General features: G+C 50.4%; 2 protein-coding genes across 3 annotated transcripts; one reads left to right on the top strand and one right to left on the bottom strand.

Moving 5' to 3' along the window:
- Window positions 1-14,654: 14,654 nt before the first annotated feature.
- Window positions 14,655-42,366, bottom strand: LOC149352943 (uncharacterized). The gene is made up of 3 exons (XM_089575737.1): window positions 42,303-42,366; window positions 16,506-17,632; window positions 14,655-14,708 (listed from the first exon to the last, which is right to left on the bottom strand). Exons 1-3 carry the CDS (start codon window positions 42,364-42,366, stop codon window positions 14,655-14,657), a joined length of 1,245 nt encoding a protein of 414 aa, XP_089431863.1.
- On the top strand, window positions 42,084-59,181 carry noc (zinc finger protein no ocelli). Of its 2 annotated transcripts, none has more exons than XM_089582148.1 (2): window positions 42,084-42,437; window positions 54,632-59,181. In XM_089582148.1, exons 1-2 carry the CDS (start codon window positions 42,378-42,380, stop codon window positions 56,018-56,020), a joined length of 1,449 nt encoding a protein of 482 aa, XP_089438274.1. In that variant the 5' UTR covers window positions 42,084-42,377; the 3' UTR covers window positions 56,021-59,181. The 2 variants fall into 2 exon arrangements, with proteins under 2 accessions (XP_089438274.1, XP_089438275.1); XM_089582149.1 differs by lacking the exon at window positions 42,084-42,437 and adding an exon at window positions 52,630-54,159.
- The last annotated feature ends 12,168 nt before the right edge of the window (window positions 59,182-71,349 follow it).

Below are 71,349 nucleotides of genomic sequence, written 5' to 3'. Positions count from 1 at the left end.
GCTCGCTCGCCGCAGCGGCCACCATCCCCGCCCTGCAGCTGCACCGCCAGCAAAGAGTGGCTTACCTGGGCTCTTCGACCACGGCGGAGCTACTGGGTCTTCGCCTGGGCTTGGACCTGGTGCTCACCCTTACTCCGCCGCCACCCAGGAGTGCTCTGCTGTGTGATTCCCGTGCCGCCCTCAGCCGCCTGCAGACTCCCGCCCGTGGCACCCCGTTGCAATGCGCGTTACGCGAGCGCATTGAGCGCCTCGCGGAGCGCAGATGCAGTATTCGCGTGCAGTGGGTGCCCGGTCACTGCGGCATTCGCGGCAACGAGCAAGCCGACGAGCTCGCCACCGCCGCACATCAGCTTCCTCCCAGCGACGAACCGCTCGCCCTGGAAGACGTGCGTGCGGTGATCTACGACCACCTCCGTCAGCAACACCCGGACCCTCGCATCGCGCGAGGAGAGCGCATTTCTCTCGTCGGCGCGCGCTCACTGTCACGCCTCCAGCGGGCGATGATCATCCGAGTGCGCGTCGGCTGCGTTTGGCCCGGGGTAAGACGGGTGCGCCACGGACTTTCGTCGAGCGACGCGTGCGCTGACTGCGGCGCAGTGGAGATATTGGAGCACATGCTCCTTCGCTGTACCGCTTCTGCAGTGCCGCGTCGCGAGATGCTCGCGGCCTACAGGGCGCTGGGAATCATCCCGGACAGTCTCGAAGCGCTCCTGTGGCCGCGCGGCAGTGCGCGCACCCGTGACAGAACAATGGTGAGCCTCTGTGCGTTCATCGAGCAGGCGGACTTGACTCCCCGCTTGCTCTACGCCAGGTAGTGCACGCGTGACACGAACGCTCCGTGGGTGCTACCTCGGACGGTATACGCGGCCGGGCGCCCCACCCCGGCCGCTAGTGCAGTGTGCCGCGCGCGCGATTAGTCCGAGACAGGACGCTACGTGCGCGCGGCTATGTACGTAGTACATACAGTTTACTTCTTGTGTAAGTGATTGTGCGCAGTGGCCGCTCGCGCGCGCTTATTTTCGGACAATGCTTGGACATTAGCGCGCGAGCGGCGCGAACTTGATTACTGTTGTATTTTCTAAATAGTGTACAAAGCTCTCCCCTGTCCTTTCTTGCTGTCGCTCCCCTCTATACTTCTTCTCACTATCCTCTCCCTTTCCCTTTCGTTTCCGCCGGCTGCAGCTCGGGTGCTTAAGATATTAGATAGCAATTTCCGCGGCCGGCAACACTCTCTTGCTTCACTTTTTTTTTTTTAATAAACCACTACCACCACTACCACCACACGGCAATCCCTGAAGGGCCACTTTTCCTGGCCTATTTTAGAAACTTGGCGCTTAAGAGACTTAATGCACGTTTAATGAAATTCAGGTGAAATTAGCTTCCAACACGCGCGTTTTTTATATCTGTGCCCCTGATTATATACGCGGCAAAGTTCGCACTTTTTGTGAACGTACTTGCATAGTGACAGTTTTCCTCCTGTTTCACCAAACTTATACCATCACTCAAACGTGAAAGTAAATTGTTACTAATAAGAAGCTTCGCACACATGTTCTGGCTACATACATTCATACTGCTCGCTGTCATAACGCTTCTAGATGAAAACACATTGCCACGTTACTGACAGCTCGCAATGCATAGTGCAGGCTATGTGCTATCGGGGACAAAAGTGGTATACTCCACGCGGCAGGAGCCGGAGTAACGGAAATCTAGAGTTACTGTATATCATATACAGTAACTCTACGGAAATCTGCGTTGCAACGCCATCTACAGGCGCCATCTCGGACCCAGATAGCCAATCTGTGACCTGTATTATCATTAGGCATGTCGCTTGGCTCGTTTCAATGATTCAAAAATGCGCTGCTTTCACAAGTTAGCCACGCGCGCGCGGGCATTTGATCGCATCATGACGGTGCGTGCGCCGGCTCTCAAGCCGTATCTCGAACGCGCGTTGAAAAAAAGAAGACACAGAATGAAAAGAGGGCCACCAGATTGCTACTGCTGCGGCGCCGCTCGGCATTTTGGCGACCAAAAGCACGAAACGTTGTAACAAGTCAAGCGACATGCCTGCTGATAATAACGGTCACAGATTGGCGGTCTGGGTCCGAGATGCCGCCTTCAGATGGCGTTGAAACGCAGTTTTCCGTTGCTCCGGCTCCGGTCGCGTGGAGTATACCACTTTTGTCCCCGATAGTAAAATCGGTAAAGAAGTTCTTGCAGCTGGGCTTGTTGGTGCATATTCGTGAAAGACATGAGAGCGCAAAATGGCAACACGGACGAGTAAGGGAACAGGATGAGCGCGGCACTTTCAACAGGATTTATTCAAGGAAGAACGTTTATATAGCCTCTGCCCTTATCCATGCTCTTAATCGCAGTTGCCAAACATTCACAGATATGCATCAAGAAACAGCATTTCACTATGGCGAAGAACAACTGACGTGTCTCTTGTTTTATATGGAAGGCTTCCACGACCTCACGTTCTCTCATATATCTCGGCTTTTCAATAGCACTTCAGTAGCCTGTTCCCTTACTCGTCCGTGTGGCCATTTTGCGCTCCCATGTCTTTCACGAGTGTAGTCGGCAGCAGTTTACGGGACGAGCGTTCCTGGAAAAACATGTAGCCCTGCCTCATGACCCAGTCGCGTGGCACTGTTTCCAGCGGTTATACAGGGTGTCCACGCTAACTTTAGCCAAGGGTTAAAAAATAAAATATTCGAGGTAGGCAAGGGAAACCACTTACATACATCTACCAATCGGCTTGCGCATCTTAGGCAATTTTTTGTTTTGCAATTAATTAATTAGCAATTAAGGTAATTTTTCAAAATGCGTAAATATTGACTTTAGACAGAAAATGTGAATAGCAAAGTTGGAGAGGACCTTCAGAAACCCCCCTTCCATTTATTTGCGCTAAAGAAGACCTCACGTGTATCTTTTTTCCGAGCTCCAAAGAAAGCCCGCGAAATACAAAAAAAAAATTCAGGGGGCACTTTGTCTAAAGTGCGTAGAGGCGAAAGCGTTTTCCGCACCACTTTCAGTGCTTCTGTGGCACTGGTGGCGTCACATGTAATTGAGTACTAATTACTAAGTGATGACAAATCACTAATTAATGGTTAATTACTGATTAATGCCTGAATACTAATTAACTGCTAATTAAGCTGAAGCTTAAGCTTCGCCTTTAGGAGTGGACCGCGACAGCGTGTTGTAGCGCTGCCAGGGAGTCCACGGAACGCCACCACCCGTTCGGCGCGATGCCTTGCCGTTTCAACGCAACGGTTTTTGAGGAAAGGAAATGGCGCAGTAAATCTCTGTCATCTCGGTGGACACCTGAACCGCACCGTAGAGGAACGGAGGAAGTGGGAGTGAAAGAAGAAAGACGAAGATGGCCCGTAATGAAGAAAATGAAAATTGTATTTGAGGAAAGAAAATTACGCAGTAACTGTCTCACATATCTCGGTGGACACCCGTCAAAATTCAGGGGGGGGTGGTGCACTTTTTTGACCTAAAGTGTGGTCACTGATGTGTGGTTAAGATGTTAAGCTTCGCCTCTAAGAGTGGAACGCGACAGCGTCTTGCAACGCTGCCAGGGAGTCCATAGAACGCCATCGCCCATTCGGTTCTACGCCTCGCTCGTCGGTAAATTGGTTTTTGAGGAAAGGAAATGTATTTCTCTCTCATATCTTGGTGGACACCTAAACCTCGCCGGAAGGGAAGGGAGGAGGATGGCAGTGAGCGAAGACACCGTATTCACTAGACGTGCCTTTGTTCTTTCCAAACCATCGAGCTGGCATAGCGGAGTGGATAGCATGCTCGTCTCGCACTCCGAAGACCGGGGTTCGATTCCCGAGCTCGACCAATTTCTTACTAGGTTTTATTTATATATATGGCCTAACTAGAGAAGTTAATTAGGCTAATTGGGTAATTAAGCAATTAACTAAGCTCAGTCCCACTTACTTGGAGCATCACTATATGGTCCCTTCAATTGGTTGCATGGTTACTAGCCAAAGTACACTTGGCCCCGTTTGAAATTGGCGCACTGTGACGTCACGACCGTTTCGACCAACTGAAAAGCGTGACATTCTCTGTCGACAACTGCTGCTTACAACGATGAGACATTAAAGGCTTTCGCCTTAAAATCACGTGACTAGCGCATTCGCGCGCCACGATTGTGCTGCCCTCAACCGTGGCTTGAATGAACGAAATCAGCTGCTGGCAAGACGCGACTGCCGCGCTGCTCCGGCAGGCCGATATGTCAACGGTGGTTGAGGCGCCCGCGCGAGCCAGTCTGCTAGCGTGACAGTGCAAGTTGCAGCGAACGCGCCGGGCATTGTGAGCTATGATATGGCTAAAAGTGACAAACCCAAATGCGACGAGTTTCATTCGCCGCTGAGAGGCAGAGAAGATAGGCAAGTATTTTACTTATCTGTGTTGTCTGTGTTGTTGTGTTGTTTCCCGCGCTATGCTTACGCTGTTGCAATGAATTACCAACCTACCCAAGCCTATTCTGTTCTGTAGGCATGCACGCTTTCTGTGGCTCTTCCTGTAACGGTCTTCCTGTAACGGTTGCTTTATCGCAGCCGGCCGGCCTGTATGGCCGATTTCCAGTTGCACGTTGCAATAAATTCATTATTAAATTTCCTTTTCATCGGCCGAGTTGCTGTCGACATTATCCTTCGACGAAACATGCATTTTTATATCTCAGGCTTGCTATCGTCGCATCGGATGCGTCAACCCACTTAACAACTTCAAAAATCCCAAGCGCTTCAAGTAAGACTACTTTCATTGAAAGCATTAAAACACTACTAGGAATTTCAGCCGGGCCCTACAGCAAGTTTTCTCCCTGATAATTACTAATGAGTCTATGCGACTGGCAAACAAAATAATTTTTTTGTAAACTCCAAGGCCGTTAACCATGAACATTATTTTGATCGTAGTCCTTCATCATTAATCTCTCTCGCTTGTACAGGAGCACATATAGTTGGTCCCCACATCGCATCTCACCTTGATTACCGCCACCACAAGTCTTGAGTTTGCCTCCTGATGCGGTACCGTTTTGAATTTACCACAAACGGTCATTGAAACATAGCGCTTCGCAGAGAACTGTGGGAACGCGGCGTTGAACATCTTGGTGTTGCCACGGGACGTGTATAATCCCACACGCTCAGGACTACCGCGCAGCCATGCACAACCAAACGAAACGTATATTGCTGTGCCTCGCCTTTCGCCCGTCCGTCATCTCTTCTTCTTACCGATCTGTCAAGACTCGTATAGATGAATACGGACACCGACATTCGTGTATGAAATCGCGCGTAGTGTAACGCGCCCCTTCTTTCGTCTTTGCGGCCTCTTAAACCTTGCGCCAGGAACAAAACGCGAATGACAAGAATAAAAAAGACGCAGCGCTAGCTTTAATCTCATCTGCATGGGTGTTACCACCGGCGGGACCACCCGCGGTGAAGCTTCTTAGTTCAATCTCTGGTGCGTGCCGCTGCCTGCGGTCTCCGAACCATTTGCGTTGCTGGTGAAACTTTTTAGCATTCAGCGCACTGTCGCAGATGGGTGCACGAAGGCTATGCGCTCTTAAAATACGCGTGAACGCTTGGCGACCTGCACCGGTAGGAATTAAGCAATAAAATGATGCTGGCATATATATGCATACCGGCTTTTATCTTGAGACAAATTTCGAAATGGGAGAAAAACGATTCTAGTGCATCATTTGCGACCCTGTTTGCGGTGCTTCCAATAAGAAAGCAGTTGTATGGGACTTCATTCGGGCGCCGCTCTTAAGCGCGATCTGAATGCGGAATGAAGGAGCCCGTTCAGAGAAGACGCGTTGGCACGAATCAACTAGGAACTCAACTTGCTCGGCTTGAAAAGTATCTATATCTGCATACGTTGACAGGATCATTGATTAGTGTGGCGTAACGGGGTCAATATAGCATGCAAACGTGTAACAAAAAGATGCGAGTATGTTGGGTGATTCCGGTGAAAGCACGTTGAAACACTAAGGTATGGTTGAAGCGACTGTCTACCGCCAATGCCACTGAAAGAGAGAGAGCTTTTCCGCATGGCATACGTGCACGCCGGGTGTTTCCCGGAACGCTTTAAAAAGTTCCCGAAAATGGAAAGTTTGAAATAGAAAATATTTCAAAGAATGAAATGTCAGCTGCCAGGGACGTCACTAGCCATAAAAATAATCGTAATTAAGCAGTCAATCTACTAATATTCAATAATTAAACTTTCATTTAACAGTCTCATGGTTAAGGCCATTGAGGAGTTTGAAGTCATAAACAAGACCATGGCGTGTCAATTTTTGAAACGAAGAGGAGGTACTTCTTCAAAGCTCTCAAGTGCATAGCGTGGTACAATAGCGCAGGTAGTTCGAACTGGGCGCCGTAGTCATTGCTAAACGTCATCAACTGACGTTGCGTTGACACCCAGCTGCCTGCGCTCCTCGTGCGCTCAGTTTCGGTTTAGCGGGGGCAAAAACGCCGGACTTTGCGCTGAAGAGCATCAGAAAACGGCTTTTTCTCTGTTTCAAAAACGAAATCGCATCCTCTTGTCCATTTCATCAACCAACTCGTTTGCACTAACCACCAGACTGTGCTAAACAAGTTAATTAGTAAAATTCTGTTAATTCGACAGCTAATTAGGACAATTTTTGTAGTTACCGACTTCCGCTGCGCGTAACACCTTGTTCCTAGAAAGATTTTCTTGCTATTTTGAGCTGCCTATTTTGAGCTGAATGTGTTTGCTGAAACACCCAGCATATAGACGTGTTCCCTTGTAGCGGGACAGCAGCCGCATTCAAGGACAATGCACCTAAATATCGACGCGTTCGCGACATGGGCATTTTAATAAGGGCCGAGTAAAGAGAGAGAGAGAGAGAAGAAGCAGATAAAGTTCTGCCTACTACAAAACAGTCACTTTACATCATGCATAATGAATGAGTTGAGAATCTAGCCGCGAATGAAGTTTGGTGCCTTGATTTCATGTTTCTTGTCGTAATAAGGAGCGTCGTATAGTTAGGTTAAAGTTTATATGCATTAGGCTAGGCTGAAGACAAAAATAATACAGGGGCATACGTCCAATTTATCACAAGCGGACTTTAACTCTGTTCTTTAACATTCTCTTGGCCTTGAGGTATTGAAGCATTTGTACCGATTAGGCGAAACGTTCTTTTCATTGTCGTCTGCATTTGATACAGCGCAGTAAAGAGGTGTCCTCATAGATACGTTGTGCGCCCATCTTTTCAGACAGTCTTTTTAAAGGCGCTGTATTTACTGCACCAGGAATACTGTACGATATTTTTTAATGATTATGAATATGTATCAGAGGTACAATACTTTGACAGCTGTAGAAGTATTAAAAACTATTTTGTTTTTATCACTGTCCCAAGTTTCTGTTGATCTGTGCTTTATTAAGTTTGCGCGATAATATCTCGTTATCAGCAAACAATGCATTCAATTTTATACTGCTTTCAAGATAAACTTTTCTATAACGTAAGGTAAAATATTGGTGGTTGTTGTTCGTTTCCTCTTCAAGAAAAAAGCCTCTAAACCCAACAAAATCACTTGCTGTAGGCGAAGTTTCAATAAGTCTAGAACAATTAATAGATTCTACAAATCGATACGAATAACCAGGCGCACTTTAAGGAATTCATACATTTTTTTCTAAATATTTCCGTATACCTCCCGCAATGTTTATTTTATTTATTCGCCATTGATGTTGCCATGACATCCAAAGCACGTGAGCATGGGAATCCGCTTCTTCGTCATCATATATGCTTTGCACTTCGAGATTTTTTTTTCTAGCAAAACTAATGGTGGATTCGTTGTTCCCAGCCAGCAGGCAATTGGATATAAAAATATTACGCAGATTGAAAGCGTCTGCCAGCCACCATTTGCGTGATTTTATCTGGTCACATCATTAAATACAGGATTTGTTCATTTTCAACTGGGGTACACATCAACAATTTGGGACCTCCGATTATCAAATCTAAGTGTGAACCATATCTCGAGGGAAATAAGTGAGCCCCGCTTCATCGCGCAATGCAAGCATGACTTCCATGAAAAGCATCCTTCCTCACAAATTCTGTCGTAGTTATCAAAACTTTTGTTTGCTTGCCTACAATGTGGGCACATATTGCTCTAGTTTGTCACGACTACCGTTAGCGAGCAGGATCCGCCTCAACTTCTCCCAAAGGTGCCGAGGTGTTGGCAGGACCAGACATGGTAACAATAGGTCAGTCTATAGTCACGTACGAGCGAATAATCGCAGGACAGAACCTCTGACCTTTGCGCTGACACTGTAGTCCGAGCCTGGAAATTTACTGATGTATGAATAAATGAGAGCAGCAGTGTTCTTTGAGTGGTGTCATGACACGTGTGTCGAGAATAGCGTTGCCGTTAGCTCGAATTCGATCAAGCCATCGGTGCAGTAACAATAACTTACAGTAACAATAACTACATTTAATAATATACAATGGCGCTTACAGGGTACATCTTCGTTCACAAGGTCCATTGGAAGTTGACCCTTTTGTCATTGTCTTCCTGCGCCTTCGGTCACCACCCCTCTCCCCTTCCCCCCCGTCCTTGGGCAGCGACCTACGGTGGCAGTCGCTAGTCAGGGATGGGAAGATAGAGAGAGCCATTTGTAGTGAGCGAAGCGACCGCAAGTCAACAATCAGCATTCAGGGTTCAATGCCCGCGAACGTCGCTAACACTGCTTCTGTGTGCGACAGCGCCATGCCAGCTCTACTTCACTCCACGTCCAGCAGAAATCATCAAAGTCATTGCGTTTTCTAAAAAAAAAAAAAAGGAATTTCATTTTCGTAGACATGTGCCACGCCCTTAAGGGCCCTTATGGCATGTGTGGCTTAACGTCCTGCACCTGAGCGCCGGCTGTGGGATATTCGCTAATAATTTCAACCACGTGGGATATTCAACATGCAGGGACGTCGCACAGCAGACCAGCGTGCTTGCATTTCGCCTCCATCGAAATATTGCTGCCGGGACAGGGAGTTGGAAGCCGCGATCTTGGGTGCAATATGTTGAAATATTGCTGCAAGCCGCGCTGACATGATCCTTTGAGCAGTTACTAACGTGCCGTTCATTACTGCGCCAGAACTTAGCAATGTGTAAATGTGGCTTCGGTGTCTAATTATAGATCCACGGCACACGTCTTGCTGACAGTCCCCCAGGTGGCTGTCCCATTCGCAGCCGTTTCCAAGATGTAAGACTGATTAGTTTTAATCCTTGCATTTTTACCTCGAGCTTCACTACATTTGGCCACGGTGTACTTCGGGTATTGACAGTGCGTGTGGACACTCAGATGGCAAACGAATTATTTTGGTGCCACGTGGGCAAACAAGACGCGAAAAGGAACCGCTGGGAAAGAGGCAGTTTTCCTTACCTGCAAAGAAAAAAAGAAACAAAGCAACTGGCGAAACGACGTAGGCACAAATGACGCCGAGGAAGACCGGCTACCCCACCGGTCAAGTGCTAACTATGTGCGCACCAGTTTCTTGCGGCTCCCTTGCATTGCACTGATACGCTAAGCCACGCACCTTCATGTACAGTACACGGTGAAACCTGCTTGTTGCACGCATAATCGCCTATCACGTGGCCATGATGCGGCAGCTTCGAACCCTGGCGAGCACCGTTGTGAGAGCAGCACTCGCACGCTCGGTAGCCGCAGTGAAAAAGATGAGAACGTTTACTGCATTCGAATCAGTGCGCGCTTCTCGGACATACAATCGGAGACGATTTTGCTAGGCTCTGAACCTTCGGATTAGTGATTTCGCACTACAAACAGCTACCAACAGTTTCCCCTGCCGTAAAACTAGCGGAGGGGCGCTCGCACGGGTGCGGGGGCCTATGTCGCGACTTCACAGCACGGTGAATATTCGGTAGGAGCTAACGTGTTTATCGTGTGCACTGCAGCATGCACTGAGTGTGCTACCAATTCCTACGACGTCTTTTGTGTAGTATGTGTCATGCTTAGAGACAACCCGATAAATGATTAAACCTGCTGTTAACGCGCAGGACCCTGTTTAACATGGCAATGGTTGGCCTATCGCAAAAAATTCAGGGGGCACTTTGACTGTCTAAAGTGCGTAGAGGCGAAAGCATTTTCCGCACCACTTCGACTGCTTCTGTGACACTGGTGGCGTCACATGTAATTGAGTACTAATTACTAAGTGATGACAAATCACTAATTAGTGGTTACTCACTGATTAATGCCTGAATACTAATTGACTGCTAATTAATCACGCTTAAGCTTCGCCTTTAGGGGTGGAACGCGACAGCGCGTTGTAGCGCTGCCAGGGAGTCCACGGAACTATCATGACATGAATTGTGAATGGAGGATTTTAAGGAACGCCACAACCCGTTCGGCGCGATGCCTTGCCGTTTGAACGCAACGCTTTTTTGAGGAAAGAAAATGGCGCAGTAATTCTCTGTAATCTCGGTGGACACCTGAACCGCACCGTAGAGGAAGGGAGGAACTGGGAGGAAAGAAGAAAGACAAAGATGGCCCGTAATCAAAAAAATGAAAATTGTATTTGAGGAAAGGAAATTACGCAGTAACTGTCTCATATATCTCGGTGGACACCCGTCAGAATTCAGGGGGGGGGGGGGGGGGGGGCACTTTTTTGATGTGTGGTTAAGATGTTAAGCTTCGCCTCTAAGAGTGGAACGCGACAGCGTCTTGCAACGCTGCCAGGGAGTCCATAGAATGCCATCGCCCATTCGGTTCTACGCCTCGCTCGTCGGTAAATTGTTTTTTGAGGAAAGGAAATGTATCTGTCTCTCATATCTCGGTGGACACCTAAACCTCGCCGGAAGGGAAGGGAGGAGGATGGCAGTGAGCGAAGACACCGTATTCACTAGACGCGCCTTTGTTCATTCCAAACCATCGAGCTGGCATGGCTGAGTGGATAGCATGCTCGTCTCTCAAGCCGAAGACCGGGGTTCGATTCCTGAGCTCGACCAATTTCTTAATAAGTTTTATTTGTTTATATGGCCTGACTAGTAAAGCTAATTAGGCTAATTGGGTAATTAAGCAATTAACTAAGCTCAGTCCCACTTACTTGGAGCATCACTATATGATCCCTTCAATTGGTTGCATGGTTACTAGCCAAAGTACAATTGGCCCCGTTTGAAATTGGCGCACTGAGACGTCACGGCCGTTTCGACCAACTGAAAAGCGTGACATTTCTGTCGACAACTGCTGCTTACAACGATGAGACATTAAAGGCTTTCGCCTTAAAACTGATGGAAGTGCCGCGCATCAGGCACACATTGCACGCGGACGACCTCACGGTTTGGTGTGCCTCTTGTTCTTCGGCGGCCGTTGAAGAGTCACTCCAGAATGCCAGTGACAAGTGAGGTCATGCCACGCGCTGGCTTACCCGGTGCTCCAGAGAAGTCAGGACTACTGCTAATAGCGTGAAGCCTATATCGGAGGTAGTTGGACAGATCAATACGAGTAATATTAAAGTATTAAAGAGACCCCGAAACAAATTTTCAGTGCATTGTTTTGCCTGTTGGTAGCATAGAATGAATTATAGTGATGCTATTAGCATCGGTAGTACCGCGTATATTCCGGTTATTATTATTTTAATTAGTTCGCAAAAACAAATCTATGGCGCTGATGGTGTCACCATAGAGTGGCGGTTTTTAGCCGTGGATATGACATCATCGGGTGGGAGCTTGATGATTGGACAAACAGTAAACATATTGCTAACTGTGTTAATAAATGAAGACACGTTTTGTCACATTTTCGGGTTTTATAGTAGATCAACAAAACCAACACATTTGCCTTACGTAAAAGCACTGCGAAGGAAGCAAAACAAAAAAGCACCACCAGAGGCTCGGCTACTGTTTTGTATCGAAGGACTTAGCACCTCTCTGTTTCACATGCATCTATGGCCTAGCACACAGCACTGAAAGCTACTCTCTATGCATCTGACAACGGCTTGGCGGAATCGGCTTGATCGAGCCACTGCATTCTACAAGCGTTCGTTTCGGTCCCTAGGAAGGACACAAAGAAAAAAGCCATGCGTCTCGCATTTACCAGTGCGCACCGTCAACTTGTGGAGGATCACCTGGCGGCGGCTCCAGATGGCGCCACGTTCCCGTCAACAGCACACAATTTGACAAGTCACGGTACGTGGTATGCGATGGCGGTAGCGGTATACGCGCTATGCTAAAAGGTATTTCTAGCAGGGCGTCACTCCGTCGCAGTATATCGCGCTTGAGTTCGGATGTCAGGGAATGCCATTGATCAATGTCCTCTTCGCCGCCGTCGACGTGACGGTGAAGCATCGCTGGGACAGCTGGGCGTTCACGTGGTGGTTGTAACCATGGAAACGACGCTGCTAGCCTTGCAACATCTCTCCTTTTCCTCCATGCTTGGCGAGAACGAGTTAGAGAGAAACCAGAGTGTGGAAACTTCCGCAACGTGCTCAGATAGCCTCTTTTGATTGGTACCCCCCCCCCGAAGTTCTCATTGAGAAAGTGAAAAGGGAATGAGAAGCACTGCGAAAATCGAATTGTGGGCAGCATTTTGTTTGCTTGTATTCTGAAATTTGTTCATTGAATAACTCCCGTGCCTATGCGCCGATTCCTATAATTATTTTTGAGTCAGCATCTATGTGACATAGAGATCCACCTGAAGTAAAGGCGACATCCCTTCAAGCAGTGTTTCAGAGCTCCTTTAAGGCGTAAGCCTTACTTGCCCCATTGATCGAAAACCCGTGTGTGTTTTTGTTTTGTTTTATTGGGGTTTTAACGTCGCAAAGCGACTCAGGCTATGAGGGACGCCGTAGTGAAGGGCCCCGGAAATTTCGACCACCTGAGGTTCTTTAACGTGCACTGACATCGCACAGTACACGGGCCTCTAGAATTTCGCCTCCATCGAAATTCAGCCGCCGCGGCCGGGATCGAACCCGCGTCTTTCGGGCCAGCAGCCGAGCGCCGTAACCACTGATCCACCGCGGCGGTCCGTGTGTGCGTGCGTGCGTGCGTGCGCGCGCGCGCGCGTGTGTGTGTGTGTGTGTGTGTGTGTGTGTGTGTGTGTGTGTGTGTGTGTGTGTGTGTGTGTGTGTGTGTGTGTGTGCGTGTGTGTGTGTGTGTGTGTGTGTGTGTGTGTGTGTGTGTGTGTGTGTGTGTGTGTGTGTGTGTGTGTGTAATTCGCGGATGCAACAGCTAACACTTTGTTTTGCGTGATACATCGAGCACACGCACAAAAAAAAGAACAAAGGGTGTACATGCAGTTCTTTTCTTTTCTCCCTTCAGTCTAGGAGCAAGTAGGTAACCAGTCACCTGAGAGTGTATAGAAGCTAGCCCTCGTTTCCGGGCGTCCAAGACTCGAAGTTAGACGCCAGCACTAGGAAACATTGATTAAAGGACCCATTTCGAGAGAAATATCGCTGCAGGTAACAGCGTAGAGGTCTGACTGGTAATGTACCGCAGATCCGAATCATATCGCTAAGCCTTGTAGTGAGCATTGCTTAGACTGCCTGTGCACTACCTACGGTTTACACAGTTTACAAGGTTTACATTTGTGCTTTCATGGAGCCCCTACTCCAGTATGTCTTAATGACAGGTGTCGGTGTGTGTGTTCAAGACATGAGCTTCACGTTCGTCTACTCACCGCGATGCGAGTGCCAGCCAGTGTGTGTGTGTGGGCATCACCAATGAAACTTGTTGTATCATGCCATCATCAACCTTCATTCGCACTTTCCTTTTCCTCCCCTTCCCTTTCCCCAGTGTGGAGTAGCAGGCCAGGGCTATGCTACCACCGGCCGACTTCTCCTCCTTTTCCTCTCATTAAAATTCTTCTCTGTCTATAGCTTAGGATAAGTTCCCATTTCATTAAAGACATTGAGTTTTAATTCTGGGGTTAAAAAGCACAGTTAAATGCAAAAATTATTATATAAAGTTCGCAAATAATGCCGCGGCGGCAGAACAACAAAAAAGCAGTACAAGAATAGCCCCACAAGCGTCTGTGCTCGCTGTTTCGAGCTGTAAAATGACCAGGATAAGAAATGACGTGTTACTTCAATCTCTTCATGTGTCTTCGCGTTCATTTCGTAGTTAAAAGTAACACGCGCTGAGATATTCAGCAAACTATTCCCAGTATCAGCATTATTAACTAACTATAAGCTCACATGTATGTTACTGAATTGCTTTTCACGCAAGATTTGCATACAATGCATCCAGCCCACAGACGGGTCACCCCTTGCCTTACTAGATACAAGCTCAAAAACGTCGTTGAATATGAACGGAAACAGCTTTTAAACCGCGTTATGCGTTCCGATCGAGACCAACCTTAGAAATTCACTAAAGTTATCAGCAGCTTTGTACTTTATATCTACGGCGTGTTCTTGTCAAGCATGCGTAGAAAAAGTTACTGCCAATCGTACCGCTGTTGCAAACGTAAATTCACAAGCATTCATGCGAAGGAAAGGAGAGTGTAAATGTGGAACCTTTAGATAATTGAAGGAGTTAGACCCAAACGGTAGTACGTTAAATTTATTAGCGCTGGCATTCGTATTATTTTTCAGTGTTCGTTACTCTCATTTTCCCAGTCAGACAACAATAAGGAATAACACAAGGCCATATGTTTCCACCGGTAAAATTAAGTAGACGATCTCATTTATACATGCACTGGCTGAGGACTCCGTCAGGGACGAACCGGACCGTAAGCTGTAGTGCAGATAAAAGTCAGATAAAAGCTGTAGTACAGATAAAACCCACATAAAATTGCTATGGGAAGTCTCGCTCAAACGGCACACTTTGAATGTTGTGCAATACTTGCTCGCCAACAGACATATGACGAACATAAAGAACGAAGATAGATGGGGTTGCGTCAATCACTGAACATTAATTTAAAAAATAAAAAAAAGGCAGTATGAGAGTCGTCCCTGTGTCTTTGCGGTTATCTGGCTCACTTCTGTTGTGTGTTACTGAAATGGCACCGCAGCATTATTTCATAATTTTAATGTTTCGGTTTGGTTTATGGGGGTTCAACGTCCCAAAGCGACTCAGGCTATGAGGGACGCCGTAGTGAAGGGCTCCAGAAATTTCGTCCACCTGGGGTTCTTTAACGTGGTCGTGAAAGACATGAGAGCGCAAAACGGGGACACGGACGAGGAAGGGAACAGGACGAGCGCTGCACTTTCAACAGGATTTATTCAGGGAAGAACGTTTAAATAGCCTTTGCTCTTATCCATGCTCTTGATCGCAGACAATCGCCTCTCACAGATACGCATCAAGAAACAGCATTTCACTGTGGCGAAGAACAACTGACGTGTCACTAATACAACTATCACCTCGCTTCTTGATATAGAAGGCTTCCACAAGCTCACGTTCAGTCCTATCTCGGCTTTTCAATAGCACTTTGCAATCATATAGTCGAGGCTTGCAGGCTACACGCTTCTCTTTCGAGCAGGCTTGGCAGTGGTCTGGAAGATGTCCTCTCTTGTTTAAAGAATTCTTGTGTTCAAGCAGGCGCTCATTAAGACAACGGCCGGTTTGTCCAACGTACACCTTGCCGCATGTAAGCGGGAACTCATAGACTACTGCTTTCTTGCAGCCGACATGTGGCATTCGGTGTCTGATGGTGCACTCTTGTACTTTTGTTCTTCCAATCCGTGAACACATTCCGGCGAGTTTTCGCGGCGCTGAAAATACCACATCGACGCCATACTTATTGGCCACCCTCTTCAGGTTATGAGAAGTGTGGTGTACGTAAGGTACAACTTCCGGCCTTGCCTGCTTTTTTTCTTGAGGTCGGTTGTTTTCCTTGCTGCCCTTCAGCTTTTTCAGCAAGGTCTGCGCCACGGAGAGAACCAGGGAAGCCGGGAAGCCTGCTTTCTGCAGCCTGGACACCTGGGAAGCATAGCTTGCGTGCATGACATGGTGGCAAGACTTCTTTAGTGCGGAAGATAAGCACTGGGAAGCGATAGCCCTCTTAACGGTCTTAGAATGGTTCGAATGGAAAGGCAACAAATCTTTCTTTGCGCGTGGACAGTACTGCCAGCAAACGTGTGAAGGGTGGAAGGTTAGGGTGAGATCTAAAAACTGTAATTTGTTATTACTGCTAGGCAGTTCGTGTGTGAAGGTGAGACCCATGCTATTCCGACCAAACGTACCTAAAACATCAGCTACTGCTTCGTCAAAAGTAAAATCGTTATCTGCCAAAAGGATCAGGTAATCGTCTACATATCTAAAAACGTGGACTATACAATCCGTGTCAAGTTCTTCACTCAAGGAGCGGTCAATCTCAGATAAAAACATATTACAGAGTACCGGGGCGACACACGAGCCAATACAAATGCCCCTTTTTTGTAGATACGTTTGGTCATTAAAGTCAATAAAAGTGGCCTTGAGATAAAACTCAAGTAATGACAAAAAATTGTCCACATTCAAACCGGTAGCGTTTTGAAAAGCAGTGGCTCCATTTCTGTCAATGCAATTACGCACTGCAGAATAGAGATGTACATGCGGAATAGAGTAGAAAAGATCTTCTACATCAATAGAAAAACCAGAGCTTATGTTCCTATGAGTCTGAAGGAAGGCTATCACGTCATCCGAGTTCTTAGTTGCAAAGGGGTCTTCTACTTCCAAAGTCTTCAGGTGCTTGAGCAAAAATTGGCTGATTTGTCGTTGCCAAGTTTCCTTTTCGCTTACTATAGTCCGGAAAGGCATTTCCCGCTTGTGTGTTTTGGCGGCGAAAAAAACCGAAAGGCTGCTCTTTTCAGACTTGTTGATGGCCCTGGCTAGTGTCTGCAGTTGCAGCTCATCACACAACGACACTGCATCTTTTTTCATTTGCGTCGTCTTCACTTTCACGGACCTGAAATTCTTCTTCACTGCTTCTATTGCCTTTTCGTTGAATAAACCGGACGGCATTGCCACAAAACCGCCTTCTTTGTCTGCCTGCACGAGCTGCAGATCTTTCGCTCTAAAAAACGAAACGACCTTCGCCGTGGGATCAGCTCGATGGCTGGGAGGGTTTGGATCCCTGACTGACCTGGTGAGGGTGTCGACGCCGTCCAAGAGGCACCTTTCCTGGTTTTCCTTCGTTGTTTTGTTGGCCAGTCGTCGGTTGAGGGCCAGCCATTCGTGTGGCTTAAGCTTGGCTTGTACGCTGAATTTTGGTCCTTCCTTTAGGACTGCTGCTATTCCTTCCGGGAGTTCGGCTCCTCCCAAGACTATCACATCGTAGCGTCCGGGATTCTTGGTCTCCCCCTTCTTGAGTTGTTCCAAGTGTCTCGTTACTTGGTTCATAGAACACTTCCACCAAAGTTCGGTTGTCTGGGCCGCGAGCTTCTTGCTTTCTCGATGTCTGATGGCCGCCAGCCACTCTTGGTCTTGGGCGTAGCATGCTGCGCGTAAAAGATCTTGAAGCAGCCTCACTTGGTACCACAGTTCGGACCGGAGTATCTTGCAGATTCGTTTGGCGTGGCCTATGGTAGGCTTAAAAGGACCGAAGAGGCCGGCGACTTCACTAGGAACGAGTCCTTTTCGCAGGAAGATGCCAAGTAGCCTGGCCCGGCACGTTGAGGTGACGATGTTTGCGATGAGCAGGGGAACATGGGAAGGCGAGGGTTGAACTTGGCATCTTCCTGCGAAAAGGACTCGTTCCTAGTGAAGTCGCCGGCCTCTTCGGTCCTTTTAAGCCTACCATAGGCCACGCCAAACGAATCTGCAAGATACTCCGGTCCGAACTGTGGTACCAAGTGAGGCTGCTTCAAGATCTTTTACGCGCAGCATGCTACGCCCAAGACCAAGAGTGGCTGGCGGCCATCAGACATCGAGAAAGCAAGAAGCTCGCGGCCCAGACAACCGAACTTTGGTGGAAGTGTTCTATGAACCAAGTAACGAGACACTTGGAACAACTCAAGAAGGGGGAGACCAAGAATCCCGGACGCTACGATGTGATAGTCTTGGGAGGAGCCGAACTCCCGGAAGGAATAGCAGCAGTCCTAAAGGAAGGACCAAAATTCAGCGTACAAGCCAAGCTTAAGCCACACGAATGGCTGGCCCTCAACCGACGACTGGCCAACAAAACAACGAAGGAAAACCAGGAAAGGTGCCTCTTGGACGGCGTCGACACCCTCACCAGGTCAGTCAGGGATCCAAACCCTCCCAGCCATCGAGCTGATCCCACGGCGAAGGTCGTTTCGTTTTTTAGAGCGAAAGATCTGCAGCTCGTGCAGGCAGACAAAGAAGGCGGTTTTGTGGCAATGCCGTCCGGTTTATTCAACGAAAAGGCAATAGAAGCAGTGAAGAAGAATTTCAGGTCCGTGAAAGTGAAGACGACGCAAATGAAAAAAGATGCAGTGTCGTTGTGTGATGAGCTGCAACTGCAGACACTAGCCAGGGCCATCAACAAGTCTGAAAAGAGCAGCCTTTCGGTTTTTTTCGCCGCCAAAACACACAAGCGGGAAATGCCTTTCCGGACTATAGTAAGCGAAAAGGAAACTTGGCAACGACAAATCAGCCAATTTTTGCTCAAGCACCTGAAGACTTTGGAAGTAGAAGACCCCTTTGCAACTAAGAACTCGGATGACGTGATAGCCTTCCTTCAGACTCATAGGAACATAAGCTCTGGTTTTTCTATTGATGTAGAAGATCTTTTCTACTCTATTCCGCATGTACATCTCTATTCTGCAGTGCGTAATTGCATTGACAGAAATGGAGCCACTGCTTTTCAAAACGCTACCGGTTTGAATGTGGACAATTTTTTGTCATTACTTGAGTTTTATCTCAAGGCCACTTTTATTGACTTTAATGACCAAACGTATCTACAAAAAAGGGGCATTTGTATTGGCTCGTGTGTCGCCCCGGTACTCTGTAATATGTTTTTATCTGAGATTGACCGCTCCTTGAGTGAAGAACTTGACACGGATTGTATAGTCCACGTTTTTAGATATGTAGACGATTACCTGATCCTTTTGGCAGATAACGATTTTACTTTTGACGAAGCAGTAGCTGATGTTAGGTACGTTTGGTCGGAATAGCATGGGTCTCACCTTCACACACGAACTGCCTAGCAGTAATAACAAATTACAGTTTTTAGATCTCACCCTAACCTTCCACCCTTCACACGTTTGCTGGCAGTACTGTCCACGCGCAAAGAAAGATTTGGTGCCTTTCCATTCGAACCATTCTAAGACCGTTAAGAGGGCTATCGCTTCCCAGTGCTTATCTTCCGCACTAAAGAAGTCTTGCCACCATGTCATGCACGCAAGCTATGCTTCCCAGGTGTCCAGGCTGCAGAAAGCAGGCTTCCCGGCTTCCCTGGTTCTCTCCGTGGCGCAGACCTTGCTGAAAAAGCTGAAGGGCAGCAAGGAAAACAACCGACCTCAAGAAAAAAAGCAGGCAAGGCCGGAAGTTGTACCTTACGTACACCACACTTCTCATAACCTGAAGAAGGTGGCCAATAAGTATGGCGTCGATGTGGTATTTTCAGCGCCGCGAAAACTCGCCGGAATGTGTTCACGGATTGGAAGAACAAAAGTACAAGAGTGCACCATCAGACACCGAATGCCACATGTCGGCTGCAAGAAAGCAGTAGTCTATGAGTTCCCGCTTACATGCGGCAAGGTGTACGTTGGACAAACCGGCCGTTGTCTTAATGAGCGCCTGCTTGAACACAAGAATTCTTTAAACAAGAGAGGACATCTTCCAGACCACTGCCAAGCCTACTCGAAAGAGAAGCGTGTAGCCTGCAAGCCTCGACTATATGATTGCAAAGTGCTATTGAAAAGCCGAGATAGGACTGAACGTGAGCTTGTGGAAGCCTTCTATATCAAGAAGCGAGGTGATAGTTGTATTAGTGACACGTCTGTTGTTCTTCGCCACAGTGAAATGCTGTTTCTTGATGCGTATCTGTGAGAGGCGATTGTCTGCGATCAAGAGCATGGATAAGAGCAAAGGCTATTTAAACGTTCTTCCCTGAATAAATCCTGTTGAAAGTGCAGCGCTCGTCCTGTTCCCTTCCTCGTCCGTGTCCCCGTTTTGCGCTCTCATGTCTTTCACGATTATGCACCAACAAGCCCAGTTTCAAGTACTTCTTTAACGTGCACTGGCATCGCACAGTACACGGGCCTCTGGAATTCCGCCTCCATCGAAATTCTAGCCGCCGCGGCCGGGATCGAACCCGCGTCTTTCGGGTCAGCAGCCGAGCACCATAACCACTGAGCCACCGCGGCGGCTCATAATTGTAATAGATGCATGGTATCGTCTACACGCTGGTAACTAATTCTACTGTGGAGAACAGTATTAAATCACTTTACATGAACACTGACGGTCGTTGAGGATAAAACTGGTCTCTCCGGCGCAACAACACCTTCTATTCGCCTTGGGAAGTTTTTGTATACTATACATATTCTTGTCCGCGTGTTTGGATTAAGGATTAAAATGTTCTAATATTGGCTAGCAAATGAACCAAGTGTGCTCAGCAAACCTAACAAGAACTGCGCGAGAACGGTCTGAATTTTCCGCGGGACTATGCAAAAAAGCCGAAACCGCTGCGCCGCTTCTCTCACGATTTCAAAACAGCGACGCGAGGGAACATGTATCTCTGACGAGCGAAAGGTTAAACGGATCTCGCGCCAATGAGCGCGCTTTTTGCTACCATTTCTACGCGCCAACTCACTTCATGCGTACTAATCTCGCAGTACAGATGCGGAATTATGCTACAGGCGCGCTTTAAACTCGCGTTTCACTTCCATGCCGTGTTATCTGCGAGCACACGTCGGGGCGAACATGAAGTGGGAGCTGGCAGTTTACACGAGGAGTAAAAGAATGCGTGAAAAAAAAAACAAATACCGTATGTTTCCTGCTATCTTTGCGAAGTGGAACGCGCGACATCTTTCGACAGCCTTCCAGATATCCGCTATACGCCGTCAGCAAGTCGAGGAGAAAAACTGGGTTGATTAATTCCCCCGCGCAACGGACTTCCTGTCGCGAGCGAGTCGAACTCGGACGGAGGCTATCGAGACGCCGTTGTTCGTCGTGCCGCTCGTCGACAGACATGCGCGCGGAAAGTGAAGGCAGGGGGGTGTGTGTGCGGTCATTTGCGGCTTCCCACGGCGTGCGCGGACAGTGTTTCCGCCGGCCTCCGCGCAGCTGGCGTATCTCTAGCCCCACCGCGTGGCAGATAATTAGGCGACTCGCGCTTGTCGCGACACGACTTCCTGACGGGGGGATCGCGCAGCGAGAGAGAACTGAAAAGTGCGCGACGGGCGGCGGGCCGCAGTTCGATTGTTTTGTCGCGTCCCGATCGACGTTTTCGAAAAAGCAATCAAGCGCTCATTACGCCTTTTCGGCTAATCACCGCCGGAAACGGGCCGGGGGCATAAAGAAGCGAAAAAATATCGCGGTTTCCGTCGCCGCCCGCCGCGCCCGACTCTTGAAACCCTCTTTCCGGCTACCCTATCTTAATTCAGCCACGCGTCCCTCCTTCGCCCCTGAACGGTTTCCTTTGAAAATTGGCCGCTTTGTCCGCCCCTAGCGGGTGCGATGACGCAGAGAGAGAGGAGGGTGCTGCGCGCAATAATCGTTACCGCACGTCCCGATAACCGAACTGGGCGTCCTGGCATTGGCACGTTTAAGGGAGAGCGGCGCAACGGGCGGGGCCCGAGCGCGGAACTCGGAGTCCGCACGCGAGGAGCACAAAGCCATCGCCACTTGACGAGAATTAAGGCATCGAGTCACTGTGATTTTCTTTCCGCCTCTTACGTCGCTCCGTTGCCTTGTCTTTCAACTCCGCACAGCTAAAGGTTAGATAGCCTTGAGTAGCGCACCATCACTCGCCAGGTGGAGATCTGGAAAGGTCAAACATAACGAGTATATAGTTGTACTATCGGTCTCAAGTGTTTACGGCATACGTGTTCTTGGGGGAAAAAAATAAACAAAAAATTGTATCGCCGCCTCGCGACCGAACCGCCTGGTACTGTTACCAGCTGATGCTGATGCCAGCTTAATGCTTTCGCTTTAAAAGATTGAAAGGACATAGTAGTGGGGCTAAAAAACAGGGACGACAAAGTAGAAGAAGACAACACATGCTTGTTGTCTTCTACTACTCTGTCGTCCCTGTTTTTTAGCGCTACTACTATGTCCTCTCAATCCAAACACCAACTAGCCCAGCTTTCTGCCTTATATGCATTAAAAGAGGCTTGTTGGTCGGAATTATTTGGAGCCCTTCACTACGGCGTCCCTCATAGCCTGAGTCGTTTTTGGACGTTAAACCCTCACAAACCAAACTAAACTAAGGCCCCCACTCACCGACTTCGCCGCTCTCTGTCCGAAGCCCGCTTCACATTGAAAAGCGAGTCTCGAACCGGACTGAAACCGAATTGAGAACCGAAGAGCACATGTGTAGCTTCGAGGCGTTGCACGCCACAATTCGATTCAATTCAATGCATTGCAATTCCTTCTTTTTATATTAGCAGGTTACATTGATATTTTTTCGCATGCCGCTGTGTGCGTCGACATAAGTCTCCACTCGCTTATTTAGGGTGTTAGCCATCGCTATATTTTTCTGCCTCTCCGAATAGGCCGCACATACCTTACACAGAACTTCCTGCTAATAAAACAAGATAAACCTGTTTGTGAAGAATATGGAGATGAACATACAGTTAATCACATTTTATTCTTTTCCGCGAAACTGGAAAAACTGAGAAAACGTACTTTATTTTATTATGAATGCATTCCTTTTCACCCAACACTGCAGTTAGGTGATAATGCAACTGTTAACATATCTTCTGTTTTTAGCTTTTTAAAAGAAGCAGGCATTCTTGAAAAACTAAATTTTGACCAACTGGTTCTGTTGTTTATACGATATACCTCAGCCACCTTCTCATTCCTGAAAAGAAGGATGAGGTGTTTTTTTTTTTTGATTGATTGATTGATTGATTGATTGGTAGCCTCGAGATCCTTGCTAGGCCAAGGATAGGCGCTGAGGCTACCTGACCTTCTTTAAATGTTTTACTATTAGCCATTTCTAAATTTAATTTACTTTGTTATTACTAGGTAGTGCAAACTTTTTAGGCGCTCTACACCACCGATTACTTTCCACAATTTGTAAAATTCCCCAGAAAACTTTTCCTCTACCTTGTGCTTGACGCATGATGGCCTTAGCTGCCTATGTGTAAATAAACCTGATACAGTACAATGCAATATAATTTTCTGAACAGAAATGACGGCGAGAAAAGCGCCACCGACAAATATTTTCGTGTTTCTTTGAGGATGACTGCTACTAAGCAGTTGAACTCCTAAAAGCGGTAAAACCCGAAGGCTGCAAAGTCCAAGATGAACAGTGGAGTTGCCATGTGGGCTGCTCAGCTACTTGGCCACAATAATTTTGAAAAAAAAAATCTAGCTCATGTAGGTTGTGATCAAATTTCTTTACTTTCCGGGCTTTGGCGTGCAGACAATGTAAATGAGTACGTGCTCTTGCTTTTCGAAGCTATATGAAAGTCTCGAATGCCTCCACGGTGGTCCGCCTATACTGGAATGACATTTCAGCCGGATCCCTTTAAGAAACCTCGCGTATCAGCACAAGACTTACAACTGAAAGGAATGGCATTTCCGTCGAAGATGTCTTAAAAGCCGATGTAGCTTGAATATCTCTCCTGTTTCGATAAAAATTTTCGCTGCGCCTTTGTCGCAGCGAAGCTCAGAAACTGGTTGCAAAGTTAATACACATAATCAATAGTTCGACGAAAATACGTCTGGTCAGCTGGCTAGCTGTCCCGCTCAGTGATCAAGGAACCCGTACGAGGTTCCGAAACGTCTAAAAAAAAAAAAAAACTTTCTTGACTTGGTAAGTGACCGTATTCTTTTTCCTTTAAAGTTAATGCACACACCATGCATGGCCACACGCATAAGTGGCAGCTCACGGCAGACGGTATCTTGAATATCACGAGTACATTTAGATCTGGCGGATTCGGTCTATACGAGCTACAGGTAGTAAGCAAAATCAGTTCTGTATGTGTGATGCATTTCGGTGTGTATGTAGGGTTCCCTATCATATATTTTTGGGCGAAGAAATTCTTTTTTATGTTGCCCCTATATCTGAGCAAGACCTTCCACCAGTACATGCTGACTTTCCTTTCGGTGCCTTTTTCATCCTTGCACTTAACAGGCTAAAGCTCTTATTACTTAACAACAGGAGTCACCTGCTTCTACTAAGGATATCTACATCCCGTTTTCATGCACACCTAAAAAAAAAAAGAAGACGGGAAATGCCGTCGCCTCGAAAACGGCACTTCCACTGCCCCGCGCACTGCTCGTGAATCTTGATGCAGCATGCGCCGAGAATATTCAGCGAACGCTGCTGTCAGAGCGTCCATCAGGTGTGCATGCTCTGAGCATCGAGTAGGCGGCCTGTATAGGCGTGCGAGCATACATGGCCACGCAGCTGCGCCGCAAACGTATATGAAAGATTACGTTCTGCGGCCGCCGTGCATAATTATATGCAAATTTTCCAGAAACGGCAATATGGTTAGTCACAACCACCGCGTTCCTCTCGCTCTAAATATGCGCGCCGTAGGGGACACATCCCGTAGAGTCTGCTTTCTGCATTACCACATTTGACGCCGGCGCACAGTGTGCTCGCTTGTTTCTTGCGGCAGGCTAAAGCACCTTACCACCGGTTTTCCAAGTCAGATAGATGCACAGAGGCTAAATAATTGGACTTTGAGTTATAACTTATAAGCAACTTGCAAATACACGGCAAATACTTCCCTGCAATGTCGCCTTCCCAACAGCTCATTCTCATTTGATACGTTCCTCGCTTGTATGTTGATCTTCAGAGGGATCGTTTCAGCAGCTTGCGTGCCGCATTGCTCGTTCCATTCGTGCTCTCTGCACACGTATACATGCCTCTACATCTGTACCCATCTACGCATCTGTGTTTGTCTGTCTATAAGCCGTTACGCACGATGTATTGATGTACTGATACGCTGCCTTTGTTCTTATGCCGTCACATGCATGTGCCAAACCAACGTTTCTCGTTGCGATTACAAGTATTGTGTTTTAGCAGCGAAAACGTTCAATTCATCATGGTTGAAGCACCTCTGCTCATGAGAAGCGCAGTGTGGAAACGCAATTAAAACCCAGCTTGTCACTCAGCAAGTTCAGGGAATAGGTGTAATATATATATATATATATATATATATATATATATATATATATATATATATATATATATATATATATATATATATATATATATATATATATATATATATATATATATATAAATATATATATATATATATATAAATATATATATATATATATATATATATATATATATATATATATATATATATATATATATATATATATATATATATATTACACATGTAAGCGCCGACCACTCTCCCTCTATACACTAACCTGTAGTGCAGGCACACCGTAACTGATCCATGTCAGTCTGTGGTGTTGAGGACGGCGTTCCTTTCTCTACAGATGCAGGTTTTTCTTGCACACGAATATCGGTCGCCTATCAGCATCCTCTTGCACCCGTTCCCGTAGGCTTACGTGGTACGCTATAAGCGAGAAAACAAGGAATACAGTGAAGACGTTCCAATGTACAGGCTGAAATAGAAGGCCCGAGTGCTAAGCCCAACCACTGCTGTGATGCATTCAGAGTTGTAGTGTCATCAATGGCGTGTACTTCGCTCATCGACTTGACTGTCTCGGCACAGAGGCATGACAAGGCTGCGCCATAGGTTTTCCTGTTTAGGTTATATGCCTGGTCATAAAGTGACCGAATTATTGCGCAATTTTAAATATAAGTAATGTACTTAATTAATTTGCAAACCTTTTTTTTACATCTTTGCTCTTTAGTGATAGTGTTAGCAGACACTGTAACGTTTTTTTTTATTTTAATGTTTCAAAATGAAGAGCTGACACCGATGAAATAATAACAAACACCAGAGCGAAACACCATGACGCGAGGGTAGCATCTGGTTAGTAAACGACCAGAACTTTGATTATTATCGCTAACGCCATAAGCGCAGCGGAGTCACTATCTCGAAACAGCGTGCAGTGGGTTTGCCCTATTTGAGGATTTTTTTACTTGTTCATTGAAACTTAAAAAAGAATTGTGGATGGTTACATAACACTGCAAATGTATAATGAAATGTATTGAATAATACGATCAAACTTTTGATCACTCTGTTCATTTCGACATAATGTGGTGCGAAAACGCTGGTTATTACTGACGTCGACAGTTTCAGTATGAAGGCGTATCTATTCGAGTGATGCATAAGGCAAGGAGAACTGAAACAGTGTTGAAAGTTTGAATTCCAACTTTGTTGAGATAGTTAACGTGGTTTGACATGGCAATGAGGATTTTGTACTGGACGACATTAAGGTAATGTAACGGAATTTAAAGGTTAACTTTCGTTGTTGTTACGCTCGTGGTAAGGTTAAAATTGGACAGCTTAAAAGCAGCAGCATTATTCTGGACCAGTGCCAGCGAAGTAATTAGTATTTCGTGGAAGGGATCCCATACAGTGGCAGTGTATTTCATTTTAGGACACGTTAGTAATTTTCGAAGCAATGACTTCAAGGAAGACTGGGTTTCAGAAAAGCTAAGGCGTCCTTAGCTAATCATGTGGTCTTAGCGGTGTTAGTGATGTACTCGATATAGCTACCCTAAGTGAGAACACCAGATGTGAAAACCAAAATACTTATCTGTAGTGGCAGCTTCTAGAAAACGTTAGTTGGGTGGTGCACAAAATTAGTGTTAGCACATTGGGATAAGGGCATGATTTACTTTTATTAACATTTAATTCCATGAGGCATTCATTGCATCAAAAAGATATATTAAAAAGGTCACGTTGAAGAATGTTACTACAGTCAAGTAATTTACTGCATTTCAAGGAAAAACAGAGCAGTCGTCCGCAAATACATGAATGCTAGATGATACAAAGCAAGGAATATCACTGACGTAAAGAAGGAACAAAGGAGGTGCAAAAACGAGTCCTGTGGAACACCCGACTAAACTTTACTGAATGATGAATTATTGCTGTTAGCAGAAAGAAACTGTGATAGGTTAAAACAAATATTCTAGCCATTTCGAAATGTCGCAATCAATATTCATTTGGTTTAGCTCGTGAAGCAATAAACGCGGTGTCATCTCTAGTCGAATGCCGCAGAGAAGGCAAGGAAAATCAATCAGCTTCTGATACGCGATCTAGAATAATGCGATGTTAGTGAAGCAGACAATTTGGATATCGCAGGAGAATGACTGTCGGAAACCATGTTTGAGATGAATTGAACTTGAGAAAGTTGACTAGGTTTGTGATAATGACATGTTCCAATTATTTACAGCAAGTGCTAGTAAGCGAGATGAGGAGATGAGGCTGTAATTCGTGGGCAACGTTCTGTTGCCAGATACGAATAATAGAACCATCTCACCGATTTTCCATTCTGGGGTCTGAGTGTTTGCTGCAAAATCAAACTCAGTATCATAGAAATGTGGCTAATGGTGTTTTTTTTTAGTTTTGTCATTAATGGAACCGTAACTGGGCAACCAATAAAACTGTAAGGCCTCAGTAAATTTGGCAACGACAAAAGGACCGATAAATATTGGATGTACAGTTAGAAAATTATACTGGTGGGCGGCAGGCAGGCTAATGATTGATGTGTGATGAAAAAAAATTTCACAAATATTTCATCAAGAGCCGAGATTGCAATAAACAAGGTGCCAGGATGTGTCTGTCCAGCTTGGCGCCCTCAGTTGGTGGGTTGATGGTGCCCCACATTTCGATGATAGTACGGATGGTGACGCTTAGGGAAGGAAATTTACTCTTGCTTGCTCGAGTGCCGTCACATAAGCATTGGCTGCGGACTTGTATGCATCGCAGTGGGTGTTACTTGCGTCTTGTACTACGGGCTTCAGGATGGCGCGACTGGTTTAGTTAGTTCGTTACCCTTGGCCGTAAACATATTCCAGTTAGTTTGAACAGAAGCATCTTCTAAATTCCCGAAGGTTTTCAATAAATGCTGATGATTCCTTATTAATTTCTTCAAAGCAGTGGCAGATTAAGGGCAGGGGCAGTGCTTCCCCACCCAACTGATAAATTTTACCCAGGAAAACCATGTTGAACACCATTTTTTGACGAAACAGGTCGGTGAAATACATCTTCCACCGCAAACTGCTCCTCCAAGAGTGACCCATGAATTCACCTCTTATTCAAAGACTGCTCTATATGTAACGAAGTGTGGTCATTTCTTTTTCGCAGGTTAAGTATAGGCAGCAGTCACCTATGCTGAAATAATGCAGAACGCCTTTCAGGTTCGGCTTGCTCGATCACATTACTCAAAGTCATCTTCGGGAGGGTTACCTTTTTATTGCGACTTGAAAAAAAAAATCAAACAGAACGCAAGAACAACAATAAGAAAACTACTTACAGATGACTACCGCGCAGAAAGACCTGAAGAAATAAGCCCCCAGTTCCTCAAAAGATCCTATTTTAATCGCTACGTCTCCGCCCTAAGTGGGGACAACAACCAATTGGGTAATTTCCCAAACGCTTGTTCAATCAAAGCTTAAGGAAAGGACGACACAGCAAATCAAAGTTGTGGCAAAGACAAGTCTTTCCCATCTAATGGTACGCAAGTAAATTCACTCTCCCCTAGTCTTGCAAACACGCTGGCTTCCCCACGCTTTGAGCATTTACAGACTCATAAAAGACAAATATAGTAAAACACAAGTTCGTCGAAAACCCGTCCCCTAGGCAGACCTATTATATTCAGCACTCAAAACCTCATGGACCCTCGCATTCACAGTCGGCGGGTGAACACAGCCTGTCCGAACAAAGCGCGTCTTCTGTCTTTGGCTCCGCCGCCTGTGCGCTTCACTTCAGAATGACGAGCGCCAACGAGCGGTCATTATGACCTGTGAAGCTAACATAGGAACCGACTCATTGACGACACGCCATCCCGGTACGCAGCAAAAGACAACATCCGCAACCGGCAGCGGCGCCGTCAGCAGGGACAAAGGGGCGCAAGACGGACGACGCGTTGCTTCCCGAGTGGGAAAAAAGATCCTCCCTTCCGACTTCGTGGGTGCCTCAATACACCGCCAAAGGCCCGTTTCACGTGCATACGACTTTCGCCTGCGACGCTGCGAATTCTGTCGGTCTGCGACTGGGGAGGGACGTCGGTCTAGCCGCAGACGGCCTGCGACCAAGTTCCGTCCGGTTGGAATTCAGTCGCAGCGTCGGTGTGTTCGCTCTGCGACTGACCGATGGGGAGCGCCGAGACCAGGGTTGTCACTGGTGGCTACTTTTCGCGAAATTGGCGAATTTGAGAGGCCCGTGGCGACCTAAAATTACATTTGGCGACATGGCGAATTTGTAGCTACTTTTGTCTAAGGTCGCTAGGTGTGGATTTTAAGCCCAATGTCTTCGGAACAAAATGGGCTACAACATTCATACTTTTAGGACAGGAATTAGAAGGCGCTCATGACCTCATGACTCGATCAGACGTCACTGTCGGTAGGTCATGAGATAATACAAGCTCCACGCTCTAGATGGCGACATCTGTGCGCTCGCCAGTCGTCGGCGCTTCATGCAGGTTCAGCGAGGCGACACTGACATAGTTCAGTCATGTTCAGTCCATGTTACAGCGTTCTGTAGTCCAGGGTCCAGGTTCAGTCAGGTTCAGTCTCGGGCTCTTTACCTTATTTACTTGTTCATTTATTTATGCCTCAGACGCATTTGGTAGACGCGCAGAGACAAAGTACGTGACAGTAAAATGTAAAGGGGCGCTTTGTATTATCACACTGATGTATAATCGCTGAGGGGCGCATTGCTCGGTTCCTATCAAGACTGCCGTCGTGTTACCTTCAATAACAATTACGCCATAGTGCAGAAACGCAAAAAATTCAAATGCAGGAAACGTGAATAACTGGCAATTGATGATATTTTGTAAACAAATCAGTTTAGGTTAATTTGTGAGGTAAAACATCCCAAACCTACTATGGCTATATATGAGAGGCACCGTAATGGAGGGCTTCAGATACTTTAGACCACCTGCCGTTCTTAAACGTTCATTGACCACGCACAGTACACAGGAGCTTTGCGTTTCGCTTCAATCCAAACGTGCCTGCATGTAAACAAATCGGACTGCAGACTATGCTTTCGGCAGTGGCGTTAGTGAGAGGCACCGCCTGGGCGGGTGCAGCACATGGTAGCTCGATAAATATAATTGCAGTAATTGAAGGGCGCTTTATTCTGCGGACACGTAAAAAATTAGTGTGGCGACTTTTTTGGCGAAATTTCAAATGATATGGCTACTTTTGGCGACTTTTGGGCCGTCATCTGGCGACATTGACTCCAAACTCAGTGGCAACCCTGGCCGAGACGGCGTGCGACGAGAGGTCACGTGGGAGCTGTTGTAGCGGCGGAAGCAAAAATTTTTATTCTAACAAAAACACACGAAATATAGCCTTGCATCTAAAAGTACGCTGGTCACAACATCATTAACACACTCAATGCATCGTTTCTATCGCGTTTAATTATTGGTTGCCTATGCGAACATCAAGCTACTTTGTGTTTCCCTCCGACCGAATTCGCTGGGTATACGTGTTGCATGTGAAAGCGCTCAACGGAAATCGCACTGCAGCATCACCGACTAGGCCGAATATTTTAATTCTAGTCGCAACATGTGAAACGGGCCAAACGCACTGACCAACGCTCTCTTCAGTAGCGGCTGTGACTGGTCTCCTTGTTTTGGTGCCAAACTTGACAGTTCAGCCACGGTGTCAAAGCACACACACGCAAACACACTGCGCACAAACGCGTGGCGCTCCGTCCGTGCGTCCTCGGGGCTAGAGGAAAACCAGCCGCGCACACAACACCTCCTTACCAAGTGCGCTACATAGCATCTTGGAATGAAGCACACACATACACACAGCGCTCGCCAATCCGTAAGAGGGATTCCTCCGCTGACGCGCACGACAGCAGCCCTTTGTTTATAAGCGAAGAAAGAGTGGTCACATGTCAGGCAAATACTTTATTGTGGAAGCGATGCCGGTCAGATTGGCTTGAATCAAATACAGAGTGTTTGCAGTGTCAGCTCAAGTCCTGGTAGATTTGCTGACACTGACTGCGTAAGAAAATGAAGCATCTCACTTGCTTCAGACAAAAATGGCGACAGGCAAGTATACGCTGGGCATCCCAAGTTGTATACTAGGGAAGTTAAAATAAGCAAGTCAAAACAAGAAAGTAGATGGAATAATTTTTATATCGTTTATAATGTTAATTTTGTCGTGAAGGTCGCTAATGAATGAAAGCAGTGAAGAAGGTGGGTGATGGCAAACGCCAGATATTAATTTCTGACGGTCAAGAGTTACTGATGCCCAGAATATGCCCAGAACGTTGTTGGTGTGGACACATGATGGTGAAACGTTTTTCGTGTCAGCGAGACAATCTCTGCCTCCGGGTTGGGTCGTTCGATGACAGCGGTATATTGTACAGAATCGATGCGCTCGATGGTGAAGGATGGACGTTGCCCCTCTCGCGCCCCTAGCACGCAGCACCTGGCGAATGAGTATTGTGCGTTCGCCTAGGGGCTCGATTTCGTGGACGCTGTCGGAGGTTGTATTGTGCGTGAAACGACATTCATCGTTTAAAAAATTGCGCAGGGTTTATTATATGTCACATAATGGACCAAACTTACGAGAACTGTACTGAATGAGCGCGCTGATAGCTTTCTGCGGATTCGGGTGTAATTTGCTAACGCCACCTCGATGCGCTAAATTCAAGGCCACGCAATTGTGCCCTGTCCTCCCAGCTTCCAACGTGCTTTCCATAAGCCGCACCTGCTATAGGAGAGCGGAGTGCGTCAGCGCTGCGAGTTCTCCCGTCAGCATTTCCACCTTCAGCTGTTCGCTGACGAAGCGGACTGCATGATCATTGTCCTCTGACGGTGTTGTGCGTAGTTTTTCATGCAGGAAATGGGTGGTGTCAAAAGCCTCCATTCGAGCCCCGTGAGCTATAGAGCTGTCCCGAATCTCGATGTTACGAATTAATTATTTGACAGCCATCTTGTTATTCGCCACAGGAGCTACAAAAAGGTTGGATACAAGCCTTGACCCTGGCTTCTTTAGGTAGCGCGAGGTAATACAAATATCAGCTTTTACATTCACCGAGTATCTTATCCACGGTGCATCGTCTTCATCAGCGCGCAACAACATGAGGCATCCAGTGCTTAAAATTGTATGTCAGCTGGAACGCAGATTGACTGTTTGGCACCTGTTCAGGTAAATTGCTTAAGCTCCGTATTGTATCTTTTTCTTCGCTCCGAAGCGTCTCGACGGTGCCAGCAAGGGCACTTTTTGTCGTAGTACCATCCTGACTCTCTGGGTCCTTCCTTCTGCTACAATCCTTGTGACGTGTACAGGTCTTACTTTGTTGCTTGTTGTAATCATTTTTGTTTAATTGACTCCCCCCCCCCCTCTCCTTTGTAATGCCTGAGGGTCCTTAGTTTAAAAATCTATATAAATAGCCTTTGCAGTTCGGGAACTTCTATGCGGCAGATTCCAGTCGGAGACGAAAGCGAATTATTGGTTCACTTGCAGGGCCGGTAGCGCTGTCCACATAGCAAACCGCCTGAATAATAGAGAGATTTAGCCCAGCGGAGTCGTGTAACGGTTTAGCGGACTCCTCCCGCGCATGCGCAGTGGCCCCGCCTGGCCGCACCCACGCCAGTGCGCGTCCGCAGGAGGCGTCAGGTGAACCGGTATACGTCTCCGCTAGGCTAAATCTCTGTAATGTAATTTTCCGTAAAGTGAAGCTCGAAGACTTGTGAAGGGATATTTGTGGCGTTAGAATGAGAAGATTAAACACCTGCTTTCATGAAAGTTTGAGCAAAAGCCAGTGAAATCCCACCAATAATTAAGACGCACGTGGTTGATTTGCGTTGTGCAAGAAGCAACAAAAATTCGTGGAACACTGCTTAAGGGTATGACGCAATAGCATTTATAGGTCTCTTCATTGGTCCTGGATCATCTCTGCAATCGCTTCGCAGACACCAACACTATTCTTTTTTTTTATTTTATTTTTAATGTTTTTTTTTTATTCACCACAAGACACACAAGGATTCCCCTTAGCCAAGTCCATCAAATGTGCCTCGGTGGCCTAGGAGTGGAGTGTCTGACTGGTGGCCCAAGGGTGCCGGGCTCGATTTCCACCTCACCCCAGTTTTTCAGCGCAGTTCATTTACTTTGCATTCTTGCATGTCATAATGACGTTTTAGTCCTGTTGCGACATTGTAATTGCGATCTATGTCATATTTCATCAATTTCAATTCCATGTGACATCAGGACCTTGTACACCAATGTGTGACGTCGCACTCGGCGTAGCAGTCACATGGTTACTTTTGTTGTGAAGTCATGCTCCTCCTTAATTGGTGCAGAGCTTGTTCCGTCATATGATCATCGACTAATGGGAATTTCGTTCTCACACCACGGGGATTGCCGCCGAACTCGCGCTCTAACGTGTTGTTAGCTCACAATTGGGCATTCGGCGGCGAGAGCGAACGAAATCCGCCGCCGCCGAAGTGCTCCCTCGTTCACACTTTTCGGCCATCACGTTGCCTCTTCGTCTGATCCTCATCGTCTGCTCGCGGCGTACACATATATGGTCAGAAAAAAATATATAGATCAATGCTGTCTACGTGCCATAAACACTTGCTTGCGTACGCTAAACGCAGGCATTTTGCGGAATGCTACGACATTCGTCCCAATCGCACTTTTAGTTTAGTGTATGTCAAGACGCAACGAGACAGACAGACGGACGGACGGACGGATGGATGGACGACGGATGGATGGATGGATGGATGGATGGATGGATGGATGGATGGATGGATGGATGGATGGATGGATGGATGGATGGATGGATGGATGGATGGATGGATGGATGGATGGATGGATGGATGGATGGACGGACGGACGGACGGACGGACGGACGGACGGACGGACGGATGGACGACGGATGGATGGATGGATGGATGGATGGATGGATGGATGGATGGATGGATGGATGGATGGATGGATGGACGGACGGACGGACGGACGGACGGACGGACGGACGGACGGACGGACGGACGGACGGACGGACGGACGGACGGATGTATGGATAAATGGATGGATGGATGGATGGATGGATGGATGGATGGATGGATGGATGGATGGATGGATGGATGGATGGATGGATGGATGGATGGATGGATGGATGGATGGATGGATGGATGGATGGATGTGGATGGATGGATGGATGGATGGAAGGAAGGAAGGAAGGAAGGAAGGAAGGAAGGAAGGAAGGAAGGAAGGAAGGAAGGAGCGTCCCCTTTGAAACGGGGTGGGGACAGTTGCCTCCATGCTCGGCTTTTTTTCTTTATGTTTATTCATCTGCGTTATAAATTAGTCTTCAAATTCGCCATTTTCTTTAAATACGTTTTCAGTCCTACATTTCTAACCTTATGTCACTTCTCTGCTTTTGAGCCAACCAATCTTTCAATCATTCTTTGCTAACTTCCGCCGCAGATTTATTTACATGACCATTGTTGTCTCTAAACCAGGGCCTCAGGGAGAGTGGCTCACCTTAGTGGCGCCATCTGGTTGTAAAACAGGAACCATATTTGTGAACAAACCGACGAAGCTATGATTCACCCCGCCTCGACGACTTTGCGTTTACATGAACTCGATCTTAGCGGGTCAAGACCGGCGCGCCTTCAGCGACGCCCAGCGCGGAGAAGTGCAGTGCGGGCCTAACGTTTTCATAAGCCCGACGCCAGCAGGTCGAATCTGGTCGCGCCAGGTGTCGGGCTGACTCACTCAGTACGAACCGGCAGCGTTTATATGAACCCTTTTATGTCGGGCCGAGATCGCCGCTACACCTATCGTCGGGCGAGGAAACCATGCGCAGACGCTAGAGGTGGAGGAGGAGGTACACCCATACGAGCTGTTTTTGTTGGTTCCCTGCGCAGCACTAGAGATGTAAAATTTCAAGAAATTTTGAATGGCATGAAAAAAAACTTTTTTTTCAGGTTTTTTTTCATGAACAATGGAAATTTTGCAAAACGGGACAAAAACAGGTTTATTTGCAATAGCACAACGATCAATAATAATGCTCCAAAGTTCAGTCGTTATAGATGTCCTATTGTGAAATGAACTTCTTGTTCTATTGCACCGAGAAGATAAATTATGATTTGCACTTCAGGTGAATATGGAGATATAAATATCATATTTGTGGAACGAACTTCTAGTTCTATTGCACCGAGAAAGGGAACATGAAAACTGATATAAGTCACTCCATATCGGACTCAGAGTCACTGTCGCTGGATGCGGCACTACGCGCAGCAGCATGGATTGAAGTTGTGTCCACAGCTATAGGTTCGACTGCACATACACAAGCTTTCGAACGTGTTCCCCTGAAAACCTGTTGCGAATCCTTGTATGGATGTTTCCGAAACATGAAGAGTTTCGTTCGCAGCTGGCGGATGATGGTGGTATGTGCAGCAGTCGGCAAGCCAGACGAGTTAGCGGCTGGTTGGTGCAAATGCCTTGTCACCAGGTAGATGGGGTCACGTACTTCGCTGAAGACCCCTGTCCTGGACCAAATCCCTGCGGATGTCCTGTACTCTGCTACATTGGAAATCAAGAAGCTAGGCTTGTATTTGGCTAAAACCGCTTACGTGCACAGCAGCCTATGTTAATTATGCCGTGTGCGTAGCGCTGTAGAATTTACAGCCATTTTGTTCTACTTCAGCCGTAAGTTCAAGTATTAGTGTGTTTTTAAGTGAAGCCTGGATCTTATACGTGACCTGGCCTTCAGCCCGCGGACTCGCAGCATGAACATTTTCACTACCTGGCACCGGCGATGACGACTGCTCTCCAATCGTTCAACGATGCACGCTGTAATGGTTTTCAAAGCAAACAAAAAAACCTAAACTAAAAGCAAGCAATCATAACACCTTGAAATTGCATTGCGAAATTTTCGATGTTTCTTTCAATTTTTTTCTGGTCTGAAAAAAAAAACGGAAAAAAAACCTTTTTTTTTTTCAAAATTGCAGTGTTTTTTTTTTCAGGCCTTCACATCTCTACGCAGCACCAGCCCGACCAGAGACCCGACGCGGCAGCGTATGCATACTCCTTCCAAATAAGTCGGGCCGAATCGACCTACCTAAAGCCCCTCAAACTACCCGCTGCAGTCGGGCTGATCCAGCCCGACCTTACGGTCGTTTAACTCGACCCCCTAACGTATACGCGAGCCCTGCAGCCGGTTTTCAGCCCGACAAGCCTACTCGATCCGACTTTGTCGTGCTCATGTAAATTATCATTATAGTCGGTTACAACTCAAGGACGAAGCGGCAAATGCCCCTCAAGGAAGGCCCTTCAGCCAATGGCGTCGACCAAGTTTCATGACGCGGGAGGAGAGAGAGAGAGAAATAGGGGAGCGGCATCAAGAACAGACGGACAGGAGACGGAGGGATAATATAAAACTGTACAATACCTCTCAGTGTGCAAAGGCGGCGTCGAAGAACGCTGCACGCCACCGCAAGTCTCCGAAACGCGGCAGACGCAGAGCAAAACACCCCCATTCCTCTCCCACTAACCCGACTCAGCCTGCAGTTGGGCTGTCCCCGCCCGATCAGTTAACGTTTACATGAGCCCGGAAGGCGAATTTCATCCCGACGGTTCTACTCGGCCATACGTTGTCGGATTCGATCATGTAAACGCCGTATGCATGCTTCGCGGCATGCGCGTCCCGGCCCGCAGCCCTACAGGAAAGACTGCGCAGTAAGTCTCCGCCTCTCCAGACCCGTCAATCGCCCGAACTGGTGCCGTCTGTCGCCTGAGTAGCCTCGGTCACTCTCTTACAATTAGCCGCTCGCGTAAGCTTGCGCCGCATGTCTTCCTGTCGGCCTCTCTTGCTTACGACGCAAAGGCAACTATTGCGACGAGGCAATGACGATTTCGTTAGAAAGGTCCAATGCCATTCCTCGCAGACCTGCCAATCCCTTACACCAGGAAATCAGAATCAGCTAAGTGCATGCGCTGAATGCGATAGTAGTTCCAATGTATTGCTCTTCTTTCTCATGCACGCGAGCTCCGTGCTTCCTCTGGTGACAGTTGCCAGCCTGTTTCTGTTGCATTAAGGCTCCATCCAAAGAAGAAAATAACGGTACAATACCGTTTCGGGGCTCCTCGGGGACAGCTGGCCCTCGCTGAATTCTCTGCTTATGGGTCGCGAGCCTCTCAAGTCGGTAATCGCGATAATTAGGCGCAGATAGCAAAAGTATCGGCCCATCAAGCACTCTTCCTGACCTGTGAATAGCTTCGAGAGTATGGCCCCTCACCCCATTTCTGTGCCAACAAGTCACGATTAACCCATGCGGCTGTGTGAGGTTCTCATAAACAGGGTCTATCCGTCGGAATTTTCTCCTGTCCACGAAGCATTGTTCGGACCCAGGTCACATACACACACGTGAGAATACCCTTTCATTACTAGAGCTTCTGCGCTACACGGTGAAGTTGATAGCCCTGCGAAACGGTCATGTGTGGGGCTAAGCCTAGATGCTATGTGTTCTAAAAACTAAGACGTAGAAGAAGAAAAAAAAAACGGGGAAAGTGCGAACGCAACTCCTCGCAAAGGTGGCGCCAAGTTCCCCCAAGTCGGGCCGCACTGCTGCATCTGCCCCTGACTCCTCATCCACGGCGTCGTATAACGTTCGTTAAAAATCGTCAAAGCGCTCATCCGGGCACCAGCGTTCCGCTTGTTAAATTCGACCTCAACATTTACTGGCCGTTTCGCTCAAGGACCCGAGCGGGTTTGTTGACAGTGCGAGGGAGCGCGCGCGGTTTTACAGCCGCTGCCGACGTCGCGCAGCCAAAAAGAGATCAAGAAAACGGAAGGAAGGTGAGCAGTAAACGAGCTTGCTCACAGGAAAGGCACGAGAGCACATCCGAGAGGACGAGGGAAGTAAAAAGGGAAGGGAAATAAACCCATCCGATTTGCGAGAGTTCTTTCGCATTTCGAAGTCCGCTCATATCCGAGAGCCGGAGAACAAAAAAAAGAGGAGCAAGATAAAGCGGGAAAAAGAGAGCAGCCCCGGGCCGCGCTGAAGCACCGAGAAGACCTTTACTGCGCCATTATTTTGGACGCCATAATTCCTTATCCGACAAATGTTTAAAACAGGGCGTCCGCTGTGTGCGCTAAAAAACGCGCCGAGTGGGACGCGCCTGGATATGCCGCGAACGCGCGCTCGCCGGGACCCGAATCGCGCAGCAGACAGTTCTGCCGACGACAACACGTCCCGGAGGAGCGCCATAACGACGGCACTTTTACGACCCGGGGTTATAAAATGTCCCTCCCGCCTCGGCGCGTATACGCACATATATATTTCATCCTCCGGTATCTATCGGCCGCAGCAGCATACGGTGCATATGTTTCCAAGTTATAAACAGGGCCGTTTGCCAAAACTCGCACTACAACCTCGGGCAAACCAGCGCGCCTTTTTGCTCTTGACGGCCGCGCCGCCGCACCTGGCAGCGCCGTTTGCAGCGGTAGCCCGTAGATGGCGCGACGCGTCCTGAGCCGCCGCGCAAAACGACACTCGACGGCGCCATTACTGGCGCGCGCGCTGCTCCGGCGGCGGCGCAGCAACAACTGCTCTCCGGAGCGCGGCGGCGCGCGGACTCTTAATTCGAGATTTATAACCGTGTTCTCACCAATCGCGGCGGCTTTGATGCCCGCGCTCCTCCGGGCCCCTCGCTCTTCATGGCGCCATAAATTACGGCATTCCCGGGCTGCAGATATGACTTACATCGAAACCCCTAAGTTGTATATATCGCTGATAATAATCCCTGCCTCGGTGCGGCAATAAAGCGCCAGATTTATGTCTCCATTATATTTCACTCTCGTTTCCTTTTCTCGCGCGCCCGTATGTGTTCCATAAAAGAGGGAGGCCGTGTCTGGCTTGTTTTTGAGCAGCGCTGCCTTTGTGGACTGCCCGGCGGACGCCCAAGACGTTATGTGGACGTGCCCTCTGGGCCCCGTGGACAACGCCGTTTTCGCGCTCCCTCCCTTTACGGCCGGCATAAACTGCGCCGGCAAGCACGCATTTACATAACAGTCGGCGGCGGGCAAGGTATGCTGGACGAGTTTATGTTACGGCGTCGCCTTTCCGGTGAGAAAAACAGGCGCGCTCCCTGTCAGTGCTCGGCGGCCGTTAAAGTCTGCGCCGCCGCTATCTATCGCCCCCTCGCCCCGCGCAATGTCAATAGCGCCTTGTTTCGCCAGCGCTCCTCTCATGATTACGCCCGTCGTGCCGTATACATTGGGGGCTCGCACGCCAGCGGAGAGCACTGCGGAGAAGCCGGTAAGCCTGGTAGGTCCCGCTCGGCCTTTGTCGGTATGAATGCGCGACACGGTTTTCGCAGCGCGCCCCGCGAGAGAGTAATGCGTGGAGTTGGCCACCCAGTAACACGCTGTGACAACTTTCGTGCGATTAAACGAGCAAACTGGGCACTATCGCTTTGAACGCAGCAGTGAAGACCCGCGACTGTTCGCATTATGCCCCCCTGTTGATTCGAATGAAACTGTACATTGTGAGCATATGTGCTATAATGGCACAATGCGCCGTTCAGCTTGACAAGTTGATAATGTGACATTCCAGCGGCAGCTAGCACAATAGAAATTGTATGACAGCCAAGTGCGCCACAGGCACGGTTGGATCAACCATATACGTGTTTTCTTGGAATTTTGTGAAAGCTCGATCCTGGTGTAGCAGAACGCTTATTCAAGATGACTACATCGCTCTGAGGCACTGCCAGATTGCTTTAACATCAGTGGCAGGCTGACATGAGGCGCTAGCTTGTGGCGCGCGGCGACGTTCAGAGAGGTAGTTGGTAGTATAGCATCAATGATACCATATTCCAGGAATGAAAAGGGAAACACGTAGCTCGCTGTAATCGTGGACCTCGTGATAGGCAACGTTGCCGCAAAAAGCTAGGCGGAAGCGATAGGGAATTTGAGCAGCAAGCGCTTCTGGCCCCGGTGCTGTTCCGAATGCTCTTGACGCACCTGGAGAGCTTGCATCCTGTAGCTCTCGGTGACAGGAAAAGCAGCCAGCTGTAGAGCCAAGACTCCATAGCTTTCCTCTGGTAAAAAACAAACAACCAAAAAATACAAAGCAGAAAAAAAAAGATTGCTAAACAAAGCGCTGGAATGAACTTGTAGATAATGAAGTCGGTTGGCTGGGCTTACCGTTTATGCCTAGTTAGCAGTCAACTTGAATAACTACACCATAGCATTGCAAATGCTAAAAATTGTACGTTAACGTACATGTTAGTATTTTTGACAAGAACTGTCAGTTTGGCACACTGAAAAAGGTGGTCGTTGCTCTCGGCTACCCGAGCATGTATCACCCCGCCGCGGCGGCTCAGTGGTTACGGCGCTCGGCTGCTGCCCTTAAAGACGCGGGTTCGATCCCGGCCGCGGCGGCCTAATTTCTATGAAGGCGAAATTCTAGAGGCCCGTGTGCTGTGCGCGATGTCAGTGCACGTTAAAGATCCCCAGGTGGTCGAAATTTCCGAAGCCCTTCTCTACGGCGTCCCTCATAGCGTGAGTTGCTTTGGGACGTTAAACCCCAATAAACCACATAAACCGAGCATGTATCATGTACGTTTCAGGAACTTTTGCACTGCAACCTTTTGCAAACTGCGTAAAGTAAAAGGTAGCGCAGCAACCATTCCGTCTAAAATATGCATAGCCTTTTTTCCCCTTCTGACTGAAATGAAAGGCTTCGAAACTTTTAGCGCTGAAAAGAGTTGTGACAGAAGCGTCACAAGAAAATGCGGAACTCGGTCGAATTATTATTATTATTTTTTTTTTGTTTTGAAATGCCAGCATTCGAGGATATTATTTCGGACAGAAGGGGGGATGCCTTCAGAAAGCATAATTTGCCGGAAGAAAAAAATAAATTAATTAAAAGTAAAGAGAACACTTGTTTTATGTCATGCCTTGCGCGATGACGGCGAATTTCGAGTTTGCTCTGTAACGGGACGTTGAAAAATACTGCACAGCTTAAACACTTTTCGCGGAAGAGCACGACCGCAGCAATAACTGTGCAACGTTGAGACACCGCTGCTTTCGGCTGCGGAACAAAAGGCTGGGGTGCGGTCTAAAGACCTGAGAAATTACGCAGCGGTTGGGCGTCGACACACTATCACAAGGGCGGCGATCACACGCGCCGCGGGCAATCCCTTGGATCACCGGACGGACAGCGGGAGATCTGCTTATCCCGCTAATCCGCGACTAACCACCGCGTCCGGCGGGGCCGAAAAAGCGCGCTCGCGGTCATTAGGCGCGCGCACAAAGGACACCTTACTGCCGGCGCGGGAGAGACAGCGCGTGCTCAAAGGAGACGGGTGGATCGTCTCCGGTGGTCCGGCGCGTCGCGCCCAGCGAGCGAGGGTCACCCTTCGCCGAGAGCGCGCCTCCTTTTCCTCCGGCCACTCGATCGTCGCCATGACAGTCGCGTCTGGTTCTTTCTTCTCCGGTGCGAATGATGCGATTCTGAAAGATTAGCGTGACCGAAGAGGAAGACCCGGCGAGCGGACAACTCTCTTTCTCAATTCGACGCATTCATCCGCGAAAGAGAGGAGCAGCCGTAGCGGCCAAAGGCGCTCTCCACCTCGCCGCGCGAGCGAGGGAGAAAGAAAAGCTCTTTCCTCCTCCGCCACGACTCGCCAAAGAAAGACCGCCCCGGCTCTGACAACAAAAGCTGACATAAATCATGCCTGATTGGCAGCTCTGACAACGGGCTGATGGATAGCGTTGTAAAAGTTGACAGCTGGCCCGACGCCAGATCATTAGCTCGGCCGGGCTTCCATTGGCCGCGCCGACCGCGGGGAACCACGGGGGGAAAGGAGAAACCGGAAATTGATGGGCGTGACGTCACGCGTTGGCTCCTCCTTCGGCACACCGGATGTTGGGGCTCCGCGCGCACGTGACGTCTCCGCCCGGAGAGGCGCGATCCGGCGAACGCGTCGCACGCGCAGAACTCGCCGCGACTCGTAGCCGTGCGGAGCGTCGTCGACTTCGCTGTTGCCTTCGCGATCTCGCTGCGCCCGCGCCGGCCTGTTTTTGCTCAGCTGAGACGGACGTTTCGCGCGCCGTGGACTGATACACAGCTCGCCAGGACACTCGCCTCCTCGGAGGCTGGATTACTTGGCACTGCACGCGGATTACTCACCTGCACCGACTGCGCCGGACTCGCGTGCATCCCAAGTTCCTCTTCGCCCTTGCTGGGGTTCCATGACCCATCGCCATGCTGACCTCAAGTAATCAGTACCTGAGGCCAGAATTCCTGTCTCCGCTTCCGACCACGGTGAGTGGCACTTGAAAGCTACAATTTGCGTTTCGTTGCTGCTAGCGTCGGGAATTATCAGCGTGGCAACATCATCCGGTATGCAGGCCCGATGACGTTGACACCCTCCCTAATGCGTGCACCGCCGATGACAGTCGGTGAATTTTAAGCTCGCAACGCAGTCGCCGATCCACGCGACGTTGTTACAGTTTTTCTTGTGTTATCCGTCATAATTCGAGTTTTCCCACGGAATCGCTCGAATTACGACGGAATGATCATGATTCCTCAGGATTTTTCATTGCGAGTTCCCCATAAATTTGGTGCTGCTTCTGCGCAACGCATATTTTCTTTTTAACGATTCTGTCGCGACACCGCAAGTGATGTCAGACGGGTATTGTTAGATGTAATCTCATACATGTTCTCTACATGGCCTCAGTTGGGAGAAGGCGCGCCGGTTTTCTGAAGATCGCACGGGTGCCGTCCGGTGGCGCCGACGCGCGGTGGCGAGGCGCACTAGCGTATTTCGTTCTGGATGATGCGTGTAGGCTGCTGTACTCGCACGTATTTCGATTCACCGCGAGGAGCTTAGGCGGCATAGTTTCGCGCAGAGTGTAGTCTAGTAATAATTTATAGCGGTTCGTTTTGATTTCTTGAGCACGAAGAACAACATGCATGTGGAAAGGAGTTGCCGTTGTCGTTTGCCGACACCAGCAGTTCCTTGCACACGCACGGCGACCTCAGCACTAGAGTCATGAATCATCGCTCCGTACTCCTCCATTCTAACATATACCTGACATCGTTGATGGTTGAGCGCTGTTGACAGTTCACGTTGCCGCAGGGATGCTGGTTGAAAGCTCTTATTGACTACTAGTGTACGAGCACCTGCATTGCTCGGGATCACTTCGCACGGTTTACGCAAAGGTAAATTGATAAGGAAAGCTGCGATTTTTTTTTTCTGAACAGAAATGTGCTCAGAAAGACGGAGACGAAGTTCTGGGTAGCACCTACTTCCTTCCGTGCAAGTGCTCCTAGTCATGTCAGTTCCAAACAAGCTCGCTCTACCTTGGCCTACTGGCTGAGGAACGCGCACTGAAGATTTATACGGCATGTTCGTTCCATTTTGCTTCGAATTTTAGTACGACCGAAGTTTACGTTACCGTTCGTGTCGTGAGGCGCCTGGGCTGTCATCGCCTACGCCAGTTTTTTGTCTGTGAAGGTTACCTGAAAAGCGCTGCCAATTACAACAGCTCATTTTGGCCGACATTGTCCTCGCCAAATATTTTGTCCGCTAGTTCCGTTGGGCTGCTTTCATTCATCCGTTTGGAAGAAACTTCTCTGGCTTTAGCTGAGACAGCTGCATCAACTGCGGCCTAAGTATTCTTCTGCATTTATTTGCATTGGGACACTTATCGCCAGCATGCAGGCATGTTTCCACCGCAGTCGCGATGAAGTGGAGCGGTGTCCAGCTCCTTGGACTAGGCATGTCTTGCACTTGATGTCGCAGTGTCGAAAATCTCGTGGTGGAAAAGACAGTGCGCTGAAGATGTACGCTGAACATCTGGTCGGTCGTCGGTACGCGTCTTTCATGCTCACGGGTTTAATTCTTCAGGAGGCTAGTGGCTGCGGTGCAAACTCACCCACCGCTCCAAACTCACCCACGAGGCATCCATTGTGATATACGTATATTTTTCTCGCTTTCTGTAAGGCGTGGACTGTGATAGATAATCTCGACAGTTCTGATCGAAGGCGCCAGTAACATGCACTCGAAGAAATAGTTGTGAGACGCAGGCAACGCACTACCGAAAATTACTGCGCCAGTTGTTGCGATTCCCTCCTGCACTGTTCGCGCTCTCTCAGGGCGACTCTTGCTTCAGGAGAGTTGACGTTGCTGCACATTTTTCCCGCCGGTCGACATCCGATTATGCCGCGTTCACTCGGCGCGCGCACGAGCCTGTCGCGGGTGAAATACTGCCGGGCTGAGCAGCGCCTTTTCTCGAGCCGTCCGCAGCGACGCCTTTTGATGGCACGCCTCGTTATTAATGTCCCCGCACATGCGCGCACGCCCAAATAATGGCCTTCTGCGGAAGCTTGGCCCTGCTCGTCCACCGAATGACGCGCGCATGCAGCTGCGGGAACCTAGCGACGTCAGCCACTGTGACTCGGCGAGCGAGGGCAAGCGGTTTCGCTCCACCGCAGCAGCCGCGCGCACATGTATATGTGCAAGTTGCGCGCGTGCAGTAGCAGCTTTTTACCTCCGGGGAGCGCGTATCGTTGAATTAGGCTCCGGCGCCTCTGTACATGTCGCACGAGCCGATATTTGGCGCTCAGATAGCCTCCTGCTCGCAGGCTGTGTTCGCTTCACAAAATGAAGTCTCGAACTGGTTTGGCTTTTGGGGGGTTTGACGTCCCAAAGTGATTCAGGCTATGAGGGGAGCCGTAGTGAAGGGCTCCGGAAATATCGGCCACCTAAGTTATTTTAGCGTGCACTGACATCGCACAGTGCACGAGACCCTAGAATTTCACCTCCATCGAAATTCGACCGCCGCAGCTGGGATCGAACCCGCGCTTTTTGGGTCAGCAACAGAGTGCCATAAACCAGTCAGCCACCGCGGCGGCTTAAGTCTCGAACTGTTGAGTGACAATGTATTCCTTCGTTGAATTCACGTGCAGCGCGTCCAAAATGATACGGAGTGCGCCATCGACGTATGTTGTACAGAAGAGATGGGGCAGTTTCTTCTGTTTTTACGCACCAGCGCCATTTTCCAGCATGATTATTAATCGTCAAAGTTTCTGCTGGGTGATACAGTGAGAGGAGTTCGGTTGCCGAAATGTGACCCATAGTATTGTGGCCGCTACTGAACCTTGGTGCCTTGGTGCACAATGCGACTTCTGGTGGCGTTGCAACGTGCGGTACCGTTTGTTGTAAATGTTCAGTCCACCGCGCCGCTTCGGCGGCCGGCGTAGTGGACTGCACACTTTTGCAACAGATGGTGCATAGCTCCTCGGCGTGCCTCAGCTCATCGAACGTCCGCTTGACGCGTAGTCTGTCGGGACTAAACCCACCGCAGTGTCTCCCTCGTGACATTTAGCCGCAAACGACATCTTGACGCGAGCGAACGAACTTTTGCTGCGTTTTTCAAACGTGCATATATGCGCGGTCTTGTAGTTGCTGTTGCATTTATGTTTACATGTCACATTTAACTTTGTTATTCCGACAACGCTTCGTCAAGAGCGCCTTGACACCCGACGCATTCTTTCTTGACCTGCAGCTGCGCATGTACATCGGCGTTTCCAAATGCCTGTCACTCGTTACTTCTGAAGGCGGCGAGACAACCTGTAGATTCGTGCGTATGAATCTGGCCGCGCGAGGAATCTGCTTGACTTTTGCGTTTGCTGTGATCGAAGAGCGGGGAAAAGTTTAAAGCATGCGGTGGGGAGGTCTGTGAACCCACAAGCAAGACAGCTCATGCTCGCATGACGGGCTTGGATGGCGTCGGAGCATGACACGTAGCGCCTGCCCGCAGTAACAAATGAGGCGCTTGAATTTCAAAGGCGACGCGAAGCAAACGTCTTTGAGTCGCATTAGTATAGTGCAAAGAGGACAAGGAGGGTACCAATGAGCTGTAGCTTCATATTTTCATAGCTGTCGCTTCATATTCCGCTTCTCGCATGTGTGCGTGCGTGGTTAAGCGACTAGCACCATCCATGAGCCGTCCTAGAATGCGCTAGGCCTCACTTGCAACGCATTTCATGTCTACGTCTACTTGGCGATAACTGCAGATAGACCGATTTTTCGCTTATTTGTGAACTTCAGAGTAGTTTTCCTGCAGGTTTACACAAATGACCGTCTCTCTTTTTGTTTCTACCTTAGGTGATTTTAAATGAAAAGGCAAGTGGACATGCAAAATGAGTGACATACTGCTGTGTTCATGTAAGAGTCCCTGTTAGCGCCCGCTGAAAGCCGGGAAATAGCTTAGCGCAGTACGCAACAAGAGCGAATGTTGCTTCGGTGGAGCCTTTACCAGACTGACAGGGTCTCCATGATATATACTACTGCATTGCCAGCAGCGCAGTCTTCTCAAAGATGTATGGGCGCTTCGAGCTGGAACCACGGAAAATAAAGCTGTTTTTCGTCGGTTCCCGCTCGTCGCGTTCTGCGAATTTCCTCCCGTTGGCCACTTGAGTTCTCATCTTTTCTGCGCAGAGCATTCCGCCTTTTCGTCGCGGCCTTTCTAGACCCCCCCACGGGTGCACTCGTGCATACGACACGTAAGACTACCCGGCGGCGCGTGCAAATAGGCGCGGCCTTTGCTGGCGGCTGCTGTCGACGACGCGAAAAAGAGCGAAACGCGCCAAGAAAGGAGGGGAGGGCGGAAAAAGAGCAAGGCGAGCGCCGGACGATTAAGCCGCAGCGCTCGGGGGCGTCGCGCAAATTAATCGGAGGGGCCCCCGCTGTCCTGTTCTTCCCGCAGCCGGTGTCCGCTTTGAATAAATTGCCGCCGCTCGCTGCCACTCCATTTTTCTCGCCGCCGCGTGGTCCGCGGAAAGCCATCCCCCGACCGCGCGCGGAATGCTGGCGGCGGGAAGAGAAAGACCGCGCGTTCCCAAGTCGCGCGTGCGGATTCTTTTGACGCCAAAGCCTGCCTTTCGCCCTGTTCCGACGCTCAGATACCCCGGGACCAACCTCATTCCGCACGGAGTAGCTGTGCGTCGGAATCTGCGGGAATTCGAGCTGCGAAGCCGAGCGCCTTCCGTCTGTAACGTAGTCGTGGCGCCCATCACGCGTGAAGATTTCCACGAAGCGCCGCCACTGGCGCAGATATGCTACCCGTGCTTACTCGCTGAGAAAGGGGGGCAAGGTGACGTATAGGCGCACAGGCAGTCTCGTTTGCATACACGCCACAGGAGCTGCATCGCACCAGTTTGTCACTCGCGGACCGGAGATGCGCGACCGTGTTTAGCGCACTGCGCCGGAGACAGATGCGTGACACACGTCTGGCCCTGGAGTTGACGCGACGCCTCTCGTCGGAGTGGCGCGCGTCGAGTGCGCAAATTCCGCGATCTGCACGTGGCGCCTTTGCTCGACATTTGCGTAAGCTCAGTTTGCTAGAACGGCGACGCGGGGCACCTTTCGAATTTCGCAGTTTTCCGCGATTGCAAACCGCCTTCCTTCGCAGGGAAATGAGACCATTGTGGAGGCGGGCCTTTGTCCACTTTTCGCGGGCAGATCGAACCGCATCCGAGTGGCGTGCAGAGGCGTCTGGAAGGGCGCCTTGCGACGTATTCGTCGCGCATGGGTCACGGGTCGCAGCCAGCCCCGCGGCAGGCGCGGATTCGCGTTTTTGCGGTGAGGCGTCGCGGCGCGCGGATAGGGCAGCTGCCGCATACTGCACGGGCCAAAATGCTCACACTTGTCACGCGAAAAGAGCGATCACGCGGAGGTATTTGCAAATACCGGGTCGTGTATGCGGCCCCGCTGTGCCAAGCGCATTTCGCAAGTCAGCGCGGGGCGCCTGAGCCGTGTTCGCCGTCTCTCGCCTGGCGGGAGATGGCGCTCGCGCCTTGGTCGAGTAGTGAAACGGGGGAGGGGGCGAAGGTGCCTGGGGCGGACGCAGCCAACGTTACGGCTTGATCAGCCTGTAGGTGTGCAGAATGATGCTGAATTTCGGTGCATACGTCCGCATTTGTTCAGCGTAATTAGACAGCTCTCAGTTCACGAATCAGTCGCTTTTACTCATTTGAAGTAAACTCACAGGTGGCTATCGCCATCACCGAATTTGCTTACTCGCATTGCATGCCGAGCACTTCAACTGTGATAACTTTCCTCCTCACCCCCCCCCCATCTTGAAGTACCATGGGGTGCTACCAGACTTGCGCTGCACTACCGCTCAGCATAATCATTGGCTTCGAAGTTATCGAAAAGGATCGTGCGATGGATATTTTGTGCGCCGGTTTTCAGCAACTATTGTACCATCGCTATCAAAATATTACGGTGTCGTTACCAGCAGATAGAACATGCACGTCTCCTCAAGCAGTCGCGCATTTCAGGCGACTGGATTACGTGACTGCCCTGGAATATTCTTTTTTTTTTTCTCCGCACACTCACGTCCCGTAAACTTTTGATCGCAGTACTGCGTTCAAGAATAAGGGGGCTGGAGGAGAAACTTGGCTTTGGATTTGTTCGGCAGGTAGCGATCCGCTGATGCGTCCGCGATTAGCGCGAATGACGCCACATTCTGGGCAAGTATTCTATTGCAAATCGGTTTCTTTCGAACTGATTCTGTCACGCTCGCTGCATTGCCCATTATGCAGCTATTCTCGCCGGTCTGCTATAAAACTGGCTGTCGGAGCAGCCGAAATGGATCGCGTATTTACTTGAGCCGGCGTCTTTGTGCCGACCATTTCGCAACGCTCTCGCAAACAAAGGCGCGGGCGGAAGCGCAACATGAGAGCGCGCGCACAAATTGGCCTGTCCACGGAACATTCACGGCAGGCACGTGGTGACATGCCTGCACCTGCAGCTTTTTGTTCTCGAGAAAAAGACGGTGCGCATTGTTGCCGCAAAGGATGACTTGCACAAGCGGGAGTCATTCGCCACAAATTTCGAAATTTCTCTGCTACCCGGGGCGCAAGGGTGTTCGTCGTACATCCCGGTACAGACCTTGTTTCGGTCATTTCTGAAGCCCTTCGTTTTTTGTTTTTTTAAGATGAAACCGCTTTACGCGCAGCGCTGCTTTCTGGCTGCAGCTCGCGTCAAGTGAGCTTCGGGGTTGGGCGGTTCTCTATAGGGTCTGTTTTGTGTCACACAATTTGAAGGCAGTGTAGCTAGCGCTGAATTACTTTTCTCGCAACGATGCATCACCAGCTAGCCCCGCCAATGTGTTTTATTGAGGGCAGTGTTTCCTGATTTCCTTCGAGAAAGTAAAGAAGCAGCAGTTCAACGCTGCCGACGGAGGGATGTTTTATTTTTTTATTTTTTTGCTGAACTACAGTAGATAGTAGTTATTTTGCTTTTAGGTGAGAAACCGAGCACTGCCTTCACACGCCGCACTGCACTAAAAGCGGCGACGTTTCCCAAAGCTCAAAGTTTAAGGCACGAGTTGCGGACGATTTGAGGGACGTTATTTGCTGAAAATCTTTTCTCTATATTTTCTTCTACCCATAGACCGTAGCCGTTTGTCTCTCTTGATAATATCACCGTCGTCTTCGGCAGAAAACTCGCCTTGAGAAACACACGCGCGGATGACAGGATCTCGACGTCTTTTTGGCAAGCTCTTTTTTCTTTTTCGCAGCTGTGGAGGTTAGTAACGTTGTCAGCGAGAGTCATCTGCCCTGCAATGTACAGATTGATGGGCTGACATCGCGAATACCAGTGCGTGGTAGCGTTTTCTGCATGCAGCAAACGAGTGGCCTGTAGCCGCGTCTTTTTCTTCTCGTTATGTAGTGAAATTTCGCGTCTGTTCAGTTTTCTCGAGCGCATGCTATGTGACGGATGAGTGTATTGTGGCGCGCATAAGGGCTTGCGGTAAGACCGAGTCTTCGGGCGGCGCGTGATGAAGATGTAATGCTCTTGGGGGCAATCGACCGTTGTGCGAATGATATATCGCGGATTCATTTTCTCGTTACTACAGCGTCTGCAAGCCGCCGCGGCGGCTCAGTGGTTATGGTGCTCGGCTGCTGACCCGAAAGACGCGGGTTCGATCCCGGCCGCGGCGGTCGAATTTCGGTGGAGGCGAAATTCCAGAGGCCCGGGAACTGTGCGATGTCAGCGCGCGTTAAAGAACCCCAGGTGGTCGAAATTTCCGAAGCCCTTCACTACGCCATCCCTCATAGCTTGAGTTGCTTTGGGACGTTGAACCACCATAAACCGAAACGACAGCGTCTGCAGTTGCCATTTTCACCTAGACTCCAGTTCGGCTTTTTAATATCGAACTTGCAAGACCTAAGGTGCCGTGTCAGGGAGAACACGGCGGTGATAACGTGCAACCAAAGAAAGAAGGGAACTGGAAACGACACGCTTGCTGCGTTCCTTCGACTGGCGCTGCACGTGTCTAGAGATCTAAGACAGGATGGCTTAACAGTTGACGCAAATGAGCACTTCATTGTGGAACACACACGCGCGCGTTTGCTTCATCAGGTTTTTTTTTTTTTGCGTGTGCTGCTCGCATTGCCAAATGCCGGTTATTCAAGAAGTACAATAAGAGAGACGTTTTGGATATCCTATTTCGCAAAGATGCCGCCATTTCGTTTTTCTTCAAGTTACAGCGCCAGCTTTGACGCGTGTCGGGTAAGTTCTGCGCATGTGTGTACGCATATGATAGGAAGATACCGAGGGCACGAGAAATGCGTTGGTGAATACAGCTTAGCGATCGCAGCGGAGATCAGGCGTTCAAATGTCCTCTGTGCACAGTGGCTTTGCTGCAGAGCGCGTATTGCGTCTTCGCTCTTCTTTCCCAGCCGTTGTGACTGCAACAGCAGGGAAATCTCGTGATGAACATATTGTGCGCGTCACTTAGCGTCATCCAGCTACACAGACGCTAGCCGTGGAACTGCTGCTAGGTGCTGTCAGGCGCCAGGGGCTCTCGTGGTGCCCGCTGCACTGCCTTGCTCAAATGCGCGCTCAAAAGGATATGGCTACAGAAGTGACCGCTGATAGCTCGGCTGGCTCGAGACGAACGCCCGCGGCTGCTTTCGTTCGCGGCCTGCGGTACCACGCGCTGGAAGCTCATGTTTTTTTTTTTTTTCGCTCCTCCGACGTGCGGGAATAAGTGAGCGGGTGTTTCTCTGATAACCGTTCTTCTCACACTCACACTAACCACTCTCGGTTATTATCTTCTCTTCATTTTTTTTTTCTTTCCTGGCTAGCCTCGCATCTGTTTCTGAGCAGTTTTTCGTTATTTTTCCCGCTTCACACTTAGAAACGGGCTCTAAAGAACATCGGACTGCGGCGATTATGTTCCACGCTGTCCTTGATTTAAATTACCACGAGAGAAACTTCTCGACGTTCTACACGGTGGACAACGCCCCAGCATTTTTGTGTTGCAGGTATTTTCACTGGTGCGTGCACCTGCGACGTTTTCGTGGAGGTGGGGAGGTCGGAATGTTCAGCTGCATAGGCTTCCTGTAGACTAAGCCAGGACCAGTAGTAATTCATGAGCTCCTCGAAGCTCGCATCCAGTGCCAATACGTCGAGGAGTATTGTATCTGTCGCGCCCGTTTTCAGTGGCTGGATGGCGGCAATTATCGACGAAGGGTAACCCTGCGCTGCGCTCGAGTGCGTACGCTTGTTTGCTGCCAATCACTATCTTATTTTTTTTTTTTAAATACTGGTGGAAGGGCGGAGCTCGAAGCATCCCGCTCAGCCGAGCCTGGCAGGAGACAATGGGCGGCGCCTAAATCAATTTGGGTTGCCCTCCTCTTCTCTTGTCCGCTGGCGCCACAGGACACGTGTGCACGTGTCTCTTCTAACCACAGTGCGGCGTCACTCTGCGCATTGTGCGCACAAAATACGCTGAATGCGCGGCGGACGCTGCGCGGAGTTATAGTGTTCCTCATATATCACGGCCCGTGCGTCATGAATCGCGGCGCGCTATTCAGGTCCGTTTTGTGGCCTAAAATTCCCAGAACGAAAGCTGGGCCCCACTTCGCAATAAAGACGCGCGGCTTTGTGGGCACGGAACGCGTCGTTTTTGTCGCAGTGCGTGTGGTAATTCAGGAGCGCGCCGAACACAATGAGAGGCCTCTGACAGCCGCCAGACATGTGGAAAAGGGAAGGAGCGGAGAAAAAGAAATGTCGCCGCCGTTAACAGTTTAACGATCTGTCCATTGCTGTCGCGTGCTAGGTTTGAAGGGACAAAGCGCGCGGTATGACTGACGGCTTCTGAGAATCGAACGCAGCCGACTTCTTCGCGCTTCGTGTGATGGAGTGCGTAGTCTTTTTCATTTCCTCTCTCTCCGCTCATCCACCCTGCGGCCGCCGCCGTGGAGGCTGCAGGATGTGGGCATCTCGGCTTGATTCCTCGTGCGCGAGACGGCGCCGCCCGCAGCTTTTCTGCCGCAGTGCTAACGTGCACTGTCATCCTCGTTGCGCCGCGTCCCTCGGCGACGTTCGGTGACAAGACGGTGGTATACAATGGGCTCCGGTTGTTTTTCGTTCAAGTTGTCCAACCCCCCCCCCTCCCCCTCCTCTCATTTGTCCGTTTACCTTCATTCAGGGTGTCCTGGTCTATTCTGTCGGCATATTTTGATGAATTTTGGTTGTTTTTTTTTGCTATTTCATACCTGCTTTCCATTAAACGTCCATCTCTCTCGCTTCCCTGTCACTTTTGTTTGCTTCTCTTGGTCGGGTTGGAGGGGCGATGACGGGTCGGCGCACAATCGCAAAGTACAATTGGCGTCCTCGTTATTATCTTCGCTCGCTTCCAGCCGCCGCTTGAGGAGACGAATCGCTAAGAACAACTCATCTATTCCCGTATCTTCTTTTGTGCATGCAACTTATTGTGATGTGCACCCTTATGCTGTGGCTCTTATCCCCTGAGGAGCCGTGCAAGTGTAGTGAAATGAGGACACAGGGTTATGGTCGGCATCCGGCTAAGGTCGGGAAATTCCCGTTTCGCCGCGACCGTGCAAGTCCGTGAGGCCTTAGCTGCACGCGTCAAGCGGTGACCGACTGTCCTTTGCTGTTACTCAGGCATTGTAGTCTGGCAGAGCCTATACGAAGAGCGCATGGGGTCGGCCTATATACGCAAGGCCGAGATAAACCCAGCACCGTTAAGGGTAGGAGAAAAAGAGGATGAGGACCATCACATGCGCAGGAGCAATAGCATAGAGCGCTTCTATGGGTTTCGCGGGATAGTCCGACGTGGCGTTGCCCTACGCCATGGACCGCGTGTGGTCTCACCTACGTTTCTGGTGGCTTAGAGGTGAACGCACTTGCGTACCGCTGGGGGCGCGGTTAATAGACAAAGTTTAGCCTAGTGTCCCTTGTTTCGCGGCTGCTCATTTTTCTCCGCGGCGAAAACGAGGGCGTAAATGGAAATAACACAGCGTGCTGCCGCAGCAGACGGGGAGGCGATAAATCAAACAATGGTTTTCGAATATTGATAGCACGTGCCGAGCCATTGTTTCGCTGGGTGTTTTTCGCCGCTACTGAAGCCAGCCGCATAGCGGGTCTGACAAATAAAGAAAGCGCAAAAAGCAAGAAAAGGTAAGGCGTTGGCGGGGGCCGCGTTGTGTTGTGCGTGCACTTCATTGTCTCGCTAGATGCGCGCCGCGGCCCCCGACGCGCCGAGTGACAGGAGCGGGACATTTCTGCAGCCGAGACAAAGGTTCCGCGCCGAGGCACCGCACATGTGTTACAAAGCGCCTGCAAATAATGCCCGCTTCCCAGAAGCCGCGCCGATGATGGATTGGGGCGTCCGACTGTTTTTCGCTCTTATTATTCCGGCGCTGAGAAAAGAGATCCAGATAGAGGCGCGCGGCGACGCGACATTCGCTTCTTTATTGGACGCCAGATCAGATGCGAGAGGGGGAGCTCTCTCAGGTGGCACACGCTGCTCAGTTGTGATTGAGGCTCTTCTTTGTGCGTCTCCTCACCGTCCGATAAAAGCTGCGCCTTTTGTCTTCAAGCGCCCGCCTGAACCGCTTACGAATGCTACCCGTAACGCCGAGCGAAGTTGCTGACTAACTGCTAATCAAGCGACGGCGGTTCCACTAGACATCTTGAAAGATGGCTAGCATTCAGGTATTGTGCTGTGAGATATTCGTCTGACCTCACATTCGTCTTGGTGCGTTGTTACACACAACACGTCAAGTGCTACGTGGGAGTTAGCCAGTTGGATGCGCTTGGGTTTGCTCTGTAGCCGTTGAGGGGGGGGGGGGGGGGGGGGGGTATCGCCAGCTTATTTCTCCGCCGCGGTTTCCTTGCTTCCTGAATCTAGTGTGGCCCCCAACGTGTTTCCTGTCGAGGTAGCGAACGCAAATACGGAGGATATTTTGAACAAGGACGCAGGATAAAACGGAGGACCTCTCTTGCTTTGAATATGCGTCGCGTCGATTTCGGCGAATCCTGCCGACAGGCGTCTTGCGCCATGGCCTGCTTCCTTGTTCAAGCCCGTTTTCTTCTTTTCGGCGCTTCTGTTGTTTTGCTGCCGGGCCATTGCCGCTCTCATTTATGTTTTCTTTTCCTTTCTTCTTTTTCTTTTGCCCTCTCGCAGCTCGACGCCAAGAAGAGCCCTCTGGCACTGCTGGCGCAGACATGCAGCAACATTGGCGCCGACAACCCCAACATCAAGCCCATAATCCCGCCGCTGGAGAAACCCAAGGACCAAGACAAGAGCAAGGGCAAGTCATCGTCGCTCTCTTCTTCTTCGACGTCCTCATCGAGCCAGCTGGACGACAAGCCGTCCTTCAAGCCCTACGAGTCGGCGAAGAAGGAGGACTCAGCGCCCAATGGTGATGTAGGCGGCGGCAAGAAATCCCCTTCCTCCTCGTCCAAGTCGCCTCCGCGGGTGGCCAGCTCGTCGCCGGCCGCGTCCATCGCCTCGAGCGGCAAGGCGTCGCCCGCCGCTTCCGAGCACTCAAAGTCGGACGCGTCTTCGGGCTCTGCGACCGCCATCACGACGACCACGTCGTCTTCCTCGTCGACGCCGTCGTCGCAGAACACGCTGAGTGGCCTGGGCTACGGCGGCGCGGCCGCCCTTGGCCTGGACCTGGCGCGCGACAAGGACGCTCTCTCGCAGCTGACCTCTCTGAGCGCGGCCTACAAGGGGCTCAACCCACTGGCCAACTGCTGCTCGCCCCTGCTGGCTGGCCACCTTCCGGGCGCCGTGGACGGCGGCGCGTTCCCTGGCGCGGCGCTGGCAAGCCAGGCGCTCAAGCTGGGCAGCTACCCCGTGGGCTCTCCGCTGTCTCCCTACGTGGGCTACGCGCGCGTCAAGACGGCCGGCGGCGGCACCTCGCTGGTGCCCGTGTGCCGCGACCCCTTCTGCACCAACTGCCAGATGAGCATGCAGAGCGCCCAGCTGGGCGTCTGCCCCAGCGGCTGCACGCAGTGCTCGCACGACCGGCTGACGCCCGCCGGGCTGGGCCTCAACCCGGCAGCGCTGGTGCCGCCGGGGCTGGGCTCCGGCAGCCTCGGCTCGCCGCTCTACCCGGGCGCGCACTCCATGCTCACCCGGCCCAACGTCTGCAGCTGGATGGTGGGCGACACGTACTGCGGCAAGCGGTTCTCCACATCCGAGGAGCTGCTCCAGCACCTGCGCACCCACACCAACCTGTCGGTGACGGACTCGAGCGCGCTCCCGCTGCTGTCGCCCAGCCTGTCGGTGCCCTCTGCGCCCAGCGGCCTGAGCGCGGCGGCCGCCGCCTGCCACCTGCACTACAGCACGGCGCCCTCGCTGACCACGCCGGCGGGCCTGCGCCGCACCTACCCGACCAGCCTGAGCCCCGTGGGCTCGCTGTCGGCGCGCTACCACCCGTACAAGCCGCCCCTCCCGGCCTTCCCCGGCACGCCGTTCGCGCCGCTACCTCACCCGTCGCTCGGCATGTACTACTCGCCCTACGGACTGTACGGACAGAGGCTAGGGCCCCCCGTGCACCCCTGAGCCTCTCGCCGTGGACACTCGCCAGTGCCATCGCCCCCGCTCCCCTCCTCTCTATCGGCTGCTCACTTGTAAGAAAGTTCTTCGCGTGGACTCCTGTGTGCGCGCATGCGCTGAAGCTCACTGGGACGCTGAGCGGCTTTCCTCTCACCCCGAGCGTAGTTTGTAACGATCTCTGTCGGGCCTCTCAAGGCTTTGTGCACCGCGTCGCTCGGCAGTGTTTCTTTCGTTTGACTCCCTTTTTTATTTTTATTTTCTTCTTGCTTTCGACGTGTTGTTTAGGCCCCAGTAGAAGTTTGTTCGAAAGGCATCGCAACGGAAATACTTATCGACAGGCCTCGTTGTGCCGGAAACATATGCAAGCAATATGCAGTTCTCCCTGTTGTGTCTGCCGCTGTTTGCGCGAAACAGGAAATGCACGAGCACGCATTTGGCGGGCTGTTCTGGCTCTATATTTAAGCACGGTCATTCGCAATAATGTCATGCCTGTAGGCTTTATGCACTCGAAAGCGTCGTGTGATTCTAAAAGTATATTCCACGTCACCTGCACGTTGTCACAGTTTTTCACCATTTTTATTTCGCGACTGTTCCTTGCGCACCTTTGCGGTTCCATGCGGATCGCGCGGCATCTCGCCTACGCTACCCAACGGCTTAAGCTGATTCTTTCCGCGGCGGGGACGGGAAACGCTGCTTGGTTTCGGTCATGTGCCTGTCAAGATGTTGGTGAACCTCTGCTTAATTGGCTCTCGTCCACATCTTCGCCTTTTCTCTTGCCCGCCGGCGTGTCGCTGTAGTCGGCGCTCTGACGAGTCGTTTCGTTCCGCGTTGGGTCAGCTCCTGCCTTTTCCGAAATGAGTGAAGATAGCTTCATTTGTTTGGGCCGTTTCCATGCGACATGGCAGCGCAGTCGACACGGATATCGCTGTCGAGTGCTAAGCCACGTTGCAGGCAGAAACGAGAGGGCGCAAGTTGTTCCCCCTGGCGAAAGGCACAAACTACTCACTCGCCCGTCCCCCATGGCGCATTCTTATGCACTCGGGCGCGAATTTTGTCACACCGGCTCTACCTTAACCAGATTGGGTCACCGCTGGATGATTTTTTTTTTCTTGGACTCTTCCACGGCGCGTATCGTGTCATGACGTCGGCGCACCGGGTTTTGAAATTTTAACGTTCGCATTCGTTCTACACGGAGTTGTGTGCCAACTCGCGGGTGGATAAATTCTGCCACTAGATGACCAGGAGATACTTGTATTATTTTTTTCTCGCTTTGGCCGTGTTAGTATTCTCTCGCTCTCTTTTTTGTTTCATTGCTTAGACAACCTGAGGGGGAAAAATGTCGTGCGAAAAGAAAATGTGGCGATGGGCCCCCGTCTGCGTGTCAGAGGCCACACCAAATTGCACAAACTCAACTCGACGCGAGGGAAAGTCTGAATATGCTCAATTCGTATACGTTTTCACTGCCACCGCTGGCGCCGCTGCCCAGAGTGTCACATTCCCTTCCGTTGTTGTAAGCGCCATTCTTATTCGCTGGCTACCAGCTCGCTCCAGCGTGGCACAGATTTCGCGCACGCGCATAACGTTGCAGGTGTATGGCGCACGCATAGAAATACGTCGAAACTAGGCACGCAAAAAAAATTGATCGAAAAAAAGTTTCGCGCTTCGTTTGGTACATATTTAAAAAAAAAGAAAAAAAAGGCAACGCGGGGCATCTTCCTGATTACCCCCATCGATCAGACTGATGAATGGTGCCTAGCCCCGCGCGACGCGACGGCCTTGCTAATCTAAATGTAGCGTTTCTTTGGAAAGGGGGAAGAGGGATTAGCATACGCGCGGAATCGCGTGATCCGAATGGCAGATTGTGTGCGGGCCTCGCTGCAGCCGCGCGATTTATAAATATTCGTCGCGCCGCCGCGTTTTACGACTCGAGCGTGCTGCGGGGAGTCCGGCCTCCTTTCTCCGTGAAGCCGCTCGATGCTTATCTTGAGCGATGAGCCGCCGGTTCAGAGAGCGCCCCCCAGTGCGTGGTTGTTGCACTGCGGCGTACCGTTACGACGACGACGGCTGGGGTCGTGCATCGGCGCTGCTTGACCGGCACCCGCTTGGGATTCTTTTTTCCTTTTGCTTTTCCGGCGCGGCCTCAGTTAGCGACCAGCGTGCGTTGAAACAAAGCAGCATCAAAAGAAACATGTCACGAAAACCTGCGTGCAGTTAGGTTCCTATTGTTGAGGAATCGCCACTAGCGTTCTGCGGCTCTTGCAGTGGGTGCATTCTGCGACTGCAGCTGTAACAGATCGTGTGCCGTTCGGTACTCTGGTCGGTGGTTGGTAACAAAAGTAAGGAAAACAAACAACCCTATAGCCTCCATGGAGCGCGAGGTTGACGATAATTTAAGAGGAACGCATGACTGACAACAGACCTGCGAAACTTCACTGTCGCGTTTTTATAACTAAGCAGCTGCCTTAGTAGTTCCGTTTTCTTGGCTCGTGTAAGTTTGTAGCCATCCTTGCGTGGAGCCGCCTTTGTGCCGGCGCTGTTCATCAGGTCAACACGAAAACTGTGCAGGCAGGTTACTGTGCGCGCGCAGCCGTTTCTCGTTCGCTGCCGCACGCACACGTACACTCATACACCGGTTAGTCCTTGTTGTTCGAGAATGTTTAAATTGAGTGGCCCTCCACTCGGTATGCGGTTTTACCAGAGGGACATTTTCCAAGGGAGAATAAATGCACAGCCTGCACTCTAGCATCTCAGAACGCGGTGTGATCTCTCCTGACGTCAAATGCTAAGTCAAGGGTGTCCAAAGCGTGTTGCCAAAATAACACTCAAGTCTTCTTCATTTTTCTTTGACACGCGCTTTAACTGCGCCGTTTCGTCTTTGTTTTTTCCTGATGGGAGGATTGTAACATACACACTGTACAGAAATATGTGCGCGTTTTTTGTCTCGTGTGTTGCGTAATATCTTGGAAAGTTCGTGGCTGCCTTTTTTTTTCATTGTTTTTTTTTTTGCTTGCGTGTGGTGATCGAGTCGTGTACATTAGTAATATATTTCAAGTCGGCGCGTGCGGAGCGCGCACGCGATAGTCTTTGTTTGTATTATTTTGTTTATTGTTGTACATACTCCTTGATGCCGATGATCCTGCAAATACATGACACTGATGAAACCTGAACTTTCTGTTGTCACTCTGTTATTGTGTCCTCTCATCTCTGTCAAAGAGAGGGAGAGGACAGTGAAAGATCTTGACATGCACCGAAGCAGCTACCATCTGTAAAAGCTGTCGTCACGGCGTAATTGGATAATGCGGGTGGTGCGGAGCATATGCCTCCCGTCGCGCCCATCTTGTAGTGCCTGCTCTGTGAGGTAAGTGGTGCTGACTATAGATGTGAAGGAGCGGAATTTTCGGTGCTGTCACCAAACTGGAGCTGCTCGCCTGTAGCACAGCCCTACTGGCTGCTATGCACCTTTCCAATAAGGGCTTCCTGGGCGTCGTCATATTGCTCGCTGGGCTTTTGTGTGCACCTGACGTAAGCAATGTGGAAGCAGCTGCAGAACAGGTTTGCAACAGCCCAGAGAGGAGGCGTTTCGGCATGCTCTTCGCCAGATGGAAAGGGCTATATAGGCTGGCGACGAGCGCTGCCACTCCGGCCACCTGGTGGCAGGGTTGCGACCGGGTTTTTCAATGCCCGCCTTTAACTGAAAACAAGTTACGGAAGTGCGCGAGTAAAATAATTTGTTCCCGATGACAACAAGTACTTTGTCCAGCATTTCAAGTATGGGCGCTAATTTGCTCAACAGAAACGAGATGCAAAACTAAAGCAGTATTTTAATGCGCGTTTCGAAACCACACAAGTATTAAACACCTGCAGAAAAATATATGTGAGCCACTCGAAAGCTTGTTGTGGCTAAGGGAACGAGAAATCTAAGCAATACGAATCAGTTTTTGCTGCACTTTCAGAATCTTGTGGAAATTTCGGCGATGCGACAGTCGGGCCGAAATGAAACGCGAGCAGCGCCTGTGCACAAAACAAAATATCTTGTATACTTTCAGCTGCAGTGTACAACTAGCCTAATTCGTGTTTCCCAGCAAAAGATCTAACGAAGTCCAATCAAGGCTGGTTCACATGCAAGCAACTGAGAGAATGAGCGGCACGTCGCAGCGAAAATTTCTAACTTGTTGGAACCTCGCCGCTCATCGCCGCGGCGGCAGGATTCGCTAGCGTTTTCGCTTGCAAGTGAAACATGTATCAGGCCGGAATGAAAGGCGAACACGTATATGCCGTAATTTTCCACTTTGTTCTGAGATGTTCCTTTAAATCAGGTTTATGAATATATACCCCGGTAGACACTTTGCCCTTGAACATGGATCCAGGCTAGTTGTGCATTGCAGATGAAAGCACACAAGAAAGATATTGTGTTTTGTTGACAGCTGCTGTTCGCGTTTCATTTCCACCTGTCTCTACCATATCAAGCTGCATATGCATACTATATCCATACGCATGTCCTAAATGCAGCGTCGTGTAGAATATAACATTAGACCGATATTTCAGGGCAGAAGTTTGGGCGAGTTGGTGATGGTTCACTTGCCACATAGCGCTAAAAAGACACTGACACAAGGGAGACACACAGGACGGGCCCGTCCTGTGTGTCTCCCTTGTGTCAGTGTCTTATTAGCGCTATGTGGCAAGCGATATTTCAGCCACCTTAGGATACTTCAAGATTTCCCATCTGCCGCAACAGTGATGAACGGCCGTGCTCGAAAGTGCGACTAGCGGAGACTATATGACGAGCTTGCATGACTAGTGAACATTGCGTCATTGTTCCAAAGGGTGGGGGCAGTCTGTTCTTTTGTTACTTTCGTCCACGATTGGAGAGGTAGCACAAATAAAATACGCAGTAACATAAAAACAGCGTAATCAGCCGTAAGACAAGGTATACAATTTCAGCTCAGTTCTAGGTCTAGCGTGATTAAATAGGAGTAGCTGATATACCTTAGCAAAGCTTTGGAAGGGGGAAAGATTCGGTAAGCTTATTTTGATGATTTTAAGCAAGTTAAAACATGCGAGTCAAGGGCAGCAATTTAGTTTCACAATTAGTGCAGCACATGGTGTGGAAAATGCGATTCAGCTAAAGCCGATCAGTTATTCTGACTGGCACGCGCGCACACCTTTACGCTGTTGCAACAGCTCAACAGAGTTGCAGAGAAAATAAAATTGAATGCACGCCGTAGCAGAAACCGGGTTAACCGCCTCGGATTAAACTGCTCTAACCTGGTTCATTCTGGCTGGAAGGCAGCTACAAATACATGAGCTTAGCTATCCGAACGATTCCTCTATCCTGCAGCGTCATTTTTGTTGCGGAATAAGTCAGTCACCCTCACGCGAGGAAAAAAACTGTTAGTATCGTTTCAACCGGAAGGAATGCGGTAACCTTCAAATCCCACTAGCCTACATTTGGGTCATGTCTTCGCACTCTGTCGGTTGCGGCTTCGGCTGCATGTAATGCTGAATCTTGCCGGGCCCGGCGCGCTCGTTCACGATCTAGTGCACGCCGCAAAGGTATAGTGTTCCGGCGTCGAACAACGAACACGCAGCGTGGAAGCAACAAGAAGAAGAACGTTTATTCGAGATTGCTTGCTGGTATATATAGCCTACAGGCGGCTGCATGATAACGGCCACGAGTTACAGATATTACGCTGGACAGGGCCCACACAAAAGAGCGCATGCGCGACTGATACAATACGCATTGCAATACGCATAGGAGTTGAACCATCGTTCACTGCGGTTTAATTAAAGGAGCTCTGAAAGGCGCTCTCAGTCACGTTGCGGTATGCCTGCGATATTAAAGGACGCCGGTTACAGGATAGCCTCCGGCAAGATTTTTTTTTTTTAATGTGATAGTGTCAAAAAGTGGCCGCAAAGGGCTTGCAAACTTTCGCGCGCGACTGTGGGTTCCCTGCCGCGTGTAGAAGTGTATTATTTGTCTCAGGTGTTCACAACACAATGTAGAGATTGAGCGAGCATATGTAAGTTCCTCAGAAGGTGTTTCAAGACTTTAATATCAACCGAGCGCTTTATCCTCTCTGGCACGATGCGTCATCACAACCAACGATGCGTCGCAGACCAGCCGCACGCTGGTCTTTAGCATACCGTGTACCGTGTTACCGCTACCGTTACCGGGGTACCGGGAGCCCGCTCACCGGCGGTGAGTACGCGCTGATTGGTTCCGACGCTGCGAGCGCGATCTCAGCTGCCGGTTATGTGGCGCCATCTGGCGCCGTCAAGGCAATTTGCGCATGCGCATTGGCTGCGCGCAGGCTCCCGGTACTCCGGTACCTGTAACGCTAACACGGTACACGATATGCTCAATGTGTCTAATGAAGAGGCCTGCGCCGACCAATCGGGAATGCCTTCCTCCCTTACCTCTAGCTCTCCCTGCTCACCGCGCGGCTTCCCTTTTCTTTCCTCCTTTGTGGACGACACGCTGCGACCGGGCATTAACAGCTCTCGCTGTAAAAGAGTTTCGCAATCGTGTGCAGTGAGCATCTTTACCTGAGGAAAAATAAATTCGCCGAAGGTGTATCTGCGGCAGCATTTCGCATCTATGCTGTTCAAATGCAGGAATTCCTGCTCACTTTTTTCAAAATTCTTGCATGTTGGCAATCTAATATACAGCATGTGCCATATCAAGGCCTCGTTTTGCAAGAGATCCTGCAAAAGGCATGATTTTTAAACTGCATGCGTTCGTCCACATGATGGTTTATACCTATCTCGTAACAACCCTGTCTTGATCCGGGCGTGCTGAATGGAAACACCGCCTTTCGTTTTTGCACTGGTGAGCGCTGTTTAAAGTTGATTATTTAAGTACGCATTATGACCTCCGATTAAACCTATGAAAATGCAGTAACCGAAAAGCATCGGAGTACTTTGAAAAGAAGTGACCGCCTGAACACTGCAATCCTACTGATAAGGAGCCCTCACTCGCAATGGTTGCAACTCCGCATAATGGGGCACAGTGACATCTCCCGTACGTCTTCGCAGGGCGCCACTACAGTGATGTGCGTCCACAGTGCCGATGTTGACAGCTGCGCATTTCTTTCTACTCTGCACACTTTTTACAGTACCAGATTTGAGATATACCTGGTCTATAAAATCGAAGTACGGTACCATTCCCGAAAAGATTCATGTCATTCGCCACTCAGTATGCGCGGCTTCTCTCTGTTTACAAACACAAGCGCCCCGTCAGAGCTATGTCCTATGCTTTTACTCTACGGCAACACGCCCGCTGCACCGGCACCCAAACAACGCCCCCTGGACGTGTCTCCATCGCGGCCCATCAAAACGCGACCACGGCGGGCCGTGCACGTGAGCGGCGCCCTCTGTGCGGCTGCAAGCGGAGCGCGAAAACAGCGGTCGCGGACCGCGGGCGGCGTATGCGCGCAGAGGCGCGACAGAGAAGCGGAACATAGGTGGAGAGACGCGGCTGTCAAAGCGTGGACGGGCTCGACCGAGGGAAAAATGACACCGGGAAGCGATCAGGCGGGCGCGCGAGTGCTCGGGTAGGGGACACACGGTCGCCGGAGGAGGCCTGACAGCCGGGCCAGGACTCCCGCGAACATCTCTCGGCCGCCGCAGCGGCAGAGCCCGCCGCGAGACGCGACCAGACAATGGGCCTTTTGCGCCGCCTGACTGACAGGCCCGGGTCCGCTGGCCGACGCAGCGCTTCCAGGTGCCTTTTGTTTGACCCGCAGAACGAAGGAAAAAAAAAAAGGAGGGAGGGGGGAGGAGAAAGACAGAGCCCAACAGACAGTGACGGCTCGAAAGAGGGATATGGCAAAGAAAAATGGAATACAGGCGGGCCAGTTTGCTGTCGAACGCAGCGGCGCGCAGTGCACGGCGACGACCCCCGTTCCGCGGCTGACGGTGCGTGCTCGCTGTTGTATACTCGCTGGGTGTCCTTCCTCCTCGTCTTGCCCGTCTTCCCGTCGCCCACCCGCCGCCGCTCTTGTACGCCGCCGCGCAAAAGCCGTGTTTACGAATGACAACAAGCGGAAAGTAATTCCGCCCTGAATGCCGCCGCCATATTGAGAGCGCTTCCGTCGTGTCTGCGACGCCCGAGTCTTCGCTCCTTCTTTTTCTGTTTTGTGGGAACGGCCTGTTCGCCGCTTCCTTTTTCTTCTCCTTCGTATTTGCGGTTTTATGTACCTGCCTTTTTTTTTTCCCCCTCCCACTGGCAGCAGCAGCGAGAGAGTGCGCCTCCTTCGGTGGCCGCGCATGCGGAGACAGGGCGACGAGCGCGCAGGCGGTCACGCAATGTGGACTTAACGAGGCTGACGTGGGAGACTCCTTGGTCGCTCTTTTTCTGTCCCTCCGATCCTGCGTGCGTGCGCGCCGCCGTAGGGAATCGCTCCGCCGCCAGTGAGATTGACAAGCGCCCAATGCTCCTCTTCCCCCACCCCTCGCGTCGTTTTCGGCGCGCGGGCGTTTTGCGTTCCGTTGGCCTGCCGAACTGCCCTTGATTGTCAGATGAAGAGCCGCTCGACTGCGACCGCGCCGTGGTGCATGCATGCAGGCAGGCAGGCAGGCTCAGCGAGCGATCCAGCCCCGCCGTCCCCTCGTCCCTCTTCTCTCATTCCGAGGCCAGGCGACGACAGCGGTGCGACTTTGACGTGTTTCCGAAACGAGTCCCACCAACTGTACCAAGTGACAGGCCTGTCTGGCGCGCATTTCCTGTCCGTCACGTTATCAAAGTTCTCGACTCGCCTCCCGCGAAGCCAGCGAGGAGCGGAGAGAAAAGGGTCGGGCCTGTCACGAAAACCGCGCTCTCACACGTGTGGGGAGGCTTAACGGCTGGCAGGGTTTATCAAGGGCATTGTCGCTGATTTTCTATAAGCGCTACAAGGGGGCACATTTGTACGCGGAGGGGGCAGCGCAGCCCTGGTGCGTATACCTTCACTTCTCCCAGTTTCTTTTTTTGTTTTCCTTAAGCAGCTTGAACTGCGATGCTTTCTTGGGGCAAACATCAACTATCAATACAACTCATCTTCATGAACCATGATGATTTGTTCATAGAGGGAAGCGAATTCGAATGCAGCCACAGAATACACGCGAGCTGTGCAAGCGGTGCCTATACGAATTTTGATTAACCATGCCCGTACTTCTTCCTACTGTTAGGCTTTATCGCTCTTTGTATTTAATGCTTAATGCAGAAAATCCACAGACAACTTCTCGCAATACTGCTAAGATTTGTCGTCCGTCTTGCGAAGGGAAACAGAGATAATTTGCGATCTCTATATCTAACTTTTGTGCGACGACGGGTGAATCCGATAAAGCAACTGTGCATGCATTCGTTTCTGAATGTTTCTACGCTTTCGGGGCATAAAAACGTCTTTTGTGGCAGGCACCTTTGCAGAACGAGTAGACCGCTACGTAAGCAGAATGAACTTACAGTGAGCCTTCACTATAGCGTATGCTTCCACGCCAGATGCTTTCATTTTATTATGATGCATGTGCAATGGAAAGGGATACGAACGGATATGGCTTTCAAACTAGGCGCTTGAAGAAACACCAGGGTGTCATGCGCACGGCGTACGAGAACATCAAACTCACAAATTTGCTGCTTTTTTACAGTAGAAACCGTCGTTGTCGAAGGCCAGTGCCGAATGGCGAACGCTGGAAGCGAATTCAAAGGTGCATATCCGACAGACGGAACGCTCAAGCTCAAGCTTCCACGCCCGTCTCCGTGAAGCGGAAGTTGTGTGTCACGTCGAACCCTCTCGCTCTCTTGCGTTCAATGACCGGGGCAACGCTGATCGCTTATTCATACAGTGTTGGGAACACTCACTATGAGCTGTAAGCTTGGGACTACAGCAAAGGATTCTCGCTCTCTCGTTCCTATTACTTTCAGGCACACTAGCGAGCATCCTACCTGAGGGAAGTCTATCAACCCTCTTGAATCGTCCTTCCCATAGCAGAGGGAAAATAAAGTAGCGTTTCACACGGGCTCTGCCCTCGCCGAAGACGCTTTGTGCGCCCACACAGGCAAAGCTGCGGTTCGAGCAGCCACGCAACACGAAACGACTCCGCACGCAGCAGCGAGTGGTTCATCCCACACGTGTACGCGCATTCGAAACTGCGCGTGTTAGCGTCGACACGAAGAACAATGCGGCGACAGGCCACTTCATTCGGCCGCGTAGTTGCGGCCCCCCCCCCTCTCCCACTGCGGGGGCACGCCTCCGCCACCCATCGGGGCCGCCTGTGTGCTGTACCCAACGGAGCCGGACACGACGCGTGCCGCTGGGGGCCACCAACGCGTGCGTTGTGCTCCGTCTTCGGCGCTGACTGAGGGCGCACTTGGCGTACACTCCTTTCTCTTGCACTGTCACGTACCCCTCTGGAACCTACTCAGTGCGTCTATTGTGTGCGGCAGCTTCCGTGGCTCACATGTGCGGATTTTTCTTCGGTTGGAGGTAACGGCATCTGCAGATATATGACAACAATCGGTGCGCAGCGCGGTGCTCACAAAGGCGATTCATTCTGCTCTCCCTTCAACGACGTCTGTCTCCGAACGGGCGCCAGCGGTGAACGCTCGATGCGGCATGCGCGAGTCGGAATTACAATTTCCGCGAGCCGGCGCCTGACCGGCGCGCGTCCAGTCCGATGCAACCTGGACGGCCAATTTCATGTCCTGTAGAAGTCCTCAATCAGAGCACGCTCTCATCACATTCCGTTTATTCAATTTGACGATTTGTCAATGCAATCTGAATAGAAGCCCTATTCTTTCAAAACGTCGCAGTCTTGCAACTCGCAGCGTCCTGCATTCGTGTCCGTTCAGGCAGGACCCGCAAACGCGACCGCATACAAGCGCACGCGCGAGTGGTGCCGACTAAAATTTCAGGGGGATCAGGGCCTGAATCAGCCGGGTGGCGGAAATTTTTTTATGAGAAAACCATAAAAAAACTAATGTTTCCACTGACGAAAGTTCTGAACATGCATTGCGGAAATACGACCCCCCTCATCCTCAGCTCCCTTCTCCAAGAGGCGCCCATAAATCCGGCCCTGAAGGGAGCAATACGTGCCGCCATGACTGGCCCTGACCGCCGCGCATGCCGACGGCTGGGGTGGACTTGTGGTCCATCGATTCGGACACACCACATCAGAGGGCATACAGTGGTGACGAGTGCCCGGGGGCCGCGTCCCGTGCCGGCGAGGCGCCCTCTTTTCCAGCTTGAGCCGTCGACAGGCGGCTGACAAGGGAACGACAGGGGCTGGCCAAGTTCCGCTTCACGTGCGGCCGCCGGACACCGGCGGCGAGGCCGACATGCGCGGCGAATCGCTTTGTTCCGCGTGCCCGTTGACAGCGCGCCGATGGCGGCGGCGCCCCGCGGGACGAGTAGCGCACGCTGCCGAGGAGCCGCGAGGAGGGAGCAGCGGTGGCGCCGTCGCCGGCCGAGCTGAGATTGACGGCTTTCGTGGGGGCCCAGTTGACGCGTCGGTTGATTAGTGAGAGACGGGCATACGACCGATCAGCGGCAAACGGTGCGCAGCTCGCACATATCGTGTCGAAGCTGAGAGAGGAGGGTTCGGACGAACGCCGACTTGCGACCCGAGAGCGCGCACATCGATCTTGTCACCATTCCTGATTTGCTTTTCAGTACAGTGCCGGCAGGAAGCGGAATGTGACCTTTCCGAGAGTCACGGGACTCAATAAGACTTTTTAATCAGCCACGAATGTGCACGCTAAATGGTGCTGCCAGTGTGTGTGTGTTTGTTCCATCTCATCTTTCATGAATCTTTGGCAGCAAGGAAGGCCTATGGCCCGAGCTGACCTCCTAAGTCGCCATCCCAATGTATATACCTCTCCCTCCAATCGCGCTTGAAAATAGCAATTTAGTTTCTTTGCCAACCCAAGCACACCAGGTGGGGTAAGGGGATAGGGAATGTTGATGGACTGAGGAACTGCATTATAGAAATAGAGGCAGTGTTCGATGGTAGCGGTGGGTTCTGGACACTTAAGACAAGAAAGTGAGGAGCGGCAGACCTAGAGGCGAAGAAGAATGGGTTAGCGAAGTATAGGAGGGGAATTATCAAAGCGCACCGGCCTCAAGTGTAGAGAGGGATTGGTGGTGAAGTCGGAATAAGCGATGGGCCTCACAAGCGTGTCGGTAGTGTTCTGGGATGGACTTTTATCTACACTAACGGCTTCAGGGTTCGGCTTGTGTGGAAAGGGGATAGCAGGTGCCCGTGCGTGAGGTTCTTGGATATGCTGATTCTTCAGTTTCCCGCGTTGCAAGGAAACCAGGAGATCGTTACAAGGCGGGGGCTGATACTGGTGAGGGAGACACCACGAGTACTAAATTCCCAGCTAAAGATTAATTCGAGATCATCACAGAATACAAACAAAAAAGAACCACACTCGAAAGAGAAATAAAGGCAAACACGAGCCAGTCAAAGAAAGAACGATTTCCTCCCTCCACCCTTACCTTCCCCCTCCATCATCATCATCATCAGCCTGACTACGCCCACTGCAAGGCAAAGGCCTCTCCCATGTCTCTCCAATTAACCCTGTCATTTGCCAGTTGCGGCCACCGTATCCCCGCAAACTCCTTACTCTCATCTGCCCTCCTAACCTTCTGCGGCCCCCTGCTACGTTTGCCTTCTCTTGGAATCCACTCCATTACCCTTAAGGACCAGCGGTTATCTTGCCCTCGCATTACATGCCCTGCCCAAGCCCATGTCTTCCTCTTGATTTAAGTTAGGATGTCATTAACCCGCGTTTGTTCCCTCACCCACTCCGCCCTCTTCCGATCTCTTAACATTACACCTATCATTTTTATTTCCATAGCTCGCTGCGTTGTTCTTAACTTAAGCTACACCCTCTTTGTTAGCCTCCACGTTTCTGCCCCATAGGTGAGTACCGGTAAGATACAGCTGCTGTATACTTTTCTCTCCTTCCCCCTCCAACCTAACTAAAAGAAAAGGAGAGGAAGTGGTGATGTGCTCGGGGATCGGGACCAGGGTCTTCACCGCATTGGGGCGAAGCAGGCAGACTACGAGGGGAAGTCTTCGGGAGGAATATTCAAGCTTGAAGGTTTATTTTACATTTTGTACAGTAGCAAGTAGACCAAAGTCAGAAAATGAGGGAGGAGGATCTGGCACCCCACAGAATGCTGCTTAAATGCAGTTCAGATTCCCCAGGTACCCAGGTAGGGAATCTGATCTCGGGTTGAGCGTCCAATGGGCTGCTAGCGTCTTCTTTGGCTCCGCCCTCCCCACGTGACGGCGCACACCGCACACACACGCATACACGGGCAAGGAGGAACTTGGCGTCTCTGAGTCGCGAACTGTTTTCCCAGGCCCAAAGGTCGTTTGCTGCTGAGTGACGATCCTGATCGATGGGGACGCGAGCGCTGACCGCTCACACCGGTGACCTCTTCAGTTCGGTGGAAGGGACAAATCAGCCGTGTCGCCCCTCGGCTTTGTCTGCTGCCCAGGGCGCACGCGGGTAATGAGTTAGCGGCGCCGCCGCCCCGCCGTCGTCGCCACTGGGTCTCGTCGGTCAGTCCACGGGCAGTCCGGGAGAAGCACCGCGCTCAGCCTTCCCGGCGAAGGGATTAGACGTCTTTGTGTACGCCGACGCCGTCGCCAGTAGCTGCCCCACGCAGTGTCTCTTTTGTCTCCCCCGGACAGCAGCGCTTTCCGTCGCAGTAGCCTGATGACGCCGGTCTGGCTCGCCTGTTTCCGCTGCCAGTCCCCAGGAACGCAGTCCGGCACCAGAGCCGCATTCAGCATCGCCGGCGAAGGGGATTAGAGCCTTTGTCCACGCAAACGCCGAGCCAGAAGCCGCCTCCAGGCCAGCTTTTCCTTGCGTCTTCTCCGAGAAACAGCAGCGCTTTTGGCCGCATACCTGATGACGCCTGACTGTCTCGCCGTTCTCCGCTGGCTGGGCCTCCGATCATTACAGTGGGGAAGAGGCATGTTTCTTTTTTTTTTTTTTGCGTTGAAATGCTAGCACCGGCTTCCTATCGCCGCGTAAAGGGGACAACGAGCCCTCGGTCGGGTTATCGACGTCAATAGTCTCTCAAGTTCCTACTCCCTCACAGCGATCAGTGGAGAGTGCTGGAAAACATACCGCGCAAGTTAACAATGCTGCCCTTTAAATGGACCTGCAGCCACCCACTTTTGTTCTGGACGCTGTCGTTTCCTTTTCCGCAGAGCTGTCTCTCTTTACTGTGCGTTTCTAATGCGATACAAGGGACAGCTCTAGTCCGTTCAAAGGGCGCAGCCTCGAATGTTTTTTTCTCCCTTTTGAAGGCGTACCCATGGAAGGCGCAGCAACAAGCGTTTGTTCCGTGCGCTGCATAGAGTCCTTCAACAGACAAAATAAATTTAAAAGGAAACATCCGTTCGTGCTTTTATGTGCTGCGCGCTTGACGACAGACCCGATAGCACGATGTCGCACCGGCAGGAATGGCGGTGCAAGAGACATAAATGTGACTATGCACGTCTCATGGATGACGCCTGCTTGTCGAGCCCCACAAGGGTGAGGAAAATGTAATTCGTTCACCTTCGTTGCCAAATGCCAGCTTTCCCCCTCATGTCAACGACGTGTCAGCTAGCTCAGTTAACTCTTGACATATGCGTCCGAGAGCAATGCGGGATCGACAAAGAACGTTTCGAAGGCGCCTGAGAGCGCAGAAAAAAAAAAAAAAAGAGCACTCCGACGACGTCGAACACATGCACTATCCGAACAGAGCGATGAGGTCGACGTCATGTGACATGTTAGTGTCAGTGAACAAGCTGCCGAGGTCGCGCGCGGCCGCTAGCAAGCTTCGCGCGGAAACGTCAGCACTTGTGGATGCTGTGGGCTTGGCCTTTCGCTGTTTTGGGCTCTAGCTTGAATGATGACTCTCATTGACGACGCTCGTTATGGCGGCTTCGGAGAAGTTGATCCTTTCTTTGCTGCTTTTCTGATGCTTCGCGCTGTTCTCAGAGCTTCGCGACCGCCTCGAGTAGAAACATGAGACCGGCAAAGGCGCTTCTTTTCTTTTTAAACAACTTTTCATACCGCATGCAGTCTCATATGTAACTCTTGGCGCTGAATGAAAGCAGTGTCATTCAGCAGGAAATGAGCTAAAAAGACTGCACAGCGCATCAGCGCTAGCGCTATATACCTGCATGAATCGAGCAGAGGCTGACAGGGGCCAACGGGAACACAGGCATTACTATCATCGATGTTCTCGTTTATCGTCATGAAGGCGCTCTGATTGGTTTGCGGATGCTCCGCCAAAGCAACCCCACAGCACCGTTCATATGAAGGTCGTCCCAGCTAACATGAGCCG

Source organism: Amblyomma mixtum, chromosome 3 (assembly GCF_055824585.1).
Source record: "Amblyomma mixtum isolate Tamu chromosome 3, ASM5582458v1, whole genome shotgun sequence".
Taxonomy (NCBI): domain Eukaryota; kingdom Metazoa; phylum Arthropoda; class Arachnida; order Ixodida; family Ixodidae; genus Amblyomma; species Amblyomma mixtum.
This window is presented reverse-complemented; position numbering and strand designations above follow the sequence as displayed.

What these genes read in the sequence shown, in the direction of transcription:
- LOC149352943 (XM_089575737.1), bottom strand. Translation starts at nt 42,366, where the DNA reads ATGGAACCCCAGCAAGGGCGAAGAGGAACTTGGGATGCACGCGAGTCC. An exon ending in GTCCGGCGCAGTCGGTGCAG is followed by an intron (nt 17,633 to 42,302) that starts GTGAGTAATCCG and finishes TCCTTTTCGCAG; the next exon opens with GAAGATGCCAAGTTCAACCC. An exon ending in TTTTCTACTCTATTCCGCAT is followed by an intron (nt 14,709 to 16,505) that starts GTACATCTCTAT and finishes TCTGCACTACAG; the next exon opens with CTTACGGTCCGGTTCGTCCC.
- noc (XM_089582148.1), top strand. Translation starts at nt 42,378, where the DNA reads ATGCTGACCTCAAGTAATCAGTACCTGAGGCCAGAATTCCTGTCTCCG. An exon ending in TGTCTCCGCTTCCGACCACG is followed by an intron (nt 42,438 to 54,631) that starts GTGAGTGGCACT and finishes GCCCTCTCGCAG; the next exon opens with CTCGACGCCAAGAAGAGCCC.